The following is a 71,755-nucleotide window of genomic DNA, read 5'->3' as shown; positions in this document are numbered from 1 at the left end:
GATATAATGTATGCTGTGGTTAGCTCTGGCCCTGCTCCTGCCCCAAGGACTGTGGATGTGGGGGAGACATCCACATGCTGCAGGCCTGTTTTGCCCCCGGTGTAATCTGCTGATGAAGGCTCCTCTGACCAAGAAGACATGAGTGACAGGGAGGAGGAGAGTGTGGCAGACAGCTCAGAAGGAGATCAATTATCTCGCTCCTCCTTGGATTCAGAACAAGAGTTAATGATACAGCCACGCATGCAGAGAGCGATGCATAGGCAGCAACAACGGAGAGATTATTATCAAAGAAAATGAGGCCACCTGTGGTTGGGTGGGGCTGTGGTCATTAGTGAGGCTGCTATAAATAGCAGCTTGTGGGTTTGGCCATTGTGGAGGATTATCTGATCGTTGTGTTTCGTGACTGCTTTACTGACTTTGACCTTTTGTGTGCTGCTTTTTCCCCGCTTTGAAACTAAACCAGGGCAAAGTGTGTTTCACTTTGTGAAAGAAGAAGGACTGTGAATTGCCTCACAGCTGCAAGCTAAGTATCACAGAACTGATAAGGGACTTGTACAAATTACCAGTTTGTTTGGAGACGAGTGCTCTTTGCTATACCAAAAGAGGGCTTAGGTTAAGTGAATTTTCATTATAAAGAACATTGTTTTGGATTTTCAAACTTGTGTGTGTCTGAAATTTGTACCTGTGAATTTTTGGGAGGAGTGTACCAGAGAGCCCGACAGAACAATGTATAAGAATGGAGAGAAGATAATGAAATTCGAATTCTTGATAACAATTTTTGTCCCCCCCCTTCCCCTATATTGCTATTGTCATAATTAAATTTAAGACATGAAATAGCTGAAATGAATTGATTTTCTTTGTTGTTTTGAAGAGAAGTAGATTTGGAATTTTTTTTTCTTTTTAAAGAGCAGTTTTATTAAAATGGGGGTTAAAAAAACATGAATGAGACAAGTAAGTATATAAGAAATGGATTGAAGCACTATGGCATGGGTTTACTAGGAAAAAAGTGAACAGCCAATGGAAATTTTGATAGTGTTTTGAACTTGAATATTCGAGAACAGAAAATGATCTTTGATATCCAGATGACAAAATTAGAAAAGGAGGTAGCACAAGATAAATAATGTATACTGAAACAAAATAGATATATAATTAAGAATTTTAATTTTAATTAAGAATTTGGTGATTGATACTATACTGTATTGAATTGAAATTTGAAGGTGTGTGTTTTTTGTATGTTTGTAAGGGTGGAGAAAAAATTAAAAAATCACACAGCCAATACAGAATTCTATCCTATCCTATTCTATCCTATCCATTTATTTATTCATTCATTTATTGGATTTGTATGCCGCCCCTCTCTGTGGACTCAGGGCGGCTAACAACAGTGATAAAAACAATATGTAGCAACCCTATAATAAAACAACTAAAAACCCTTATTATAAAAACCAGACATACATACTGACATACCATGCATAAACTGTAGAGGCGCAGGGGGAAAGAATATCTCTATTCTATTCTATTCTACTCTACGCTACTCTCTTCTATTCTATTCTATTTGGGGCCATTTTTACAAAAATGGGAAGTGGGGGCAGGGCTCCAGAAAGCCAAAAGTGGCTGTCAAAAGTCAAGGTTCCCTATACTATATTCCCTATACCCGGACCTTCTTCACAATAGCAAAAAAGTCCTTTTTAAAAAAAAATAAAATCTGCCTTAACTCGCTGGGTGCATTGCGCACCAAAAACCTCATTAAATGAATAAGTTGTGACTTTGAGCAATGGCATTTCCTAGAGTTCTCGCTCCTTGCAAGGGACCTTTGCTTTTAAGGCCAGTGGTTCTCAACCTGGGGATTGGGACCCCTTTGGGGTCTAATGTTTAATGAAAAGAAGGACCGGGGGAGAGATGATAGCAGTGTTTCCTTATCTCAGGGGTTGCCAGAAAGAAGAGGGAGTCAACCTATTTCCCAAAGTACCTGAAGGTAGAACAAGAAGCAATGGGTGGAAACTAAACAAGGAGAGAAGTAACCCAGAACTAAGGAGAAATTTACTGACAGTCAGAACGGTTGATCAGTGGAACAGCTTGCCTCCAGAAGTTGTGAATGCCCCAACGCTGGAAGTTTTAAAGCAGATGTTGGATAACCATCTCTCTGAAGTGGTGTAGGGTTTCCTGCCTAAGCAGGGGGTTGGACTTGAAGACCTCCAAGGTCTCTTCCAACTCTATTGTTGTTGTTGACCATTTCACAGGTCACCTAAGACCCTGGGAAAAGACAAATTTCTCCTGGTGTTAGGAACCCCACCTTCCTTGCCTTCCGTAAGCTCCTTAAAACCCACCTCTGTCGTCAGGCATGTGGGAATTGAGACTTTCCCTTCCCCCTAGGCTTATAAAATTCATGCATGGTATGTCTGCATGTATGATTGGTTCTTTAAATTGGGGTTTTTTAAATTACTTTTAATATTAGATTTGTTTATATTGTCTTTTTACTGTTGTTAGCCGCCCCGAGTCTGTGGAGAGGGGCGGCATACAAAGCTAATAAATAAATAGATAGATAGATAGATAGATAGATAGATAGATAGATAGATAGATAGATAGATAGAGAAACAAACAAACAAACAAACAAACAAACAAACAAACAAACAAACTAACTAACTAACTAACTAACTAACTAACTAACTAACTAACTAAAGCTTTTATTCTGGCGCCTTGGAACGTATTTTTACAATCCGACCAATCAGGCGTTTACAGTGGGGAGTGTCCCTGTGACCTTCCTGCCAATCAGCTTCAAGCTCTGTTGGGAGAATTGGTGCTAGACTTATGGTTGAGGGTCACCACAACATGAGGAACTGTATTAAGGGGTCGCGGCATTGGAAAGGTTGAGAAGCACAGTTTTAGGTCACATGCAATACGTTCTTCCTGGCCTACTGCAAAGGGAATCCTCTTAGGTGCTTCCAAAAATGCTGTCGCGGCTCCTGACCTTATTGGTGCGGCTGTAGATGCGGAAAACCAGCAGCAGGGTGGCCAGGTACAGGGTGGCAAAGAAATACTGTGCGGCGCGGATGTTGGTGCCTCGGTCGGTGGCATAATACAGACCCATGAAGATGTAAACAAAGCCCGCAGGGTACCTGCAGTGAAAAGAGAAGATAGGGGAGATTGAAAGAAGAACGTTCGGACACTGCAGGTACTACAAAATGCAGCCACGTGAGCTGTCATGGCCTCCCAAGATATGTCTACGTCTCGTCAATACTACGCGAACTGCATTGGCTGCCGATTGGTCTCCAAACGCAATTCAAAGTGTCGGTTATGACTTATAAAGCCCTACTTGGGTTAGGACCAGATTACTTACAGGACCGCACGAATCCCAGCGACCGGTTAGGTCCCACAGAGTTGGCCTTCTCCGGGTCCCGTCGACTAAACAATGTCGTTTGGCGGGACCCAGGAGAAGAGCCTTCTCTGTGGCGGCCCCGACCCTCTGGAACCAGTTCCCCCCAGATATCAGAGTTGCCCCCACCCTCCTTGCCTTTTGCAAGCTCCTTAAAACCCACCTCCTTAAAACCTTTCTGTCTGTCGTCAGGCATGGGGGAATTGAAATTTTTCCCTTCCCCCTAGGCTTATAGAATTTATACATGGTATGCCTGTATGTATGAGTGGTTTTTTAAATTGGGGTTTTTAAGATTATTTTTAACATTAGATTTGTTCACATTGTCTTTTTATTGTGGTTAGCCGCCCCGAGTCTTCGGAGAGGGACGGCATACAAATCTAATAAATACAAATACAAATACCGCCTTCTGCCCCAGGTATTCCAACGCCCGGTTAGATCCCACAGAGTTGGCCTTCTCCAGGCCCCATCTGCCAGACAATGTCATCTGGCGAGGCCTAGGGGAAGAACCTTCTCTGTGGCGGCCCCGGCTCTCTGGAATCAGCTCTCTCCAGGGATTCATGCAACCCCCACCCTCCTGGCCTTCCGCAAGGTCTTAAAAGCTCATCTCTGCCGGCAGGCTTGGGGACATTGAGTCTAGCTCTGTCCAATGTACACTGTTCAAAAAAGGGAACACTTAAACAACACAATATAACTCCAAGTAAATCACACTTCTATGAATTTAAACTGTCCACTTAGGAAGCAACACTGATTGACAATCAATTTCATATGTTGTCAGCATGTTCAACTTTGTACAGAACAAAGTATTCAATGAGAACATTTCATTCATTCAGATTTAGGATGTGTTATTTAAGTGTTCCCTTTATTTTTTTCATTAGCATACTTCTTCTAAACAGCACAGCGGGGACAACGTAACTGAATTTTTCAGAGTATAAGATGCACCTTAGTTTTGGGGGTGGAAAATAGAGGGAAGAATCTGCTAGCCATCTCGCTAGCGTCCTTAGTATGGTCACCTTCATCTTCCTGAGCTATCCAGAATCATTGGAGGGGAGGGCTGTTGGGTGCCATATACCGTATTTTTCAGAGTATAAGACACACCTTTTTCCTCCCTAAAAGTGGCTGATAATTTAGGTGCATCTTAGATTAGATTAGATTTATTGGATTTATATGCCGCCCCTCTCCGCAGACTCAGGGCGGCTCACAACAATGGCAAAAACAGTACATATCTTATATTCTGAATGTATCTTTTTTACCCCCCAGCCCTAACTAGCTGCTAACAATCTCTTACCTTGCAGACTCTTTCATTGTTACTCTTTGCGAAGAATGTTTCCCAAGCCCTAAGTCTTTGCAGGGTTTTTTCCATTGCTCTACTTGCTCCAATTGTTTCTTTCCAGGTGCTAATGTTGTTCCCAGCTCTTACTGGCTTGCAAGCTCTTTCACTGTTACTCTCTCCGAATAAAGTTTTTTTTAAAGCCCTAACCATGTGTTGGCTAAGGACGCTAGCCAGATGAATACCTGGTAAGCAGATTCTTTTCCCCGTTTTCCTCCCCCAAAACTAAGGTGCATCTTATACTCCGAAAAATACAGTAAGCTTGATAAATTATATTGGTGGTAGTATTAATGATGACGTTGGATCCACAAAAGCTTTAGAAAGGTTAGAAGTTTATAGGTACTCACACAAGAGGCCCCGTGTCCCCCTTTAGTTGGGTATAATCCAGGGTCCCGTTCACAACTCCCTCCACTTCATCCATGTAAGCTTTCCAGTCGATCTCAGTATCTGCGGGGACAATGCAGAGATGCTGATCAGCTCAGCTGCCCTAGGTGGTCTGCGAGGTTTCTAAAGTAGTAAAGTTTCTAAAGTACAGTGATACCTCGTCTTACGAACTTAATTGGTTCCGGGACGAGGTTTGTAAGTAGAAATGTTCGTAAGATGAAACAATGTTTCCCATAGGAATCAATGGAAAAGAGATTAATGCGTGCAAGCTCAAAACTCACCCCTTTTGCCAGCTGAAGCGCCCATTTTTGCGCTGCTGGGATTCCCCTGGGGCTCCCCTCCATGGGAAACCCCACCTCCAGACCTCCGTGTTTTTGTGATACTACAGGAGAATCCCAGCAGGGGAATCCCAGCAGCGCAAAAATGGGCGCTTCGCTGGCAACGGAGGTCCGGAGGTGGGGTTTTCCAGCGAGGAACGCCTCCGCGAAATTGCAGTATCACAAAAACACGGAAGTCCAGAGGTGGGGTTTCAAGGACTTCCGTGTTTTTGTGATGCTGCAATTTCGCTGAGGCGCCCCTCGCTGGGAAACCCCACCTCCGGATGGGGTGCCAGTGAAGCACCCATTTTTGCACTGCTGGGATTCCCCTGCAGCATCACAAAAACACGGAAGTCCGGAGGTGGTGTTTCCCATGGAGGGGAGCCTCAGGGGAATCCCAGCAGCGCAAAAATGGGTGCTTCGCTAGCAACAGAAGTCTGGAGGCGGGGGCTTGCGTTTGTAAGGTGAAAATAGTTTGGAAGAAGAGGCAAAAAAATCTTAAACCCCGGGTTTGTATCTCAAAAAGTTTGTATAACGAGAGGTTTGTAAGACGAGGTATCACTGTACTCTAAAGCAGTGTTTTTCAACCAGTGTGCCGTGGCACACTAGTGTGCCGCGAGACATGGTCAGGTGTGCCGCGAACCTCAGAGAGAGAAAGAAAACAAGAGAGGGAAAGAAAGAGAGAGAAAGAAAGAAAGAGCAAGAGAGAGAGAAAGCAAGCGAGAGAGAGAGAAAGAAAACAAGAGAGGGAAAGAAAGAGAGAGAGAGAAAGAGAGAAAGAAAGAGCAAGAGAGAGAGAAATAAAACAAGAGAGAAAGAAAGAGAGAGAAAGAAAGCAAGAGAGAGAGAAAGAAAGCAAGAGAGAGAGAAAGAGAACAATAGAGAAAGAAAGCAAGAGAGAGAGCAAGAGAGAACGAAAGCAAGAGACAGAGAGAGAGAAAGAGGGAGGGAAGGTGGGAGAGAGAAAGACATAGAGGGAGGTAGGGAGGGAGAGAGAAAGAGCAAAAAAGAGGGAAGAAGGGAGAAAGAAAGGGATGGAGAGAGAGAGAAAAAAGAGGGAGGGAGAGAAAGAGGGAGGGAGAAATAGAGCGAAACGGAGGAAGAGAGAGAGAGAGAATTTTTTTGTCCAAACTTTTTTTAGCCGCCCCCCCCCCACACACACACACTCAATGTGCCCCATGGTTTTGTAAATGTAAAAAATGTGCCGCGGCTCAAAAAAGGTTGAAAATCACTGCTCTAAAGAAGATGGGCGGTTAAGAAATAGGAAATATAAATCCATAAAAATAGCCCGAAAGAATTCTTCTCTTTGATTTCACCATCCCAGAGCCAAGTTCAGTTAATCAAAATGCGAAGAAATGGACTGTTAGAAAATTTGGGACAAATGGTATAAATGAAAATGAAATGAAAGAAACAAAATTATATAAGTAGCATAGATGATACTGATGAATATATATAGTTGTGAAGAATGAATTGTAGACAAAAGTGTGGGATAGATGGAAGACGTCTAAAATCGAAAACTGTTTATTGTGCAAAGGTAAAATGTTTAAAATATAAGCTATTTAACTTTAATAATCTTAATATTAATCTTAATATCTAAATATTAATCTTAATAATCTTAATATTAATTAAAAATTGATTTATTTTTTTTAAAGCGCCTAGTGCCAACCAGTTTTCTCCTGCTAAACTACATGATCATGCTTCGGACTGGTTTTTCTGTAGCCAGGGAGACAGGTGACTTTTTTAAAATATATTTTTCTTTTTAGCTTTTTAGCAAAAGTCATTGTTGCCAGTGTTGAGCACTATGGTAACATTTCCTAAACAAATTGACAAACTACAATTGTGATGATACGATGCGGCAAGTATTTGTGTTCAATGTGTGATGCAGTCCTCTGGAGCAGTGTTTCCCAACCTTGGCCACTTGAAGATATTTGGACTTCAACTCTCAGAATTCCCCAGCCAGTGAATGCTGGCTGGTGAATTCTGGGAATTGCAGTCCAAATATCTTCAAGTTGCCAAGGTTGGGAAACACTGCTCTAGAGGGATAGAATACAACATACCTATATTTTTCAGAGTATAAGATGCCCCTTTTATCTATTTATTATATTTCTATGCCGCCCAACTCCCCAGGGACTCAGGGTGGCTCACTAGAAAAACGAATATGAATCGGTATAAAAACATTTCAATTTAAAATAATTGCAGCCATCCAGATATTCATGGTCGACCTCGCTAGCCATGCCCCTCCCCCAGGGTCAATGGACCCAGGCCTGTTGGAAAATCAAAGTCTTTATGGCTTTCGGGATGGTCAATAAGGTGGTGGTGGGGGGTTAATCTGGATCTCAGGAGGTAGCTGACTCCAGAGAGTCAGGGCCACCACAGAGAAGGCTCTTCCCCGTGGACCCACCAGCTGACACTGTTTAGCTGACGGGACCCGAAGAAGACCAATGCTGTGGGAACCTACCAGTTGCTGGGAGGTATATGGTAGAAGGTGGTCTCAAAGATACTCCGAGTCTTCTTGGTTATTTAAATAACCAAGGAGAATCAGAATTTTATGATATTTGGCAGAAGGTTTATATTTGGTGGGGAACAAAGAAAAAGAAATAAATGGGATGTTGTATTATTTTGAATGTTTGAATTTAGTAGTTAAATCGTATTAGTTGGTGATTATCTATAATATAAATGTAATCTCTTCTTTCTTCTCTTAAAAATTTTTCTTTTTTCATAGAATCTTATAAACTTTTATATACGTTGATTTTTACTATTTCAAAATTGATAATATTACATACTTTATAGATGTTAAATAACAAAATACTTCTTTTTAAAAAAAATTATAATAATGACTTCTAATTTGACCGGAGCGACTGTAGCTCCACTAAATGTTGTATGTTATATTTGTCGTGTCTGCTTTTTTAAAATTAATAAAATATATTAAAAAAACAAAACAAAGATACTCCAAGTCCTCGGAGAGGGGCGGCATACAAATTTAATAAATAATAATAATAATACTCTGGCCCTGGGCCATGTAGGCCTTATAAAGGTAATAACCAACACCTTAAATTGGGATCGGAGATCAATAGGAAGCCAATGCAGCTCACAAAGAATTGATGTAGTGTGGGTGCATCTGGGCATACCCACAACAGCTAGCACAACTACATTCTGGACCAACTGTAGTTTCCAAACACTCTTCAGGGTAGCCCCATGTAGAGCACATTGCAATAATCCAGCTGTGGGTTGATAAGGGTGTGAGTGACTGTGAGAAAAACCTCTCAATCCAAGTAGGGTCGCAATTGGTGCCCTTGTTGAACCTGTGCAAGGGTCCCCCTAGCTACAGCTGCCAAGTGTTGATCTAATCTTAGCTGTGAGCCTAGGACACCCAAATTGCGAACCCGTTCTGAGGGGGCTAATTTCCCGTTTTTGCACTGCTGGGATTCCCCTGAGGCTCCCCTCCTTGGGAAACCCCAACTCCAGACCTCTGTGTTTTTGCAATGCTGCGATTTCACCCAGGCTTCCCTCGCTGGGAAACCCCACCTCTGGACTTCCGTTGCCAGCGAAGCGCCTGTTTTTGCGCTGCTGGGACTCCCCTGCTAGCATTCCCCTGCAGCATCACAAAAACATGGAAGTCCAGAGGTGGGGTTTCCCATGGAGGGGAGCCTCAGAGGAATCCCAGCAGTGCAAAAACGGGTGCTTCGCTGGCAACGGAAGTCCAGAGGCGGAGCATCCCAGCGGCAGTGGTGGGTTTGTAAGGTGAAAATAGTTTGTAAGAAGAGGCAAAAAAATCTTAAACCCCGGGTTTGTATCTCGAAAAGTTTGTATGACGAGGCGTTTGTAAGACCAGGTATCACTATACTAAATTTAGTGTATGTACAAAAGCCACAAGGATCGGGAAGAACCACTGAGGCTATCAAAAGTGTGGTGTGTAAACACACACATACAAACACACTTTGTCAGTGCAAGAATCGAAATTCAACCTGGATTGATAGCTGTCCAGTGTTCCCACTGGAGTAATCCTTTGGAAATTGGTTCACTGTCAACTGTCATGGACTCTTTCCCCTCTAACATTCAAGTAGCTAACATGACAGCTTGTGTGAATGCCCAAAAGGTAGGTCCTGGAGTAGGGGGAAGAACTGGTCCCTGAGGCACAAGATTTCAAGATACGTAACATCTGAATGTCTCTTTTTACCTCCCCGGGTGTTTCCTTGCACAACCCTGCAATCCTAAATAGAGAACTTATTTACAAGATTTGGTTTCCAAACCATTTAGTTTATCCATTTGCACCAAAGACAAATTCCTTGTGTGTCCAATCACACATGGCCAATAAAGAATTCTAGAATAGGAATAGAATAGAATAGGAATGGAATAGAAATAGGATAAAACAGAATAGAATAGAATAGAACAGAACAGAAAAATGGAATGGAATGGAAATAGAACAGAATATGGAATGGAACAGAATAGAATAGAACATGGAATGGAAATAGAATAGAACAGGACAGATCATGGAACAGAACAGAACAAAACAAGGAATTAAATGGAATGGAATGACATAGAATAGAACACGGAATGGAATGGAACAGAGCAGAATAGGAATTTTCTATTAGTAGAAAAAGAATCAAAGCACAATGTCCAATTAAAATTGTAAATGAGATGAGACACATCCTTTCCTTTTTGCCTTCAAGATGACGGGCAGAAAAAAAAATTTTCGCCACCTTTCTAGCAATTGACACGCACCCACAGAAGGGATAAGGGCGCAGCTCTATAGACCAGTGGTTGTGAATCCTGGCAACTTTAAGTTGCATGGATTTGAAACTCCCAGAACCCCCCAGCCAGACATCTTAAAATTGCCAAGGTTGACAAACACTGGGTTTAGACCAGGGGTCTCCAAGCTTGGCCACTTAAAGCAGTGTGTGAGTCGAAGTCGACACACGGTTTCAAGTGACCAAGGTTGGAGACCCCTGGTTTTAGACTATGCGCCAGGCACCAATTCTATTTTTGGCGCCCCCTCCCCTCTCCACCCTTAAGCCGGCTCCCCTCCGCTCAGCCAAGATTCTAGTCCTGAAGATTCACCCATGCAGCCAAATGCCCTTCCTCCTTGCAGACTCCCCCACTTGCCCCTCCCTCCCACCAACGAGGCGCCCTCCCGATGGGTCTGGCCAAGTGACCCCCATGACCTGCACGGATGATGGGACCTGGAGTCCATCCCTTCCACCACCACCACCACCACCCATCCCGCCCGGCGACTCACATGCCACCCTCTGGATGACCCAGAGGTTGACCCCCACTTCGGCCAAGCAGAGGCAGGCGGCCACCAGCGGGGTAAAGCGAGGCTCGAAGAGCACCAGGTGCTTCTCCTGCCAGGCCCGGCGTAAGGCCCGGAGCAGGACCGGGGAGCCCGGCCCCGCCGACCCCTTCCTCCGCAGCCCAGGCGCCGGCGCCATAGCCCTGTGGGGACCCGCCGGTGCCACCGCCAAAGCGCTCCCCGCGCCTCGCCTCGCCCGGCGTCGACAGTTCCGGCCGCGGCAGTGACACCCCACCACACACACTTTTCCACGGCAGTTTGCTTGGGGTTCCGCAGCTGCGGGGTTTCCCGGTGGTGCCCCCTCCCGCTGGAGATCAAATAGAGCCAGCTCGGCATTACCCTCGGTGTGTGTGTGTGTGTGTGTTTGTGAAAGTCTGCTCCTGGACGGGTAGTTTTCTTTGTGAGGTATTTTTTGCCCAAGATGCCAAGAACCTTAGGGCTCTCCTGATGGTCTCCCTTCCGCACCTTAGCCCCTAGCTACCGAGAAGTGATTCCACCGCAAAGGTGTAAGATTGTGCTCGATTTGTACCTGCAACCTTGCGGGCGTCCATACTTTCTTTACTCCACTAAAATAATAAAAACGTCAGGCATGGGGGAATTGAAATTTCCCTTCCCCCTAGGCTTATAGAATTTATACATGGTATGCTTGTATGTATGAGTGGTTCTTTAAATTGGGGTTTTTAAAATTATTTTTAATATTAGATCTGTTTTCATTGTCTTTTCATTGTTGTTAGCTGTCCTGAGTCTTCGGAGAGGGGCGGCATACAAATCTAATTAATTTATTTATTTATTAATAAATAAATAAATAAATATGAAAACATGAAAAAAATGAAAATATGATTTTACTGAAAGAGTAGTAGATGCTTGGAACAAACTTCCAGCAGACGTGGTTGGTAAATCCACAGGAACTGAATTTAAACATGCCTGGGATAAACATAGATCCATCCTAAAATAAAATACTGTACAGGAAATAGTATAAGGGCAGACTAGATCAGTGTTTCTCAACCTTGGCAACTTGAAGATATCTGGACTTCAACTCCCAGAATTCCCCAGCCAGCGAATGCTGGCTGGGGAATTCTGGGAGTTGAAGTCCAGATATCTCCAAGTTGCCAAGGTTGAGAAACACTGGACTAGATGGACCATGACGTCATTTTCTGCTGTCAATCTTCTGTTTCTATAAATCTTCATCGCAGAAGACTACGTAGTTATCATACTCAGAGAGAGGAGGGGAAGAAGGGGAGAGAAAAAGAAAAAAGGGGAAAAGAGGGGGAGAAAAAAAGGGAGAGGGAGGGAAAGAAAAGAGGGAAAGGGGGGAGAGAGAACAGAAAGAGGGAGAGGGAGAGGAGAAAGAGGGGGGGAGTGAGAACTGCTAGCTGTTATGCTCCCTATATGTTTTAGTTATTAATATTGCCAGGCATTGAACCCAGAAAGGAAGTACATAAGTTTTTATTAAGTTTGCAATAGTTTAAAAGTATTCATCCACAATACACTAAGCTCAATTGGCATTAAAATTTCCTACTCGTTTACAGCTTCCGCAGCCCATGCAAATGGCACACAGGATCTGCAACTGAGGGGCTCTTGGTGCTGAGTCTGGTTGTCTTCTTGTAGACATTTCATTACCCAGCTAGGTAACATTATCAGCTGGGTAATAGAACAATAGAATTCTTTATTGGCCAAATGTGATTGGGCACACAAGGAATTTGTCCTTGATGCAGATACTCTCAGTGTACATAAAATAAAAGATACATTTGTCAAGAATTTGTTTATTTATTTTACTTATAAGAATCATGAAGTACAACACTTAATGACAGTCATAGGGTACAAATAAGGAATCAGGAAAATAGATTTATGTAAATTGTAGGGATACAAGCAACAAGTTACAGTAATAGTCATTTATGGGAGATGGGTGATGGAACAATGATAAAATTAATAGTAACACAGCCTTAATAGTTTGACAGTGGTGAGGGAATTATTTGTTTAGCAGAGTGATGGCATTTGGGGAAAAACTGTTATTGTCTCTGTCTTGGGGTGCAGTGCTCTATAGCGCCATTTTGAAGGTAAGAACTTAACAATTTATGTCCAGGATGCGAGGGGTCAGTAAATATTTTCAGTGCCTTCTAGAAGCTGAGAGGCACATATGTGGCAAATTTCAAGTTTGTTAGCTTTATGGGTCTGGAAATTTCGGGATTAATGTGTGAATGGTTTTTGCTTAGATAGATAGATAGAGAGAGAGAGAGAGACAGAGAGATAAGAGATAGATAGGTAGATAGATGAGAGAGATGATAGATAGATGATAGAAATGTAGTTGTATTTATATGTTAGGGTGTAGGTATGCACATGTAAGTATATAGCATATCTGTATGTTTATTTTTATTTATTTGTCATGTACGTATTGGTGGTATACAAAGATATAACAATATTTATATACAGTACATACTAATAAGAGAGAAACATTAGGACGGGGGACGGAAGGCACTCTGGTGCACTTATGCATGCCCCTTACTGACCTCTTAGGAATCTGGAGGGGTCAACAGTGGACAGTCTAAGGGTAAAGTTTTGGGGGTTTGGTGATGATACTAGAGTCAGGTAGTGAGTTCCATGCATCTCAACTACTCGGTTACTAAAGTCATATTTCCTGAGTCGAGTTTGGAGCACTTTACTTTAAGTTTAACCATCACCTGGATGACTGGAGAATCTACAGACCCCAAGGAGGCAACGCTGCAGCGAGAAAGCGAAAAGCAGATACCCCCAAACCCTCCTCAGTTGGGTTGGGGGGGGGAGTGCTTTTATCCACCCACCCGCTCAGCCACCGGAAGCTCCACGTGTTTGTGCCCAGGCCACGTGGACGAGCAGGTGCCCCAGGGCTGCCAAGTACAGGCGGCGGGCGGTTCGACCATTCTTTTTCTCCGCTCCGGCTTTCTCCCCGTCTCCCCATGGAGAAGGAGAAGGAGGCCCCGCGGAGGCAGCGCCCGGCTTCCAACGCCGGGTACCGGGAGCGGGGCTTCTGGGACGTTCGGTACGAGCAAGAGGGAGCCGAGCCCACCGAATGGTTCGGGGGCTTGGAGTCTTTTCGCGAGCAGCTGGAGGCGGAACTGAAGCCGGGGGACCGAATTCTGGTACTGGGTAAGCGGTTGTGTTGGGAAGGCTCAAGGCGACGCACGGGGATGGCCAACATGTGCGCTTCCTGTTTCCTCCAGAGTCTTTTAAAAGCGGGGAATTCTAGGAGTTGAAGTCCATCTGCCTTAAAAGTTGTCAGAGTTTAGGAAAAATACTGATGCACTTGAGAGGATTGGAAACCTGGCCGTAAATTTGGCAACTTTAAGACTTAAAAGTCCTTAAGACTTAAAGTTGTTAAATTTGGGGACCCCTGCTCCAGAATATTAAAATATTAATATTAGATATTAATATTAAACTATTTAAAATATGAAAATATTTAAAAATACTAAAATTTGGCAACTTTAAGACTTAAGACTTAAAGTTGCTAGGCTTGGGGATCCCTGTTCCAGAATATTAAAATATTAAATTAATATTAAATATTAATATTAAAATATTTTAAAATTTAAAAATATTTTATATATTTTAAATATTTAACAATATTAACAATATTAAAATTTGGCAACTTTATGATTTTAGTCTTTTAAGACAAGACTTAAAGTTGCTAAGTTTGGGCCCCCTGCTCCAGAATATTAAAATATTAATATTAAAATATTTAAAAATATTAAAATAATAAAATATTTAAAATATTAAGCATAATATTAGAATATTAAAATTTGGCAACTTTAAGACTTAAATATTAATATTAAAATATTTAAAAATATTAAAATAATAAAATATTTAAAATATTAAGCATAATATTAGAATATTAAAATTTGGCAACTTTAAGACTTAAAATCTTTATGGCTTAAAGTTGCTAAGGTTGGGTACCCCTGCTCTAGAATAATTAAAATTGGCTGGAAATTCCCCACAGCTTAAAGTGGACTAATTCAAGAAAATACTTGACTGGTTAAATATGAGATGAATTGATTTAAGAAGCACACAGGGGGAGGGGTAAATAGGGAGAAAGAGGAAGTAGAAAGGTCAAGAGAGCCAAGAAGGAGTAGAGGGAAGTAGGAGAGAAGGAGTAATAAAGTAAAAAGAGGAGATGGATAGAAGGAGGGAAGGAAAACAGACAGATGAAAAGGATAAAAATATTGTAGGTGCAAAAGAGGGTATTGATTTTTGTTTGATTGAATACAAATGTATAAATATGTTATTGACATTTTAAAATATATAAGTTGATATAAAAATGGAAATTGTGTAGAAAAAAATATAAAAAATATACAACAAAAAAAAGAAAGACTGATGTAGACAATGCTCCAACACAACAATAACAGAGTTGGAAGGGACCTTGGAGGTCTTCTAGCCCATCCCTCTGCTCAAGCAAGGAACCGTACACCATTTCAAGACAAGTAGTTGTCCAAACTTTTCTTGTAAACCTCCAGCGTTGGAGCACTCAAATCTCCTGGAGGCAAGTGGTTAATTGTTCTCACTGTTGGGAAATTTATCCTTAATTCCAGGTTGTTTCTTTCTCTGATTAGTTTCCAGCCATTGTTTCTTGTCCTTTTCTGTGACAAGCTGAAGCCAGAATGCTTGGAGGTTTTGGCCTGCCACATTACGCGATGTTGTTTTGGAATGTTTCTTGCTGTGGGAACTTGGGGGCGGTGGTGGCTGCATGCCATGACTCGTTCCTTTTAGGTTCTCAAGATCAGCCTTTGTTCAGCATCGGGCCGGAAGCTGCTGGGAATTGCAGGATACACTGGCAGAGGATGTGATGGGCTTGTGGGAGGAGATGCAAGGAAATGAACTCTAACCCTGAAAGTTTGTTCCAAGTCTCTACTGCTCTTTCAGTAAAGTAATATTTTCTCATGTTGCTTTTGATCTTTCCCCCAACTAACTTCAGATTGTGCCTCTTGTCCTTGTGTTCACTTTCCTATTGAAAACAAGTTTCAAGTTTAATCAGATTTGTATGCCGCCCCTCTCCGCAGACTCGGGGCGGCTCACAGCAATAGCAATACAATGTACGACAAATCCAATATTTAAATTACTTTAAAAAACACCACAAATTAAAACCAATCATACACACTAGCGTACCATGCATAAATTTTATAAGCCTAGGGGGAAGGAACATGTCAATTCCCCCATGCCTGACGACAGAGGTGGGTTTTAAGGAGCTTACGAAAGGCTAGGAGGGTGGGGGCAACTCTGATATCTGGGGGGAGTTGGTTCCAAAGGGTCGGGGCCGCCACAGAGAAGGCTCTTCCCCTGGGTCCCGCCAAATGACATTGTTTAGTTGACGGGACCTGGAGAAGGCCAACTCTGTGGGACCTAACTGGTCGCTGGGATTCGTGCGGCAGAAGGCGGTCCCGGAGATATTCTGGTCCAGTGCCATGAAGGGCTTTATAGGTCATAACCAACACTTTGAATTGTGACCGGAAACTGATCGGCAACCAATGCAGACTGCGGAGTGTTGGTGTGACATGGGCAAATTTAGGAAAGCCCATGATAGCTCTCGCAGCTGCATTCTGCACGATCTGAAGTTTCCGAACACTTTTCAAAGGTAGCCCCATGTAGAGAGCATTACAGTAGTCGAGCCTTGAGGTGATGAGGGCATGAGTGACTGTGAGCAGTGACTCCCGGTCCAAATAGGGCCACAACTGGTGCACCAGGCGAACCTGGGCAAACGCCCCCCCCTCCTGAACCTTAATTAACCCTTTCACATATTGAAATGTTCCGATCATGTCCCCCCTTTCCCTTCTGTTCTCCAGACTATACAGATGGAGTTCATGTAGTCTTTCCTGATACGTTTTATGCTTAAGACTTTCCACCATTTTTGTAGCCCGTCTTTGGACCCGTTCAATTTTACCTCTGTGTAGCAATCCTGCAATTTCCAGGTGGAATGTGAGAGACCGACAGCCTTGGTTGGTTTGTATAAATTGGGCATTTGCCTGATTTCCTTAAACGAGCATCATATAATCGGGTTATTTCAGGGTCTAGCCACGGTTCCAAATTCTGCAGAATGCAAAAACTAAAATGAAGAAGAAAAGACATGTCCTCGTTGACTTCACTTATATTTGAGCTTTAAGTAGCGTCCATGCTAATCCATAATGTGGCTTGTTCAGGGCAGAACCGTGCATTGTGATTCATCGACAATGGCATAGGAACAATGAAGGGCTGCAAACTTTTTTACTACCACACTGTGAGTGTGGTTTAAAGGTCATTTGACTGTCTTAGAGGTGGCCAATTTGACATTACGTCAAGGGTTTGGGTTAGGGTGCCTGGCCTCTCCCCATCTCAGAGAGATACATTTTCCCTGTCTATTTACTATTTACACTGTCTACATGGGGCTACCTTTGAAAAATGTTCGGAAACTTCAGATCGTGCCGAATGTGGCCGCGAGAGCAATCATGGCCCTTCGTAGATACACCCAGGTCTCGTCAACACTCCGTGGCTTGCATTGGCTGCCGATTAGTTTCTGGTCACAATTCACAGTGTTGGTAATGACCTATAAAGCCCTACATGGCATCGGACCAGAATACCTCCGGGACCGCCTTCTGCCGCACGAATCCCAGCGGCCAATTAGGTCCCACAGAGTTGGCCTTCTCCAGGTCCTGTCGGCTAAACAATGTTGTCTGGCGGGACCTAGGGGAAGAGCCTTCTCTGTGGCGGCCCCGGACCTCTGGAATCAACTCCCCCCTGAGATTCGAATGTCCCCCACTCTTCCCGTCTTCCGCAAAATGTTAAAGACCCACTTATGTCGCCAGGCATGGGGGGATTAATTCTCTCCCCCACCGTTCTGACTTTAGCATCTGAGAGTGGTGTGATTGTGTAGAATTGATTGTTTTTAGTAATAATGAGTTTTTAATTTAGTTTTCTTAATATTGGATTTGTATTGTATTGTATTATTGTTGTTGTGAGATGCTCTGAGTCCTCGGAGAGGGGCGGCATACAAATCTAATAAATTATTATTATTATTAATTATTATTACTGAACATCCAAAATATATTCTTTAATTCTATGTATATATGCCATATGTGTAGACACATATTACAGGTACACAAAAATATACATTATCTATTATATAAACTGTATGTGTATGTAGACACACGTTCACAAAAAGCTCTTCTAAAATTATACACATTCAACCTCATTTATTGCAATAGGAAAAACATACCCAGAGCCCAGAAGGAGGAAAAAAGAAAAAAAATCAATTTTTTTCTACTGGTTCTACCTACCTGACCGTACCTATAGGAGCCCATCGCTCTGTATGACCTAAGATCGCATACAAATTATATTGAGTTGTTTTTTATTCAATAAACCATGCACAAGCATAATAGATTAGTTTGCTCGATCTCCTGTTTTCTTAATCCGCGCACCTTTCAGGAATGGCGAAATTTCTGGTTAAAAGGAAGAATATCCACTTGCTCTTGGTAACCACTAGGGGGCAATATGGCATTCCCAGAATAGATGCACTAGTTTATGGATCCCCAACGTGGTGCCCAGGAGCTACCAGATTCTACCCCACTTCATTTTAATCTGTGAGTCTTTTTTGTTTTTTAAAGGCTAAATAGGCTGGAAAGCATGTCAGAGCCTCAGGCATTAACTATTTCTAATAATTCCTCTGTCCTATGTGCATCTTAGAACCATTCTTAATAATGAAGGCCAGGAACTGGCATTTACTTACTTATATCTGCCTTTATTAGTTTTATAAATAACTCAAGGCAGAGAGAGGATACCAGGAGCAACGGATGGAAGCTGACCAAGAAGCAACGTGAGGAAATATTATTTGACTGAAAGAGGAGTAGATGCTTGGAACAAACTTCCAGCAGACGTGGCTGGTAAATCCACAGTAAGTGAATTTAAACATGCCTGGGATAAACATCTATCCATCCTAAGATAAAATACAGGAAATAGTATAAGGGCAGACTCGATGGACCATGGGGTCTTTTTTTGCTGTCAATCTTCTGTGTTTCTATGAGAGATTCAACCTGGAAATAAGGAAGAACTTTTCTGATGGTGAGAGTGATCAACCAGTGGAACAGCCTGCCAGCAGAGGTTGTGAACGCCCCAACGCTCAACACATTCAAAAGGAAATTGGGCTGCCAGCTGGCTGGGGTGGTGTAGACTTTTCTGCTTGAGCAGGGGGTTGGACTAGATGACCTGCAAGGTCCCTTTCAACTATAATAATAAATAAAATAAATCAAATGAAATAAAATGCTTAATACTCCTTCCTCTTCCCAATATGATTTGAAAAGAATCCACACTGAATTCAAATTGCCGCCGCGTACGATCCACAAACTTGAATTCTACATTTCTGCCATGCCAGTTTCAGGGAGATATTAAGCTCCATCCATCAATTTCATTGGATTCCTTCGCCCTTTTCAATATATACACTGCTCAAAAAAAAACCACCCTCAAAGAACACATCTTAGATCTGAATGAATAAAATATTCTCACTGAATACTTTGTCCTGTACAAAGATGAATGTACACAACAGCATGTCTGAGTCCTTTGGGATTGGGCGGCATAGAAATCGAATAAATAAATAAATAAATGTGAAATTGATTGTCAGGGTGGCGCAGCAGGTAGAGTGCTGTACAGTAGTACCTCTAGATACGAGCTGCTCCACATGCGAGTATTCCAAGTTACGAGCAGAGAGGCAAGCAAAATTTCTGTTCTACATACGAGCATAAATTCAGGATACAAGCAGAGCGTCCACTAGGTGGTGCAATAATTCCATTTTTTCCAGTTATCTCCGGGCGAAAAGCCAAATCTAATTGCATTGGTTCGAGATACGAATTGATCGACATACGAGGTCGGCTCTGGCACAAATTAAACTCGTATGTCGAGGTACCACTGTACTGCAGGCCACTGCAGCTGACTGTAGATCTGTAGGTTCAAATCTCATCACCGGCTCAAGGTTGACTCATCCTTCCATCCTTCCGAGGTGGGTAAAATGAGGACCCGGATTGTGGGGACAATAGGCTGGCTCTGTTAAAAAGTGCTATTGCTAACATGTTGTAAGCCGCCCTGAGTTTAAGGAGATGGGCAGCATAAAAATTGAATGAATGAGTGAGTGAGTGAGTGAGTGAGTGAGTGAATGAATGAATGAATGAATGAATGAATGAATGAATGAATCAGTGTTGCTTCCTAAGTGGAAGGTTTGATTTTACAGAAGTTTGATTTACTTGGAGTTATATTGTGTTAGAAGATTGACGGCAGAAAAAGACCTCGTGGTCCATCTAGTCTACCCTTATACTATTTCCTGTATTTTATCTTAGGATGGATATCTGTTTATCCCAGGCATGTTTAAATTCAGTTACTGTGGATTTACCAACCCCATGTGCTGAAGTTGGTTCCAAGCATCGACGACTCTTTCAGTAAATAATATTTTCTCACGTTACTTCTAATCTTTCCCCCAACTAACCTCAGATTGTGTCCCCTTGCCCTTGTGTTCACTTTCCTATTAAAAACACTTCCCTCCTGAACCTTATTTAACCCTTTAACATATTTAAATGTTTCGATCATGTCCCCCCCTTTTCCTTCTGTCCTCCAGACTATACAGATTGAGTTCATTCAGTCTTTCCTGATAAGTTTTATGCTTAAAACCTTCCACCATTCTTGTAGACCGTCTTTGGACCCGTTTAATTTGATCCATATCTTTTTGTAGGTGAGGTCTCCAGAACTGAACACAGTATTCCAAATGAGGTCTCACCAGCCCTCTATACAGCGGGATCACAATCTCCCTCTTCCTGCTTGTTATACCTCTAGCTATGCAGCCAAGCATTCTAATCTATTCTTTTCTTGGATATGATAAGAACACTCTCATGAAGGAATTTGTCTGTCTGGCTCTTTAACTTACTTTGATGAACGAATACAAGGAAAAACCCACCTTTGGATTTCTGTCTTAGTTTCTACATTCCTTTAACAACATGAGGACTAGCAATCTACTTTCCATTTACAATACGTTTAAACTTCCTAAAACCACGGTATGTCACACTAAGTCTATAGTTTGCTTTGGGTATAGAACAAAAGTTTTAAAAAAGCAAGCTTTCATATCATTCACTGTAAGTATTTGGGACTTTTTGTTGTTCTTTGGAGGGAGGAATTGAAAAATCAAAATGGACATGTGGACTCACTTCGTTGTGATTGTGACAACTGAGAAAACGATGCTAAAAAAGCAGGAAGAATTGCAAACCATACACCCCCTTCCTGGTGTGTTTTGCTTTGCTTGTTGTTGGATGTACACGTGATTTGAGCTCATGTGTCAGGATTATTTTAAAATCTGGCTCAGAGTTCTTCACGCACAGCTTTTCCAAACTGTATTGTGGAGTAAGAATAATTTGTTTGCCAAGGGTGCTTTGACATCACCCATATAAAAATAATATGCAGATTGCTAATTCGGAGTCCTTAAAAATTTGCGTCAGCTTGTGTCTTGTGTCTCACTAATACACCTATTTTAGTATTTACCAGCAAATGGTGTGTCCGTTAATGGTGTGTGTGGGTGCGTGAGACTTAATACAGAACTTCAGGCGCTGTTTCTGTAAGATCGTATTCCCTTAAAAATAATAATGTGAAAATTCAGATGTCTTGTCCCTTCCTCCTCCATGAAGTCAATACACAATATTTAATACTTGGAAATTAAAATAACAACATCAACAGCAACAACAACAACAGACTTTGGAGGTCTTTTAGTTCAACTCCCTGCTTGGGCAGGAGACCCTACACTACTTCAGACAAATGGTTATCCAACATCTTCCTAAAAACCTTCAGTGTTGGAGCATTCACAACTTCTGGTGGCAAGTTGTTCCACTAATTAATTGTTCCAATTGTCAGGAAATTTATCCTTAGTTCTAAGTTGCTTCTCTCCTTGTTTACTTTCCATGCATTGCTTCTTGTTCTACCCTCAAGTGCTTTGGATAATAGGTTGACTCCTTTTTCTTTGTGGTAACCCCTGAGATATTGGAAGACTGTTATCATGTCTCCCCTAATCCCTCTTTTCATTAAACTGGACATACCCAATTCCTGGAACCGTTCTTCATATGCTTTAGCCTCCAGTCACCTAATCTTCTTGATTGCTCTTCTCTGCACTCTTTCTAGAGTCTCAACATCAATTTTGCATCGTGGTGACCAAAACTGAATGCAGGATTCCAAGTGTGGCCTTACCAAGGCCTTATAAGGTGGTCTTCACGCGTGATCTTGATTCTATCCCTCTGTTAATGTAGCCTAGAACTGTGTTGGCTTTTTTGGCAGCTGCTGCACACTGCTGGCTCCTATTTAAATGGTTGTCCACTAGGACTCCAAGATCCATCTCACAGTTACTACTCTTGAGCAACGTACCACATATACTGCACCTGTGCGTTTTGTTTTTCTTGCCTAAATGTAGAACCTGACTTTTTTCACCACTGAATTTCATTTTTTTTATAGCACCCATTGTTCAAGTCTGTCAACATCCTTCTGTATCTTGAGCCTGTCTTCTGGAGAGTTGGCTATTCCTGCCAGTTTGGTGTCATCTGCAAATTTGATGAGTTCCCCATCTTTCCCTTCGTCCAAGTCATTGATAAAGATATTAAAGAGTAAATATGCAATGTTTAATTTTTATATGCGGCCCAGTTCCTAACAGGCCGCGGATTGGTACCAGGTCCACAGATGGAGGTTGGGGACTTCTGCTATAAAGGAAACATCTTCTCCAGTTTGCCTGTCCTTTCCCAAGCAGTTCGGTTGAGTCTCTGATTTCATAGGCAGGATTCCGATTCCTATTGTTTGTTTCCTGGGTTTCTTGCTTCTAATCGCTCTCTAAACTTAAACAAAATTTGAACCTGACATGTTGGAAATGCAACAAAGAAATAGGCACCTTCTTTCATTTGTGGTGGACGTGTCCCAAAGCAAAAGGATTCTGGAAAACAATTCATAAGTGGCTATTGGAGATAACAGAAATGGATATAGAATTTACTCCAGAATGTTGAGTAATGACCTTTAAAGCCCTACATGGCATTGGGCCAGAATACATCCAGAACCGCCTTCTACCGCACGAATCCCAGCGGCCGATAAGGTCCCACAGAGTTGGCCTTCTCCGGGTCCCGTCGACCAAACAATGTCGTTTGGCGGGCCCCAGGGGAAGAGCCTTCTCTGTGGCGGCCCCGGCCCTCTGGAATCAACTCCCCCCAGAGATTAGAACGGCCCCCACCCTCCTTGTCTTTCACAAATTACTAAAAACCCACCTTTGTCGCCAGGCATGGGGGAGTTAGGATATTCCTTCCCCTAGGCCATTACAAGTTATGTATGGTATGTTTGGGTGTATGTTTGGTTTTTATAATAAGGGTTTTTAGTTGTTTTATTAAATTGGATTGTTACATGTTGTTTTTTATCATTGTTGTTAGCCGCCCCGAGTCTGCAGAGAGGGGCAGCATACAAATCCAATAAACAAACAAATAAATGTATGCTTCTATGAATAAGGATGAAAAAATACTTATAGTTAATTACCCATATAATTACGGCTGCAAGAATATCTTACGCACAATTTTGGAAAAACAAAGAGACCCCACCAGAAAATATTATCGTAGACAAAATCTATAGATGTGGAAAAATTGATAGGATAACCATGGAAATTAAGGAAATTAGTAACTCAATACTATGAGATTTGGAATAATTGGTATAATTGGATTGGTAATAAAGCTAAGAGGTAAAAGATATCTGGACAGTGTGGTATAAATGGATAATAAAAAGGAAAGCTAATTTACAATGAAAATGTTTATGATGTAAGAATATGTGTATAGATATATAATTATATAGTACATGGAGAAGAATGCAAAATTTGGATGTCGACTTGAAAAATATTTGGATTTGTATTCCTGTTAATATCTGTTTATATGTTGTGTTTGTGGGTTTTTTTAATGTATAAAATTCAAAAAGGTAAAAGATTGGGATAAAGTGTGAAAGGATGTATAAAAAATGAGAAATACATAAATATGTAATGTAATACATGTATCAATAAAGAGGTGATATAAGAAATGTAACAAATATAAGAAATTGGGCATAGATCTGTGTTAAATTATAAGTAATGTTGTTTTTGAAACTTTGGAAAACTAATAAAACTTTTTTAAAAAGAGAGAGAGAGAGAGAGAGAGAGAGAGAGAGAGAGAGAGAGAGAGAGAGAGAGAGAGAGAGAGAAACCAAAATAAAACAGGACGTTGCTGGTTTGGGAAGTCCCACCAGCCTGAGAACAGCTCCGAGTCTTGATTTGACCTAGAGTGGTTTATCTTTTTTAATCTGATTATTTTGCTCTAGCTTTTAGCTCGGACCTTCCTTAATCTGATCAAGGGAGAGAGAGAGAGGCTTGGTTCTCCGAGCACCCTGGGATTAATGCGGACTAATTCCCTGATCCTGTTAGGCGACCCGTCTGTCTGATCTGTGATTAAGAGGAGATGCCATCCTTGGTTAGAAAACGCCAGACAGGATCCCCAGGTGTGTTTGAGAGAGATCGGAAGCCACCCAGTCTGCCAATTACGCATCACGGTGGACGTTTGAGATTGTGAAAGTTAATCTGCTCGGAGCAAGGAACGATAGCATCCTAGCTCTGGCATTGCAGGTAGTCCTTAACCTACAACAGTTGTTGTTGTTGTTGTTGTTGTTGTTGTTGTTGTTGTTGTTATTATTATTATTATTATTATTATTATTATTATTATTATTATGTCAGTACAACACAGCAAACGAGATCACTATGCTGGATTTCGTATTTCATCACCAGTCGGGCGCTTCCCAAGCACCTGGGATTGCATGATGTAGCGGCGAATTATGTTTGCCGATCCCAGTAAAGCAGCCTTTTGCAATTGACAGATGGAGATTTTGTCAATTCCGATGGTTTTCAAATGTCCGCTGAGATCCTTTGGCACTGCACCCAGTGTGCCAAGTACCACTGGGACCACTTTCACTGGCTTATGCCAGAGTCGTTGCAGCTCGATTTTTAGATATTATTATTATTATTATTATTATTATTATTATTATTATTATTATTATTATTAATTAGATTTGTATGCCACCCCTCTCCGTAGACTCAGGGCGGCTCACAGCAATAATAAAAAAATGTACAACAAATCCAATATTTAAAAATAACTAAAAACCCCTTATTTAAAAAACAAGACATACACACAAACATACCATGCATAAACTATATAGGTCTGGGGGAGATGTCTCAATTCCCCCATGCCTGACGGCAGAGGTGGGTTTTAAGGGCTTTATGAAAGGCAAGGAGGGTGGGGGCAGTCCTAATCTCTGGGGGGAGCTGGTTCCAGAAGGTCGGGGCCGCCACCGAGAAGGCTCTTCCCCTGAGTCTCGCCAGACAACATTTTTTAGTCGACGGGACCCGGAGAAGGCCAACTCTGTGGGACCTAACTGGTCGCTGGGATTTGTGCGGCAGAAGGCAGTCCTGGAGATATTCTGGTCCGATGCCATGAAGGGCTTTATAGGTCATAACCAACACTTTGAATTGTGACCGGAAACTGATCGGCAACCAATGCAGACTGCGGAGTGTTGGTGTAACATGGGCATACCTAGGGAAGCCCATGATTGCTCTCACAGCTGCATTTAATTTAGTGACTGTTCAGTTACAACAGCACTGAAAAAAAGTGATTTGCGTCCGTTTTTCACAGTTTCAGCATCTCCATGATCACGAGTCAGCAATCTACGGCTCTGGAGCTGCATGTGGCTCTTTCGTCTCTCTGCTGCGGCTTCCTGTCGCCAGTCAGTACCACAAATTTGGGAGGAGCTTCTGATTTTGGGGGCGGGGGTAACAAGGCATGCTAGGAGGAGGCTCTATGGCAGCGATGGTGAACCTATGGCATGCGTGCCACAGGTGGCCTGCGGAGCCATATAGGAGGGCATGCAAGCCGTTGTCCTCTGTCAGCTCCAGCGTGCATGCGTGCGTTGGCCATCTGATTTTCGGGCTTGAGGAAGGCTGTTTTGCCCACTGGAGGCTCCAGGAAGCTTCCTGAAGCCATGGAGTGCGAAAAACAGCTCAAGGGACAATCTGGATGTTCCAAAAAACTCACTTCCGTTTTGCCCGTTGTGCTGTTTTTCACACTCCGGGGGTTCAGGAAGCTTCCCTGAAGCTTCCAGAGTGCAAAAAATAGCACAATGGGCAAACCGGAAGTCAGTTTTTTTGAACTTCCGGTTTGCCTGTTGGGCCTTTTTTTTTTTTTACCATCCCCAGCTTCAGTGAGGCTTCTGCGCATGCGTGGTGGTGGGGTGGTTTGTGCCTATGAGCAGGGGGCAGCATGTGTGGGTCTGTGAGCATGCATGGGGGGAGGAGGGAATGGGTGTGGGCAGGGGTTTTCATTGCTCTACTTGCTCCGAATGTTTCTTTCCAGCCATAATTAGGTCCCAATTATTTTCCCAGCTCTTACTGGCTTGCAAGCTCTTAGTAACAATCTAAGAAGGTTTTTTAAAGCCCTAACCAGGGGATAAAATAATCTGCTGAAGCTGACCAGACTTAGGATGCTAGCCAGATGAATATCTGCTCTGCAATTTGGGGAATTTGGGGAGCCTTCTCTGTGGCGGCCCCGGCCCTCTGGAATCAACTCCCCCCGGAGATTAGAACTGCCCCCACCCTCCTTGTCTTTCGTAAACCACTCAAGACCCACCTATACCTCCAGGCATGGGGGAGTTGAGACACCTTTCCCCCAGGCTCTTTATATTTTATGTTTGGTATGTATGTGTTGTTTGGTTTTTAAATATGATAGGGTTTTATATGCTTCTTTTTTAATATAGAAACATAGAAGTCTGACGGCAGAAAAAGACCTCATGGTTCATCTAGTCTGCCCTTATACTATTTCCTGCATTTTATCTTAGGATGGATCTATGTTTATCCCAGGCATGTTTAAATTCAGTTCCTGTGGATTTATCTACCACGTTGCTGGAAGTTTGTTCCAAGGATCTACTACTCTTTCAGTAAAATAATATTTTCTCATGTTGCTTTTGATCTTTCCCCCAACTAACTTCAGATTGTGTCCCCTTGTTCTTGTGTTCACTTTCCTATTAAAAACACTTCCCTCCTGAACCTTATTTAACCCTTTCACTTATTTAAATGTTTCGATCATGTCCCCCCTTTTCCTTCTGTCCTCCAGACTCTACAGATTGAGTTCATTAAGTCTTTCCTGATACGTTTTATGCTTAAGACCTTCCACCATTCTTGTAGCCCGTCTTTGGACCCCTTCAATATTAGATTTGTTTCGCTATAATATTGTTTTTTGTTATTGTTGTGAGCTGCCCCGAGTCTTCGGAGAGGGGCGGCATACAAATCTAATAAATTATTATTATTACTATCTGGTAAGCAGATTCTTTTTTCTTTTTTCCTCCCCAAAAACTAAGCTACGTCTTATACTCCAGTGCGTCTTATACGCCAAAAAATACGACACATAACATTTTATTTTTATTTATTTATTTTATTAGATTTGTATGCCGCCCTTCTCCGAAGACTCGGGGCAGCTCACACAACACAATACACAATGTACAAATTCAATATTTTTCCTTTTTTTAAAAAACCAGATTAAAACATGCTCCATTTGAATATCAGTTGAATACCAATCAAGATTTGTTTTGGGACCTCTCCAGAAAGAAGCATTGGAAATTCAATTCAATTCAATTCAATTTATCAGATTTGTATGCCGCCCCTCTCTGAAAGAGTCCAGGGACGGGTTCCGGTTTCCTTCACTGTCGGTTTGCTCAGGGATGTGTTGCGGGCACATGCACAGTGCTAAAAACAAAGGTTTTGCACATGCGCAGAAGCAAAAAACAAGATGGTGGTGCTTAGGGCTCCGTGGAGAGAACCAGCTGCGGTGCATGGCAGTTCCAGCAACCTAGACCGCCAAGTTACTAACTGTTGTATTGAACCGAGAGGAACCCACTTCTGAAATGGTGATATTTGATGTGGCAGTATCAGACAATATTGCTTGCACAAGGACAATTTATGCTTCTTTTGTTCCTGCCTCAGATGGGTAGCTTAAAAGCCATTGTATCCTCAAGCGCGTTTTTTTTAAAAATATATACAGAAAGGTTGTCAGTGATGGCTCAGAGATTTTTTTTTTCCCTTGCCGGTGGCGTTATAATTAAGATATTTTTATCCCTGCCTCCACATACACTCGCATATGCTGGCTGGCTGTACATCTCCAACCTGGACTGCGTTTGAAAGCTGAACAAGTTCAGGTCTAGTTTAAGTATTTAAGTATTTATTAGATTTGTATGCCGCCCCTCTCCGAAGACTCGGGGCGGCTCACAACAACAACGATACAATATACAGAATACAAATCCAATATAAATTAAAAACGAAATTTAAAACCCATAGATATTAAAAACAATCATTACTGTACAATCACACCATTCTCATGTATTACAGTCAGCAAAAAAGATGGTGGTGGACGGAAGAGGTAGTTATTCCCCCCATGCCTGGCGACATAGATAGGTCTTCAACATCTTGCGGAAGGTGGGAAGAGTAGGGGCAATTCGGATCTCCGGGGGGAGTTCCTTCCAGAGGGCCGGGGCCACCACAGAGAAGACTCTACCCCTGGGTCCCGCCAGACGGCATTGTTTAGTCGACGGAACCCGGAGAAGGCCAACTCTGTGGGACCTGATTGGCTGCTGGGATTCGTGCGGCAGACGTTTGGTCTCAGATGGGAGAATAATAATAAAGAGTCAAGGTCGTTCATTAGACCAAATTCTTAACTCTAGAAAGCCAGTTTGAGTTAGTGCATGGATGGGCAACTCTGACAACTGTACAACCTGTGGAATTCCATTCCCAGAATTCCTGAGTTAGGAACGCTGGCTTAGGGATTCTGGGAGTTGAAGTCTATAAGTCATAGTTGCCACACACACATGGAAACACCAGTTAAGGTATAGGGTAGTGATGGCCAACCTATGGCACAGGTGCTACAGGTGGCACACGAAGCCATATCTGCTGACATACAAGCTGTTGCTGTAGCTCAGCTCCAACATGCATGTGTGTGCCAGCCAGCTGATTTTTGGCTTCCAAGGAGTCTCTGGGAGGATGGGAGAGGACGTTTCTCCCCTCCCCTGGCTCCAAGGAAGCCTTTGGAGACTGGGGAGGGCAAAACACAAGCCTACTGGGCCCAACAGAAGTCGGGAAACAGGCCATTTCTGACCTCCAGAGGGCCTCCAGGAATCAACTACCCCCAGAGATTAGAACAGCCCCCACCCTCCTTGTCTTTTGCAAATTACTCAAGATATCGCCAGGCATGGGGGAACTGAGACACCTCCCCCAGGCTTATATATTTTATGTTTGGTATGTATGTGTTGTATGGTTTTAATTGTTGGGGTTTTATATATCTTTTCTTATATATCTAATGTTAGATTTGTTTACTGTTATATTATTTTTATTATTGTTGTGAGCCGCCCCGAGTCTTTGGAGAGGGCGGCATACAAATCTAATAAATTGAATTGAATTGAATATACAGTGATACCTTGTCTTACAAACTTAATTGGTTCTGGGACGAAGTTCTTAAGGTGAAATGTTTGTAAGATGAAACAATGTTTCCCATAGGAATCAATGGAAAAGCGATTAATGCGTGCAAGCCCAAAATTCACCCCTTATGCCAGCCGAAGCGCCCATTTTTGCGCTGCTGGGATTTCCCTGAGGTTCCCCTCCATAGGAAACCCCACTTCCAGACTTCTGTGTTTTTGCGATGCTGCAGGGGAATCACAGCAGGGGAATCCCAGCATCTCAAAAACAAGCGCTTCGCTGGCAACGGAAGTCCGGAGGTGGGGTTTCCCATGGAGGGGAGCCTCAATGGAATCCCAGCAGCACAAAAACGGGTGCTTTGCTGGCAACGGGAGTCTGGAGCTGGGGCATCCCAGCGGCGGCGGTGGGTTTGTAAGGTGAAAATAGTTTGTAAGAAGAGGCAAAAAAATCTTAAACCCCGGGTTTGTATCTCGAAAAGTTTGTATGATGAGGCGTTTGTAAGATGAGGTATCACTGTACTGTGGTATATGTAACGAACAACATATACTGTACTTGTGCATTTTGCTTTTCTGGCCTAAATGTAGAACCTTACTTTTTTCACCATTGAAAAAATTAAGCTTCTACATTTAGGCCAGAAAAAGCCCATTGAATCTAGGGTGTGGGTGGGGTATTGGGGGGGGGGGTTGTTCCTCCAAACCATGGAATCAGCATGGAAATCAAACCCCTGGTTTGCAAAGCAGAAGAGAAACGTTCTGACCATTTCTGGTCTTTCAGAAATGATGGCATTTGTGGCAGGGATTATACTAAAAGCTGCAGCTTTCTGCATTTTCATAGGCCAATGGCTCCTGGCCAGTTCCTACTTTGCACAGCGCATTAAGCCTCTTTTATCTCTCCTTGGTTTGGGGGGGGGGGGAGTAGGAATTCCCCTGTTTGATGTGTCCTTTGGTGGCCACACGTTTGCCACATCGGCCAGCTGCTTTCGTCGCTCACGAGCACCAGAAAAGCAAAAATGCAAAAGAATTCTGCTCCAAATCTGTAAACACCACGGGTCTCTCCTGCACATGGAATCCTCAATCTGAGTATTGCATTGGCAGTTTTGTGTTAGCAAAAACCTCAGAAGAGAAGGATTTAGGGGTAGTGATTTCTGACAGTCTCAAAATGGGTGAGCAGTGTGGTCGGGCGGTAGGAAAAGCAAGTAGGATGCTTGGCTGCATAGCTAGAGGTATAACAAGCAGGAAGAGGGAGATTGTGATCCCCTTATATAGAGTGCTGGTGAGACCACATTTGGAATACTGTGTTCAGTTCTGGAGACCTCACCTACAAAAAGATATTGACAAAATTGAACGGGTCCAAAGATGGGCTACAAGAATGGTGGAAGGTCTTAAGCATAAAACGTATCAGGAGAGACTTCATGAACTCAATCTGTAGAGTCTGGAGGACAGAAGGAAAAGGGGGGACATGATCGAAACATTTAAATATGTTAAAGGGTTAAATAGGGTTCAGGAGGGAAGTGTTTTTAATAGGAAAGTGGACACAAGAACAAGGGGACACAATCTGAAGTTAGTTGGGGAAAAAATCAAAGGCAACATGAGAAAATATTATTTTACTGGAAGAGTAGTAGATCCTTGGAACAAACTTCCAGCAGTCGTGGTTGGTAAATCCACAGTAACTGAATTTAAACATGCCTGGGATAAACATATATCCATTGTAAGATAAAATACAGGAAATAGTATAAGGGCAGACTAGATGGACCATGAGGTCTTTTTCTGCCATCAATCTTCTATGTTTCTATATTATTTTGGGGGTTTCAGGAAATGAGCCCCTTAGATCAGGAATCCAAGGAATCAAGTTGATCCAGGTGTCTTGTCTCTCTACACGCCAGGGTTCTCTGCCTCTTTCTCTCCAAGAAGGTGCCAGACGTATGCATTTCTTACCGCTGCGCTTACTCTTTGCAAAAAGTAATTAAAGTGCCTATTGCAACCCACTCATTAACCGCTGTTTCCTCACTAATTAGGTTAATTGTGATCTGCAGCACCCACTCTGCCCCGCTTTCTCTCTTTTCCTCTGTTTGCTGTCCTGACACTTTGCATTCCTTCGGATAAAATCATTTCAGAGGAATGTTAAAAGAGTAGAGATTCATTTAAACTGGCCACATCTGGAATTGGTGGCAAGCAAGCAGGACGGTGGGTTCTGCCCTCAGGAGCAGAAAGGCCCCTAGATCTGGATTAACCAGGAGGGAGGGAGAGATGTCCTCTTCTGTGATTCTCAGGAAGGACCCTCTGCATTTTAATGCATGCACTCTGCCCATGCTCAGAGGCATTCTGGGCTCCAGAAAAAAAAATCCTAGTTCAGAGTGTTGACAACCCGTGAGATACTGGAACACTGCTATCATGTCTCCCCTGGTCCTTCTTTTCATTAAACTAGCCATGCCAAGTTCCTGCAACCGTTCTTCATATGTTTTAGCCTCCAGTCTCCTAATCCATTGTTTCCCAACCTTGGCAACTTCAAGGTATTTGGACTTCAACTCCCAGAATTCCCCAGCCAGAGTTTGCTGGCTGAGGAATTCTGGGAGTTGAAGTCCAAATATCTTCAAGTTGCCAAGGTTGGGAAACACTGCCCTAATCCTCTTTGTTGCTCTTCTCTGCATTCTTTCTAGAGCAGTATAATCCATCTGGTCCTGTGATTTGAACTCGTCTAGGGTAGACAGGTGTTCCCTTAACATTTTTTTCCCAATTTTAACTTGTGTTCCTGAAATGTTTTTTGTGATGTTGTTTTTGATAGGTTGGACTGTTTTTTTCCCCTTTGTGTAAAGACAAATGCAAAAAACTAGTTAAGTAGCTCTGCTTTCTCTTTGTGAACAGCTTGGTGTTATGGAAGATAAGGATGCAATCTAAAATACAAATATTTCAGGGTGAGGTGAGAATTTCAGTCTCTTATGTAAAAAAGCATTTTACTTGGATTTTTTTTTTTAAAAACCCAGGGGCTGTGTTTTAGCGACATTTCTTGTAGTTGAGCTAATGAGATCATTGGACCAGCATGAAGCAAACACCTGAGTTTTTACATATCCTTTGGTCGGTCTACCTGTCTAAAAATATTATACAATTAACAAAACTTTTAAGCCTAATTTATCCCCCAAAAAATTGGGGGGAAAAACACATAAAAATACAAATGAAGGAAGAACGAGGGGGGGAAAAGAAGGGGGAATAATCTACATTATATTTTGTAACTTATGAATAGTTTCTTGTTTACGAATAATACATTACTATGTACAAAATATCACCATAAAAAATGGTCCGGTCTCTGCCAGAATAACACATACTGAGGCATCCTTTGAAAATATCAATAGAAAATATTGTCTTTTCCAAAACATAGATCCCACATTTCTGGCAACTGTTCCATGACATCTGGAATAATATTACTTGTCTAATTTTTCAGTGCGATTCTTTTGCAATCCCACATGCTTGATCCACTCACCATATTATAAAAAAAGATGTTGAGACTTAGGAAAAAGTGCAGAGAAGAGCCACAAAGATGATTAGGCTAAAACATATGAAGAACGATTGCAGGAACTGGGCATGGCTAGTTTAATGGGAAGAAGGACCAGGGGAGACATGATAGCGGTGTCCCAATATCTCAGGTCATTGCCACAAAGAAGAGGGAGTCAAGCTATTCTCCAAAGCACCTGAGGGTAGGACAAGAAGCAATGGGTGGAAACTAATCAAGGAGAGAAGCAACTTAGAACTAAGGAGAAATTTACTGACAGTTGGAACAATTGATCAGTGGAACAACTTGCCACCAGAAGTTGTGAATGCTCCAACACTGAAGGTTTTTTAGAAGAGACTGGACAACTATTTGTCTGAAGTGACATTTTATTTATCTATCTATCTATCTATCTATCTATCTATCTATCTATCTATCTATCTATCTATCTATCTATCCATCCATCCATCCATCCATCCATCCATCCATCCATCCATCCATCCATCCATCCATCCATCCATCCATCAATTCAATCTTTATGCCGCCCTTCTCTTTAGTCTGAGGGCGGCTTACAACATGTTAGCAATAGCACTTTTTAACAGAGCCAGCATATTGCCCCCACAATCCGGGTCCTCATTTTACCCACCTCGGAAGGATGGAAGGCTGAGTCAACCCTCTTGAGTAGGGGAGTTGGACTAGAAGATCTCCAAAGTCCCTTCCTACTCTGTTATTCTGTTAAATATCTGACTTTATAGATGATAAATACTTAGCCATGAAAAAGTTTAAAGAGCTGGAGTGACCGATGCTCCCAGATTGCACACCTGACCAATTGCCCCCTAGAAAATGTATATGTGGTTCTCCTCCTACCTCTCTGGTCGGTCGCAGTCGGTGTTAGTGGGGGGTCAGAGGTCGACCTCTAGGTCTCTCCCTTGTGGGGTGCCTCCTCTCCCCCCTGCTATTTAATATCTACATGAAACCGCTGGGTGAGATCATCCAAGGGCATGGGGTGAGGTATCATCAATATGCCGATGATACCCAGTTATACATCTCCACCCCATGTCCAGTCAGCGAAGCAGTGGAAGTGATGTGCCGTGCTTGGAGGCTGTTAGGGCCTGGATTGATGTCAACAAACTCAAACTCAACCCAGACAAGACGGAGTGGCTGTGGGTCTTGCCTCCCAAGGACAATTCCATCTGTCCGTCCATTACCCTGGGGGGAAAGTTATTGACCCCCTCAGAGAGGGTTCGCAACTTGGGCATCCTCCTCGATCCACAGCTGACATTGGAACATCATCTTTCGGCTGTGGCGAGGAGGGCGTTTGCCCAGGTTCGCCTGGTGCACCAGTTGCGGCCCTATTTGGACAGGGAGTCATTGCTCACAGTCGCTCATGCCTTCATCACCTCGAGGTTCGATTACTGCAACGCTCTCTACATGGGGCTACCTTTGAAAGGTGTTTGGAAACTTCACATCGTGCAGAACGCGGCCGCGAGAGCCATCGTGGGGCTTCCTAGATTTGCCCATGTTTCTACAACGCTCCATGGCCTGCACTGGCTGCCGATCGGTATCCGGTCACAATTCAAAGTGTTGGTAATGACCTTTAAAGCCCTTCATGGCATTGGACCAGAATACCTCCGGAACTGCCTTCTACCGCACGAATCCCAGCGGCCAATAAGGTCCCACAGAGTTGGCCTTCTCCAGGTCCCGTCAACCAAACAATGTCATTTGGCGGGCCCCAGGGGAAGAGCCTTCTCTGTGGCAGCCCCGCCCTCTGGAATCAACTCCCTCCGGAGATTAGAACAGCCCCCACCCTCCTTGTCTTTCGCAAGTTACTCAAGACCCACCTCTATCGCCAGGCATGGGGGAACTAAGACATCTCCCCCAGGCTTTCTTATATTTTATGTTTGGTATGTATGTGTTGTATGTTTTTTTTTAACAGTTGGTGTTTTTTATATAATTCTTATTATTAGATTTGTTCCATTGTTTATACAGTGGTCCCTCGACTTGCGCGTTCTCGATTAGCGCGAAACGCTGCAACGCGGTTTTTCAAAAAATATTATTTAAAAAAATAAAATATTAAAAAATAAATTTTTTTTTATTCTGTTCCCTGAATGGAGACCGCCGGCCGCTCAATCGGGCCGGCAGGGAACAGAATGGAGCCTTCCGCGGCGGGGCTGGTAAGGGGGGGAGCCGAGGGGGGAGCCGAGCCCAGCCCCGTGGCATTCGCTTTCCTCCCGCCGGCAGCAGACTGATCGTGGGCTCCTTCGCAACCTCGGAGAGCTTCCTGGTTTTCGTGAGCTTTCATGCCCCGGAAGCTCTCCGAGGTTGCGAAGGAGCCCACAATCAGTCTCGGCTGCGGGTGGGAGGAAGGCGAATCCCCCGTGGGCTCCGTTACATCTTCCGCTGCCAGCCAGGCCATGCTGGCGGCAGCGGAACAATCGCTGGCTGTCAACTTTTCTTTTTAAAACTGGGCAGGAGCTGACTTGCCTCCCCAGTGCTAAAAAGAAAAGTTGACAGCCAGCGCCACGCCTGGCTCGACTTCCCTGGCTGCTTGGCCGGGGAGGCTCGGCCGAAAGCGGCAGGAGCGGCAGAGCCGAGCACGCCTTCCGCCCAGGGAGTCCTGCCCTTTCATCCCCGCCGACCACAGGGGCGAGGGGTGGGGATGAAGGGGCAGGACTTCCCGGGCGGAAGGCGTGCTCGGCTCTGCCGCTCCAGCCGCTTTCGGCCGAGCCTCCCCGGCCAAGCAGCCAGGGAAGTCGAGCCAGGCGTGGCGGCAGCAGCACTGCTTCTCCGGTCGCCCGGTCCTCTCCTGCCTCCTGCGCCGATGTTCCCCGCTGCGACGGAAGGCAGTCGCTTGGCTAGGGAGGCTCGGCCGAAAGCGGCTGGAGCGGCAGAGCCGAGCACGCCTTCCACCCAGGGAGTCCTGCCCTTTCATCCCCGCCGACCACAGGGGCGAGGGGTGGGGATGAAGGGGCAGGACTTCCCGGGCGGAAGGCGTGCTCGGCTCTGCCGCTCCAGCCCCTTTCGGCCGAGCCTCCCTAGCCAAGCGACTGCCTTCCGTCGCAGCGGGGAACATCGGCGCAGGAGGCAGGAGAGGACCGGGCGACCGGAGAAGCAGCGCTGCCGCCGCCACGCCTGGCTCGACTTCCCTGGCTGCTTGGCCGGGGAGGCTCGGCCGAAAGAGGCTGGAGTGGCAGAGCCGAGCACGCCTTCCGCCCGGGAAGTCCTGCCCCTTCATCCCCACCCCTCGCCCCTGTGGCCGGCTCATCCAGGGGGGCGTGTGTGGACTGGCAAGCGGCAAGCGGGAAGACCAAGGGAAGGTTCCTTCAGCCGCCCAACACCTGATCCACTCCGCAGCGCGGCAGCAGCGAGGAGCCGAAGATGGGGTTTCCCCTTTGCCTTTACCCCATCTTCGGCTCCTCGCTGCTTCCGCGCTGCGGAGCAGATCAGCTGTTGGGCGGCTGAAGGAATCTTCCCTTGGTCTTCCCCGCCGCCCACACGCAAACTCCACCATCTGCGCATGTGCGGCCATGAAAAAAATGGCGCACATGCGCAGATGGTGGTTTTACTTCCGCATCCAATATAACGCGGAAATCGGTTAGCGCGGGAGGTCTTGGAACGTAACCCCCGCGCTAACCGAGAGATCACTGTACTGTTTTTTATTGTTGTTGTGAGCCGCCCCGAGTCTTCGGAGAGGGGCGGCATACAAATCTAATAAAATAAATAATAAATAAATAAAATCCTTGAGACTAACCAACTCACTGATGTGTCTTCTGCAGGTTGTGGGAACAGTGCCCTGAGTTACCATCTTTTCCAGCTTGGATACACGGACATCACCAACATAGATTATTCCGCCGTGTGCATTTCAAGCATGAAAGACCGTTACGCGCATTGCTCTGGCTTGCATTGGGCAGTAATGGATGCCCGGTTCTTGACTTTCATGGATGGAAGTTTTGACGTGGTCTTGGAGAAAGGCTTTCTGGATTCCATCCTGGTGGAAGAAAAGGACCCTTGGAATGTCTCCCAAGAGGGCAAGGTACTTCTGGACCAAGTATTAACTGAGGTTAGTACCATAGATCCTTCTAAATGAAATGCTACTACCTACATGGTGGGTTTTTTTTATCATTTACAGCGGTGTTTTTCAAACTGGTCAACATTTAGATGTGTGGACTTTAATTCCCAGGATTATCCAGCCAGCCTTTCCACTGAAAATTTCCATGGCTAAGCGAGAAAGTTGTTAGGTGGATTTTCCCATCATTTTATGACCTTTCTTACTGCTGTTGTAAATTTAGCCAATGGATTCCTTTATCCTTCCAGAAGTTGAACTAAGAAGGTCTTCAAAAAGGGCGGCCCATTGAGCAAGTTTCCAGTCCTCACCAAGCCAATAAAATTTTATGAAATAAATAAATGCATTTTGAGAGGCTGGCAAGGAAGCCCAAGCGGGTTTTGGTGCACCTGCTGGGCGGCCATCCTCATTTCGGAAGAGATTTCCCTCCGAGCCAAAAAAAAAACAACCACCCCAAAACACAACCGCTTCCTCTGCCCCCCCTCCCCCGCCTTGCCACCGCCACCAAAACAAAGCACAGCTGCCCGCTGTTGCCACGGCAACGCTTCCCTGTCATAAATAGCAGCTTGCAGATGGCGGGCCTTTCACTCCAATCAGGCCTCTTTAGGGTTTGCAGCCCCAGGGAAGCGCCTGACAAGACATTCAGAGCAGGAATGGATCTGCCAAAAAATAAATATAAAATACCCCCTCCCCTCCCTCAAGCCTTGACTTGCAATTTTTTTTTAGGATTTTTTTTTGGGGGGAATGTAATCTGTCTCACAGGGTGGCGGGGGTGGGGGGAGATGGACATTTGTCCTTTTAATACAACCCCCCCCCTCCGCCATTTTCTCTCAGTTGTCCGACTTCCCCACTTTTTCCCCCTCAGTTTTCATCTTATTAGCAGGAGGGTTCTTCCCTGTCCACCAGGGAGGGGGAGCTTTTAAAATAAATAAATAAATAAATAAATCTGCTAGGCCGGCTCTCCCTGTTTCCATGGCAACCCTGACTGGCAGTATTGACTAAAGGTGAATGGGGGGCTGGGGGAGAGAGGGAGGGACCAGGAAGTTTTTCTCAGGGATGTTAATTGAGCTGCGGCAGCCATATTGAATGTGAAGGGAGTCGGGGGGGGGGGGAGGATGGGTGAGAGTGCCTGTGCGCGGGCAAACGTGTTTACAGTCCACGTGCTCCAGGAAGGGAGAAAGAGGCGTTTTTATTTTGTTTTTGTCACCATTCCACATTCCCCCCGTTGCTTTTTGTTTGTTTGGGGTTTTTTAGCCTGCCTCTTTAGCTCCAAAAGTGAGAGAAATCTGAAAACTCGCGTTGTGTTTGGGCTGGGCTGGGAAGGGTGTCCACTCTTGCCAGTGATTCTGTTACTTTATGGTTTAATAGATACATAGGTAGGTAGGTAGGTAGGTAGGTAGGTAGATGATAGATAGATAGATAGCTAGAAACATAGAAACATAGAAGATTGACGGCAGAAAAAGACCTCATGGTCCATCTAGTCTGCCCTTATATTATCTCTTGTATTTTACCTTAGGATAGATACTGTATGTTTATCCCAGGCATGTTTAAATTCAGTTACTGTGGATTTACCTAGGTAGGTAGGTAGATGATAGGTAGGTAGATGATAGATAGGTTGGTAGGTAGGTAGATGATAGGTAGGTAGGTAGATGATAGGTAGGTAGATGATAGGTAGGTAGATAGATAGATAGATGATAGGTAGATAGGTAGGTAGATAGATGATAGGTAGATAGGTAGGTAAGTAGATGAAAGGTAGGTAGATAGATGATAGGTAGGTAGGTAGGTAGATGATAGGTAGGTTGATAGATGATAGGTAGGTAGGTAGGTAGATGATAGGTAGGTAGATAGATAGGTAGATACATAGATCGGTAGGTAGGTAGGTAGCTGATAGGTAGGTAGGTAGCTGATAGGTAGGTAGGTAGCTGATAGGTAGGTAGGTAGCTGATAGGTAGGTAGAAGATAGGTAGGTAGGTAGATGATAGGTAGATATATAGGTAGGTAGGTGGGTAGATGATAGGTAGGTAGGTAGATGATAGATAGGTTGGTAGATGATAGGTAGGTAGGTAGATCACGATGGAAGTGAACGTTACATCACGCAACCCACTCTCCCCGAAATGACCCTTTGCGCATGCACAGAAGCCTTTGTGCATATGTAGAGAGGGGGTTTTTTTGCAAGCCACAGCAACTGGAGGATCGGTTCTGTAACATGGACCGCTGGTCGTCGCCGGCGGGCAGCAGTAAATTTCTGCTAGCGGTTCTAAAGGACCGCCACTGCACCAACCCCAAAGAAAGTCTGGAATCCTATAGGATCTCTTCCCATGGATATGGGGTTGGACTAGAACAGTGTTTCCCAACCACTGTGCCGTGGCACACTAGTGTGCCACGGGACATGGTCAGGTGTGCCGCGAGCCCAGCCTGGCTGGAGCTTCCCTGGCGGTGATGGGAAGTGAGCTTTTGGGGCTCGGTGGGAGGGCGCCGGCCACTGTTGCTTCTAAGCTGTGTGGGCGTGTGCCCGCACAGTGCCCCCCGAAATTTTTGAAGTGGCGCAAAGCCACGCAGTCCTGAATCGCTCCCTTCTCCGGCCAGCAAAGTCGGCTGCCCGGGAAAGTGCCGCATTTGAAAAGCCAGCGCAAACTTCGCCGTTGCCTTCGCCTCTGCCTAAGAGGCAGCAGCCACATCCAACCCTTCGCCCTCCCAGGTGTCTATGGCGCTCAGCGCCCGGCCACGCACCGCCTCCGCCTACCGGTACCTCCGCCCAACTTCTACCTGCAGGAATGGGTGGTGGGGCACCACGAAGGGCAGCACTTGGAGGCCACCACGGCACCGTTGTCATCACGGCACAAAGCCACGCAGTCCCGGATCGCTCGCTTCTCCGGCCAGCAAGCCAGCTGCCTGGGAAAACGGCGCACTTTTTGCTGGCCGGAGAAGCGAGCGATCTGGGACTGCATGGCTTTGCACCGTGATTTCAACGGTGCCGTGGTGCCCTCCAAGTGCCGCCCTTCGTGGCGCCCCACCACCCGTTCCTGCAGGTAGAAGTCGGGCGGGGTACCGGGAGGCAGAGGCGGTGCGTGGCCGGGCACTGAGCGCCATAGACACCTGGAAGGGCGAAGGGTTGGATGTGGCTGTTGCCTCTTAGGCAGAGGCGAAGGCAACGGCGGAGTTTGCGCTGGGGTCATGCGGGGCCGCTGATCCAGGGGTGCTGCGGACTGGCAAGCCGCCCTCCACTCTCTCTCCGCTCTCTCTTTCTCTCTATGTTGCCGGCGTGGTGCATGAGAGAGAAAAAGAGAGAGAGAAGGAAAGCAAGAGAGAGAGAGAGAGAAAGCAAGGGAGAAAGAAAGAAATAGAGAAAGAGAGAGAGAGGAAGAGAGAAAGAGAGACAGAAAGCAAGAGAGACAGAAAGCAAGAGAGAAAGAGAAGGAAAGCAAGAGAGTGAGAAAGAGAGAGAGAAAGCAAGAGAGAGAGAAAGCAAGGGAGACAGAAAGAGAAAGAGTGTGTCTGAGAGAGAAAGCAAGGGAGAGAGAAAGAAAGAATAAAAGAGATAGCAAGAGAGACAGAGAGAGAGAAAGAATGCAAGAGAGAGAAAGCAAGAAAGAGGGAGGGAAGGAGGGCAAGAGAAAGAGCAAAAAAGAGAGGAAGGAAGAAAGGAAGAAAGAGGGATGGAGAGAGAGGGAAAGAAAGAGGGGGGAGAAATAGGGCGAAACGGAGGAAGAGAGGGTTTTTTTGTCCAAACATTTTTAGCCCCCCCCCTCTCACCCCCCCCCCCCCGCGCTCAATGTTCCCCAGGATTTTGTAAGTGTGAATAATGTGCCGCGGCTCAAAAAAGGTTGGGAAACACTGGACTAGAAGACCTCCAAGGTCTCTTCCAACCCCATTATTACTTTGTTCACCCTTGGCTGCTTGTTTCTTCTTTTCCAAATAATGAGGCTGTCCCGTTTTCTCCAGAGCCAGCTACCAGTGGCTTCCCTTTTGGTTTCTAGGAAGGTCATTTAAACCTGGTAATTCCATCGCGCCTTTTATGGTTGTAATGATTGTCCCCAGTCCTCTGTGTTGCTTGGGTAATACAATTGATTTCTTTCACTGTATAGTTTTTAAATGCAGTTCATCACAAGGTTGGAAGGGATGCTGCTGAAGAGTCCATGAGCGAAGCAGCCTATAACCTCGCTCAAATGCAATAGATGATATTAAAATGGCTTTGGGGAGATTTCCTAGGTAATGGCTTAGCCTCTGTGTTTTGCCCTAAATTTTTTAAAATTAATTTTTATTGCAAATTTTTGTCCTTCCCTCACCCCACCAAACGTATATATTTTATGAGCAGGTGTTGTCCATTCTTGCATATGTTTTCATATACATAATCCATTTGACATATCTCCATTTTCCATTTCAGCCATAATATTGTCTTTTCATATAGAATAGAATAGAATAGAATTTTTATTGGCCAAGTGTGATTGGACACACAAGGAATTTGTCTTGGTGCATATGCTCTCAGCGTACATAAAATAAAATATACATTTGTCAAGAATCATGTGGTACAACACTTAATGATTGTCATAGGGGTCAAATAAGCAATGGAGAAGCAATATTAATAAAAATCTTAGGATATAAGCAACAAGTTACAGTCATACAGTCAACATGGGAGGAAATGGGTGAAAGGAATGATGAGAAAAACTAGTAGAATAGAAGTGCAGATTTAGTAGAAAGTCTGACAGTGTTGAGGGAATTATTTGTTTAGTAGAGTGATGGCGTTGAAAAAACTGTTCTTGTGTCTAGTTGTCTTGGTGTGCAGTGCTCTGTAGCGACGTTTTGAGGGTAGGAGTTGAAACAATTTGTGTCCAGGATGTGAGGGGTCAGTAAATATTTTCCCCGCCCTCTTTTTGACTCGTGCAGTATACAGGTCCTCAATGGAAGGCAGGTTGGCAGCAATTGTTTTTTCTGCAGTTCTGATTATCCTCTGAAGTCTGTGTCGGTCCTGTTGGGTTGCAGCACCAAACCAGACAGTTATAGAGGTGCAGATGACAGACTTCTTTATTTCTTTATCTCAATTTATTTTCTTCTTAATACATAAGTAATATTACTAATCGCCCTAAAGCCAATCTTTTACAATGACATCAATTAGTTGTCTCATTCCTCCATTGTATTTAAAATTAAACCAAATTACCCTTTCACATTCCATCTGCTGTTCTATTTTACTGTCAACAATATACATCATCATATTCAAATGTTGCATAAAAACCCTTTACTTAATTGACTATCTACAATTAATAACATTTCAAATTTCCCATCCTGCTTTTTTACGTATAAACAATATATAGTCATCATATTCATCATATTCAAATCCGACATAAAAGCACTTTAACTTGATTAACTATTCAAAATTAATAATATTGATACAGTTTTCTTAAATCTGCTAACGTGAACCATATTTTCCTTCCTCCTTTCCACTAACCTTTCCCTATTTAACCATTTTCTTTAGATGTCTCAAAAATTCCAGTTCTTGTTAATTTTCTTTTTTTATCCCACTCCCTTAATTTTTTTTCTTTTCTTTTTCTGTGTCTGTCTTTTCTCCTGAGTCCTTTTTCTCTCTTTTGAATATAATGGTTCCTCTACCTAAGAACGCCTCTACTTATGCACTTTTCTAGATAAGAACCGGGTGTTCAAGATTTTTTTTGCCTTTTCTCAAGGCCATTTTCCACTTACAAACCCGAGCCTCCGAAACTGTAACCGGAAAAGGCAGGGAGAAGCCTCCGTGGGGCCTCTCTAGGAATCTCCTGGGAGGAAACAGGGCCGGAAAAGGCGAGGAGAAGCCTCTGGGGGGCCTCTCTAGGAATCTCCTGGGAGGAAACAAGGCCTCCACCCTCCCTGTGGTTTCCCCAGTCACACGCATTATTTGCTTTTACATTGATTCCTATGGGAAAAATTGCTTCTTACAAACTTTTCTACTTAAGAACCTGATCACGGAACCAATTAAGTTTGTAAGTAGAGGTACCACTGTATATTGTTCAAGTGGTTCTCCCCCAGATTTTCTCTGGACTCTTCCCCTTGTTTCCCTCTTTGCCCTTTGATTGATTCTTTTTTGAAGGATATTCCCCTCTGTCTACTCTTTCAGTGCCACTATAAATCCTATTGAAATCATCAAACTGTTTTTTGCTTTCAGTCCCTTCTTCAATGTTATTTTACTGTTCCTCATTTATATTCGCTTTTACCACCTTCTCTCCAATTTCCTCCTCTGTATATTCCAAGAAAATTTCTGACTCATTAAGATTTAAGATTAAGATTTAAGATTTATTAGATTTGTATGCCGCCCCTCTCCAAAGACTCGGCTTTTAAAGTTTCACACATATTTTTAACATCTCAAATAATTCCACATATGTCCACAACTCCATGTTGCCAATTCAACAACTTTTAAAAACTTTTTATATTATATCACCTTTAATTAAAATTTAAAGTCCATATAATCTCTTTTAATTTTCAAATTCTAATGTCCTATTCAAATATTAGTCCAATTCACTCCAGGTCAAAGGTTTATTGTCTTCCACAGTCATAAATAATGAAAACCAATGTAGAAAACCAAACACTCCTTAAAAGTTCTCACAGTTCCCAAATTACCTTTCAGTAGTCAAGGTCAAATTGCACAGCTGTACTGCCTCTTCTGTCTTCCATTCAGTATTGCAGTGTTCTTTGTCCACCAGCAGAGGGCTCTATCCAAGCCACAATAATCTCAAATTAGTTGTCAAAAAGGTCCGAAAATACTTTAAATCCACATAAAAAATGTTTTTCTCCAGATTCTTTCTTTTTGTTGCTTATTTTCTTTTCTTTTTAAATTTCTCCAAATTCAATTGCAAAAATAGTAATCTTCTTGGGCTTTGGTGTTTTAGATTTTTATCCTTCTCCCTCCATGCAATTTCCCAATTGCCAATTAGCCACTAATTTCAGTTCCAGGACACCTTTTAACATTCAAATTTGATTTTTTTTTTTTAATCTGTGAGTTGGCCAATCACTCACCCAGTTCCAACACTCCGTTCAGACACTGCTCTACACAAAAACCTAGTTCGGTTACCCCAGCTTCTTACCCTGTTTCCCCGATAGTAAGACACCCTCGATTGTAAGACGTATCAGGGGTTTCAGGGGGGTCGGCTAATATAAGCCGTACCCCGAAAGTAAGACATATGTCTTACTTTCGGGGAAACACGGGGGGTATTGCCGCCTCCCTCTCATCTAGCTGCGCGACGCCTCCTGCCCACGTCCGCACCGTCCCCCTCTCCATACGTCGCCGCGCCGTCCCCTGCACTTGTCACTGCCGCCTCTGCAAATTTACTCGGGCACGTCCCTACTCCAAAGAAACCTCCCCCCCGCCCGTCACAGAAGGTAAAATGCATATACAGTACACTAAAAAAACACATTTTACACAGTTTTTTTAGCTGTCAGTGCCCCTTTAACAATATAAGACATACCCCGAAAGTAAGACATAGTGGGGCTTTTGGGGATAAAAAGAAAGTAAGACACTGTCTTACTTTCGGGGAAACACGGTAGCAGTCATTTTGAAATGGCCACCACCCCCGCTGCTGGTCCAAAGGTCTGTCTTCAACCTGTCAGGGAACTTGCCTGTTCCTCTTGGTCGTCCGAGACACCTCTCCTCCTTCACTATCCCTACATGATGGTTCTGGTCCGAAGACCCCCCAACAATGGTTCATCAGTCTGGATTTTCGCGGAGCTCATCGGAGCCTGCTATTTTCCAGCCGGTCTCGCTGCGATGCCTCCAGGTTCTCCTCGCCACAATTTTCTTAAACTGTTTTCAGGAAGCCTTTGGCCTTGCTGGCTAAGATGCACACACAATCTGCAGATAGTCCTTAACTTACTACTGTACAGATAGACCTCGACTTACAACAGTTCATTTAGTGACCGAAGTTACAACACTGAAACATTTATTTATTTAATTGGATTCATATGCCGCCCCTATCTAAAGACTCGGGGCGGCTTGCAACACATAAAAAGAAGAGCAATACAATATAATCGTCTAAATCCAATTAATGTACTAAATGTAATCTATAAAACACAGTATTATTTTAAAAAAAACCAATCATACCAACTCAAACAATAACCATACATAACATTCATTGGCCAGGGGGCTAGAGTCTAATTGCCCCAAGCCTGGATGCTTAAATGGGTCTAAGACTTTTATGGAAGGCGAGGAGGGTGGGGGCAATACGAATCTCCAAGGGGAGCTGATTCCAGAGGGCCGGAGCCCCCACAGAGAAGGCTCTTTCCCTAGGCTCTGCCAAGCGATATTGTCTAGTTGAAAGGAGCTGGAGAAGGCCGACTCTGTGGGACTTAATCAGTTGCTGGAACTCATACGGCAGAAGGCGGTCCCACAAGTAGTCTGGCCCGATGCCATGTAAGGCTTTATAGGTCATTACCAACACTTTGAAGGCCTGTATTTTTATGCTTGAGGAAGCACTGGAACTCAGTGTTTCCTGGTTTCTACCTCAGCACCTTAATCCCTACACCAAACCCACTCCAATATTGATTGTCCTATAATTAAAAATAATTTATTTATTTATTTATTGGATTTATATGCCGCCTCTCTCCGTGGACTCGGGGCGGCTAACAACAGTGATAAAAACAATATATAGCAATCCAATAATAAAACAACTAAAAACCCTTATTTATAAAACCAAACATACATACAAACATACCATGCATAAACTGTAGAGGCCCAGGGGGAGAAAACATCTCAGTTCCCCCATGCCTGACGGCAGAGGTGGGTTTTAAGGAGCTTAAGAAAGGCGAGGAAGGTGGGGGCAATTCTGATCTCTGGAGGGAGTTGGTTCCAGAGGGCCGGGGCCGCCACAAGAAGGCTCTTTTCCTGGGTCCTGCCAAACGACATTGTTTAGTTGACGGGACCTGGAGAAGGCCCACTCTGTGGGACCTAATCGGTTGCTGGGATTCGTGTGGCAGAAGGTGGTCCCAGAGATAAAAATATAAAAAAATACGATTAAAAATATTGTATTGCTTATGTATGGTTTGGGTCTGCTGCAGCGGTGGGTTGCTCCTGGTTTGGCACAGTTCCGCGAACTGGTAGCAGCAGCGGTGGGAGGCTCCGCCCACCCACCCAGGGCGCTTCTGCACATGCGCAGAAGCGTTGCGAGAGCACAAAGTGGTAGCAGCGGGTTTTAGAACCGCTGAGTCCCTTTCAAAAAACCACAGAGCCTGTTTCTTTCGAGGGAGCAGGGAGCGATAATGACATTTAGACTAGGAAAAGGGGTAACTAGGTCAAACAAAGAACTGCTATGCTAATCCATCATATTAAATGTGGGACAAAATGTATTTTCCACACCGGATGCTCTGGAACTTCAGGAAAACGGTCCCTAAGCACATCTAGTGTTTTTTTTAACACTTATTCAACTGAAAAATCCTTTTCTTTCAAAATATAATAATTTCATTTTGCTATGTGGATAATTATTTATGGGTATTTTCCCCTCTGTAGCTCTATACAACAGCATTAAACTTCCTGGTAAGCACTTGATATTTAACATCAGGATTTTATCCCTAACCTGGACCCCTGAACTAATGCCGCAGTTAACTGCTTCCCGGCTTTTTTCAACCAGGGTTATAAAAACAAACCCGAAAGAAGGGAAATGATTGACTGTTTTCTGCTAATGGAGCAACAGAAGGCAGCGCTAAGCCCAGGATCTTGTATAAGCACATCTGCAACAGCCTAAAACCTCGCACGGCATAATATCAGATGTCAAGTTCCAGAGTCACAAAAATTGCCATCAAAATATCTCGCACATATGGGAGCAAAGAAGAAAAATGTAGGTGGGTGTTAAAAGAATGTCAGAAGGGAAAACAAAAAGTAAAGGAAAAGGATTTGGGCAATCTTTAAAAAGAGATGATTGATTTTCAGAGAAAAACACCAGTAATTCAATTTACAACCCTTTGTTTAGCACCCATTCAAAGTTAAAAAAGTGACCTCTGGCCGTCCTTTGCAAAACCATTGCAGCTTTCCCCCAAGGTCACATCATCAAAATTCGGACACTTGGCAATCGGTTCATATCTGGGAGGGGTCACGTGTTTGCCTTCGGCAACCTGACAAGCAAAGACAACGGGGAAAACAGAGGAGCTTTTCGGTGGCGCTTAAGGAGGCTTTGGCCGTCCAGAGCGAACGAAGCATTTTCCTTTCTCTGGGTGCTTGGAGAGGGAATAAACCTATGCCAGAGAAAAGAAACACTCCCTTCACTCTGGGCAGCGACTGTCCTCCTCCTCTTCTTCCCTCTCCTCCTCTCACCCAAATTCCGAGCTTTTATTTCTTTCCTAATGGGTTTGAACACATTATTTACTTTTACATTGATTCCTATGGGAAAAATTGTTTCTACTTACAAACTTTTCTACTTAAGAACCTGGTCACGGAACGAATTAAGTTCTTAAGTAGAGGTACCACTGTATTGGCCAAGTGTGATTAGACGCACAAGGAATTTGTGTTTGGTGTATATGTTCTTAGTGGACTTAAGGAGAATAGAACAGTTTATGATAGTCAAGATTGCTAATAAGCTATCAAATAGTACTAGGAAACAAAAGCAATATAAATTGAAAAATACAAGCAACGTGGTTATAGTCATAAGTGGGAAGAGATAGATACTAGTAAGGAAGAGAAGAATAATAGTAATACAATTTTATTAGATTATTTGACAGAGTTGTGGGAATTAGTTGTTAAGCGGAGTGATGGTGAAAACTGTCATTGTGTCCAGTTGTTCTGGTGTACAGTGCTCTCTAGCATCATTTTGAGGGTAGAAGTTGAAGCACTTTATGTCCAGGATGTGAGGGGTCAGTTAATATTTTCCCCGCCCTCTTTTTGACTCGTGCAGTATACAGGTCCTCAATGGAAGGCAGGTTGGCAGCCATTGCAGCAATGGAAACTGCAGTTTAATGCTTCCAAATGTAAAATAATGCACTTGGGGAAAAGGAATCCTCAATCTGAGTATTGTATTGGCAGTTCTGTGTTAGCAAAAACTTCAGAAGAAAAGGATTTAGGGGTAGTGATTTCTGACAGTGCAGTCAGGCGGTAGGGAAAGCAAGTAGGATGATTGGCTGCATAGCTAGAGGTATAACAAGCAGGAAGAGGGAGATTGTGATCGCGCTATATAGAGTGCTGGTGAGACCACATTTGGAATCCTGTGTTGCAGTTCTGGAGACCTCACCTACCGTGTTTCCCCGATAGTAAGGCAGTGTCTTACTATCTTTTTACCCCCAAAAGCCCCACTGTGTCTTACTTTGGGGGTATGTGTTATATTGTCCCGGGCACCGGGGCCGGCTCGTCTTCAGGCTTTGGCCCGGGCGAGGCCTCTTCTCCTCCGGGCGGGCGGCGTTAGGCGGCGTTGCGCGGCAGGCGCGGCTGCCCGTCGGGCCCGGCCTCCATCCCTCCTGCGCCACGGCGGGGCCGGTCCACGATGCGCGTCCTGGGGGTGCCCGGCTGGCCAGCTCCGGAGGCTGCAGCTCCTCCCGCTGCTGCCCTACGCCGAGGATGCCCTGCGCCCAGCCCGGCTACGGCAGCAGGCAGGCAGGCAGCCCCAGGCGCGGCGGGGAGAGCAAAGGCGGCGGCGGGAGTAGCGGACGCCTCCCTCGCTTTTAGTACCGTGTTTCCCCGAAAGTAAGACATATGTCTTACTTTCGGGGTATGGCTTATATTAGCCGACCCCCCTGAAACCCCCCATATGTCTTACAATCGGGGGGGTCTTACTATCGGGGAAACACGGTACAAAAAGATATTGACAAAATTGAACGGGTCCAAAGACGGGCTACAAGAATGGTGGAAGGTCTTAAGCATAAAACGTATCAGGAAAGACTTAATGAACTCAATCTGTATAGTCTGGAGGACAGAAGGAAAAGGGGGGACATGATCGAAACATTTAAATATGTTAAAGGGTTAAATAAGGTCCAGGAGGGAAGAGTTTTTAATAGGAAAGTGAACACAAGGACAAGGGGACACAATCTGAAGTTAGTTGGGGGAAAGATCAAAAGCAACATGAGAAAATATTATTTGACTGAAAGAGTAGTAGATCCTTGGAACAAACGTCCAGCAGACGTGGTAGATAAATCCACAGTAACTGAATTTAAACATGCCTGGGATAAACATATATCCATCCTATGATGAAATACAGAAAATAGTATAAGGGCAGACTAGATGGACCATGAGGTCTTTTTCTGCCGTCAGACTTCTATGTTTCTATGTTTCTGCAGTTCTGATTCTCCTCTGAAGTCTGTGTCGGTCTTGTTGGGTTGCAGAACCGAACCAGACAGTTATAGAGGTGCAGATGGCAAACTCAGTGATTCTTCTGTAGAACTGGATCTGTGGCTCCTTGGGCAGTTTGAGCTTCCTGAGTTGGCGCAAGAAGAACATTCTTCGTTGTGCTTTTTTGATGCTGTTTTTGATGTTAAGTGACCCATTTTAGGTCTTGAGAGATTGATGCCACCATGTGACCTGAGTGGGGTACCCAGCAATTGGAATCTCAGAACTGGATCGTATCAGGAAGATTCATTGTAACTTTGAACAGCGACCAGTCGTAAGTCAAGGACTGTGTGTGTCACAGAAACAGAGTTGGGCGCTGTGGTTTTACACCCACTGCGCCATTTTTAATCCTTCAGTGGGAGTAGCTAAACAGTAGGATTGTCGGTTCGATTCGTCCCTTCAGTTTAAGTCAACAGATGGTGTTCAGCACGCAAAAATGGGCTCTTCAGCTCGTTTTTAGACGTGTTGCTATTCTCATGCAAAAAAGCAAATAGTCAGGCACTATTTTTTGCTTTCACTTTACAGTGAATCGTTTATTAGCGTGATGCATGAAAAAAAAAGAGTCTCCCTTTTCTCCCAATCTCTTCGCCGTTCTGATCCTCAATCAAACCTTTCGGCTTTTAATAACATAGTGTCTTTTAGCTGTGCTGAGCTAAATTGCCCCCAAATTCTTTGACGTTGGAATTTAATGTTTGCCCAGCTGCGTCTTGGTTCAGCCCTGTATTCTCCCATCTGATTTCCATGATCCAGTTCAAAGAACAGCCGGGGTGGCGCAGCAGGTAGAGCGCTGTACTGCAGGCCACTGAAGCTGACTGTAGATCTGCAGGTCAGCGGTTCAAATCTCATCACTGGCTCAAGGTTGACTCAGCCTTCCATCCTTCCGAGGTGGGTAAAATGAGGACCCGGATTGTGGGTGCAATAGGCTGGCTCTGTTTTAAAAAAAAGTGCTATTGTTAACATGTTAACATGTTAACATGTTAACTGATGTGGGTGATTTCTGTCCCCGACCAATGAGGATAAAGCAGTTTTTGGAAGCTTATGAAAAGGGAGCTGCAAATAATATAGATGTAGTTGTTGATGATAAGGGGCAAACTAATAACGAAAATAATGTTCTTCGGGTAATGTGCACAAATGCTCGAAGCTTGAGCAACAAGCTCTGTGAATTAATGGCCATAATATCTAGAGATAATTTGGACCTGGTTGCCATAACTGAGACATGGTTTAAGGATTCTAATGAATGGGAAATATCCATACCAGGATATACACTGTATAGGAAGGATAGAATAGAGAGAAGGGGAGGTGGAGTAGCCATTTATATTAAAGAAAGTCTAAAAACAACACTAATTCAAAATACGTGTCAAGATCTAGAGACTCTCTGGATTTGCATGCAAAATAAAGAAGGTTCTGTCATTAGAATTGGGGTGATTTATAGGCCTCCAGGGCAATCCGAGGAATATGACAACAAGATGGTGGATGAAATTACCCAAATGGCAGTAAAGGGAGATATTGTGGTTATGGGTGATTTCAACATGCCTGATGTTGACTGGAATATCCCCAGTGCCCTTACATGCAAAAGTAAGAATATAGTAGAGGCCATTACAGGAGCAGCTCTGGCACAGCTGGTTAAGACACCAACTAGAGGGGAGAATATTCTAGATTTAGTTTTTACGAATGGGAATTGGGTTTCAGATGTCAAGGTGGGAGAAAATTTAGGTTGCAGTGACCATCTATGTTTGTGGTTTGATGTAAAAACTCATTGTGAGCAATCCTATAATGCAACCAAAGTATTGGATTTCAGAAAAACAAATTTTAATGCAATGGGAGAATATTTAGATAATGAATTAAAGGGGAGGGATAAAATGGCAGGAGCGAGCATCCAGTGGACTGTATTAAAAAAGGCCATCTTAAAAGCCACTGGACTGTATGTAAGACAAATAACTAAAGGTAAAAGGAAGAAGAAACCGCTATGGTTTAGCAATGATGTAAGGGCTATAGTCAATGAAAAAAAGGCTGCCTATAGGAGGTATAAAGAGTCTGGAAGTATAGCTGATAGGGAGGTATATAAAATGAGACAGAAGGAGGCGAAACAGATAATATATGCTGCTAAAGCCTCAAAAGAGGAAGAAATTGCCAAATCTGTAAAGAAGGGGGATAAAACCTTCTTCAGATATATTAATGATAAGAAGAAGAAAAACTGCGGCATCACGAAGCTTAGTACCGGGAATAATACATGCATTAATGGGAATAAGGAGATCGCTGACCATTTCAATAGCTACTTCTGTTCAGTTTTCTCAAAAGACACCTTACAAAATAATACTATAGAGGGATATAGCATTGCTTCCAGCTGTACGGATTCAGCTCCAGTGATCTTAGAAGCCGATGTCTTAGAAGAACTTGAACGATTAAAGATAAATAAGGCAATGGGTCCAGATGGCATCCACCCCAGAGTTCTTAAAGAACTCAGATCTGTCATTGCTACCCCCCTGACTGATTTGTTTAACCAATCCTTGTTAACAGGAGAAGTTCCTGAGGATTGGAGAATGGCCAGTGTTGTGCCTATTCACAAGAAGGGCAGTAGAGAAGAAGCTGGTAACTACAGGCCAGTTAGCTTGACATCAGTTGTAGTTAAAATGATGGAGACTCTACTCAAAAAGAGGATAAATCAGCACCTAAAAAACAATAACTTATTAGACCCAAATCAGCATGGCTTTACTGAAGGCAAATCATGTCAGACTAATCTCATTGATTTCTTTGACTATGTCACAAAGGTGTTGGATGAAGGTGGTGCCGTGGATATTGCCTACCTGGACTTCAGCAAAGCCTTTGATACGGTTCCACATAAAGAGCTGATAGATAAATTAGTGAAGATTGGACTTAATCCCTGGATAGTTCAATGGATTTTCAGCTGGCTGAAGCGTAGACATCAGAGAGTTATTGTTAATGGCGAGTATTCTGAGCAGAGTCAGGTTACAAGCGGTGTGCCACAAGGATCTGTTCTGGGTCCTATTCTTTTTAATATATTTGTGAGTGACATAGGGGAAGGTTTGGTAGGGAAAGTTTGCCTATTTGCCGATGACTCTAAAGTGTGCAATAGGGTTGATATTCCTGGAGGCGTCTGTAATATGGTAAATGATTTAGCTTTACTAGATAAATGGTCTAAGCAATGGAAACTGCAGTTTAATGTTTCCAAATGTAAAATAATGCACTTGGGGAAAAGGAATCCTCAATCTGAGTATTGTATTGGCAGTTCAGTGTTGGCAAATACTTCAAAAGAAAAGGATTTAGGGGTAGTGATTTCTGACAGTCTCAAAATGGGTGAACAGTGCAGTCAGGCGGTAGGGAAAGCAAGTAGGATGCTTGGCTGCATAGCTAGAGGTATAACAAGCAGGAAGAGGGAGATTATGATCCCACTATATAGAATGATGGTGAGACCACATTTGGAATACTGTGTTCAGTTCTGGAGACCTCACCTACAAAAAGATATTGACAAAATTGAACGGGTCCAAAGACGGGCTACAAGAATGGTGGAAGGTCTTAAGCATAAAACGTATCAGGAAAGACTTAATGAACTCAATCTGTATAGTCTGGAGGACAGAAGGAAAAGGGGGGACATGATCGAAACATTTAAATATATTAAAGGGTTAAATAAGGTCCAGGAGGGAAGTGTTTTTAATAGGAAAGTGAACACAAGAACAAGGGGACACAATCTGAGGTTAGTTGGGGGAAAGATCAAAAGCAACATGAGAAAATATTATTTTACTGAAAGAGTAGTAGATCCTTGGAACAAACTTCCAGCAGTTGTGGTAGATAAATCCACAGTAACTGAATTTAAACATGCCTGGGATAAACATATATCCATCCTAAGATAAAATACAGAAAATAGTATAAGGGCAGACTAGATGGACCATGAGGTCTTTTTCTGCCGTCAGACTTCTATGTTTCTATGTTGTAAGCCACCCTGAGTCTAAGGAGAAGGGCGGCATAAGAATAGAATAGAATAGAATAGAATTGAATTGAATTGAATTGAATTGAATTGAATAAACAAGCAAGCAAGCCTGACCGGAAAATCTTAGAAGACCACTAGGTCACCTTTCCTGGTGTGTACATGGTGAGACAAACTGTGATTAAGGGACTGGAAACCAAGACTTACGAAGAGAGACTGAGGGAACTGGGCATGGATAGCCTAGAGAAAAGGAGGGCCAGAGCGGACATGATAGCAGTCTACAAGTATACGAGGGGATGTCACAGAGAGGAGGGGATCACTTTATTCTTCAGGGCACCAGAGGGCCGGACGAGGAACAGCGGCTGGAAGCTGACCAAGGAGAGATTCAACATGGAGATAAGGAGGAACTTCCTGACAGTCAGAGCGATCAACCAATGGAACAACCTACCAGCGGATGTTGTGAACTCCAACACTCTGGACATTTTTAAGAGAAGATTGAACTGCCACTTGACTGGTGTACTATAGGGTTCCTGCTTGGGCAGGGGGTTGAACTCGATGGCCTTCATGGTCCCTTCCAACTCTAACAATAAATAAACATCTATGGACATCAAACATGATGAAGATCCTTAATATCACAATGCAAAGACACACTCATTTATAGTTTAACTGAGAAACTGTGAGCGTCCTAGAACAAGTGGTAGGAAATTCCTGGAAGCTTGGTATTTAGACAAATCAGCCATCTACAGGCACACAAAAATAAACCACATTTAAAAACCATTCAAAACAGACAATAAAAAGGCTAAGGAGGAAACAAAAGGACGTCCTCTCCAGCAGCCCACACCCAGATAAGCGGGGATTAACACCAGGCAAAGGATCAAGGAGAAAAACAATTCCCTAATCAAGGAACTACCACGAAGGAAATCAGACTACCATCAACATTGGCGTGCAAAGTTACTGCATGTAAACATGGAGCAAATACCACCCTCGCCGGCACTGATGAGGTTAGTTGAGTAATGAAACATCAGCCAGAAAACAACCAAGCAGAGAAAAAAATGTAACAAATGTTATATGAGAGCTATAGATCCAACGTTCCCCGTAAAACAAGGGTGTCAAACTTGATTTCATTGAGGGTTGGGATTGATCTCAGAATGCTGGGTGGGCGTGGCCAGGATGGGCGTGGCCAGCTCTGATGTCACTACTGTAACGCTCTCTACATGGGGCTACCTTTGAAAAGTGTTCGGAAACTTCAGATCGTGCAGAATGCAGCTGCGAGAGCAATCATGGGCTTTTGCAAATATGCCCATGTTACACCAACACTCCGCAGTCTGCATTGGTTGCCGATCAGTTTCCGGTCACAATTCAAAGTGTTGGTTATGACCTATAAAGCCCTTCATGGCACCGGACCAGATTATCTCAGGGACCGCCTTCTGCCGCACGAATCCCAGCGACCAGTTAGGTCCCACAGAGTGGGTCTTCTCCGGGTCCCGTCAACTAAACAATGCCGCTTGGCGGGACCCAGGGGAAGAGCCTTCTCTGTGGTGGCCCCGGCCCTCTGGAACCAACTCCCCCCAGAGATTAGAATTGCCCCCACCCTCCTTGCCTTTCGTAAGCTACTTAAAACCCACCTCTGCCGCCAGGCATAGGGGAATTGAGATACCCTTTCCCCCTAGGCCTTTACAATTTTATGCATGGTATGTCTGTATGTATGTTTGGTTTTTTATTATAATGGGTTTTAATTGTTTTTAGTATTGGATTATTGTTATACACTGTCTTATTATTGCTGTTAGCCACCCCGAGTCTCCGGAGAGGGGCGGCATACACATCCAATAAATGAATGAATGAATGAATGAATGAATGAATGAATGTTGGGTTCTGCCAGTGACAAGGAAAAAAGGAGATTATAACGAGAGGGAGGGTTTGAGGGAAGTCCTACCTTAGCACTTGTCAATCAAGGTGCCCCCGCCCCCCCGACATGGACACTCCTACCCTGACCACACACACACACCCCATGGTCAAACACAACCTTGATGCGGCCCTCAATGAAATCGAGTTTGACACCCCTGGTTTACATAGAATCATAAAGTTGAAAGGACCTCCAGGGTCATCGGGTCCAATCCCCTGCTCAATGCAGGATTCACTAAACCATCCCAGAAAGATGACCGGCCAGTCTCTGTTTGAAGACTTCCAGTGAAGGTGAGCCCACCACCTCCTGTGGCAAGCTGTTCCACTGGTTTATCACCCTTACCGTTAGAAAGTTTTTTTTTCTGATATCTCATCTAAATTGACTCCCTTGCAGTTTCATTCCGTTGTTTCTAGTCCTTCCATGTGCTAATGAGAACAATGCTGATTCCTGTGACAGCCCTTCAGATATTTGTAGACAGCTATCAAATCTCCTCTCAGTCTTCTCCTTTGCAGACTAAACATCCCTAGATCCTTTAACTGTTCCTCATAGGACGTGGTTTCCAGACCACTCACCATCCTTGTAACTCTCCTTTGAACTTGCTCTAGTTTATCAATGTCATCAATGTCCTCTTTAATGTCCTTTTCATCATGTGTGAACTTTCCAGGTACAGTTAGAATTGGACAAATGCTGTACATCTTTTGCTCAATCTTTGCATTATATTTTTCAGTGACTGTCCTGCCCTGCGGGGGGTTTGGGTTCCCCCAGTTTAGGTCATTCCTGTCCCAGGATAGGGAAGGAGTTGTCCTTTGGCAGGTCATTTCCTTCCTTCCTTCCTTCCTTCCTTCCTTCCTTCCTTCCTTCCTTTCCCTTCCTTTCTTTTTTCTTTTTCTTTCTTTCTCTTATTTTCTTTCTCTCTCCATCCCCCCCTTTCAAGAGTGCCTTATAGCAACTAACTTTATTAGCGATTATCTAACAGTGAGGCAAGAAAACCTGAGTGGCCGAAAATCTCTTTCCAATCTCTTTCTGTTTTTCTTCCTTCCTTTTTTACTTTCTTTCTCTTCCTGTTTTCCTTCCTTCCTTTCCTTCCTTTCCTTCCTTCCATCCTTATTTCTTTTTCTTTTTTCTTCCTTGCTTCCTTCCCTTTTTTCTTTTCCTTTCCCTTTCTCCTCTTTCTTTCTTTTTCCTTCTTTCTCCCTTTCTTTTTCATTCTTTATCTTCCTTTTTTCCTTCCTTCCTTGTTTTTCCTTCCTTCCTTTGCTTTTCCTTTCTCACTTTCCTCTTTCTTTCTTTCTTTCTTTCTTTCTTTCTTTCTTTCTTTCCTCTTTCTTTCTTTCTTTTTCTTTTCCTCCCTCCTTCCTTCCTTCTTTCTTTCTTTCTTTCTTTCCTCTTTCTTTCTTTCTTTCTTTCTTTCCTTCCTCCTTCCTCCCTCCCTCCCTCCCTTCCTTCCTATTCCTGGCCCGGCTTCAGTTTATGATGCTTCTTTGGCTGATGGTCCTTCTGTACTTGGCAGACCTGGCCTTGACTTGGCCTTACCCTCCTTGCTGTCATTATACTTGGCTTTGGCCTCTTCTTATCCTCACGTGCTCTTTGGCCAGCAGCAACGGAGAAATCCGGTAAATAAAACAGCAGAATAGGATTGGGTCAAGTCAGCAAGGAGAAAAGTTCTTTGCTGTTTCATAACTGTAGAATCCAGTGGGGAATCTTCGGAAGTAATGGGATTAGTAAAACTGCTCTGTCTAAAGCAGAGGTCTTCAAACTTGGCAACTTTAAGACTTGTGGACTTCCACTCCTGGAATTCTGGGAGTTGACATCCACAAGGATTCTGGGAGTTGAAGTCCACAAGTCTTAAAGTTGCCAAGTTTGAAGACCCCTGATCTAAACTAAGGGATTTGTTTTCCCGTATTCCTATTTTCTTTCCTTACCTCCATTAGTGTTTTTAATAGGTTGGGCCAGGGGTAGTAGGCAAAGTTGGCTCTTCTATGATTTGTGGACTTCCACTCCCAGAATTCCTGAGCCAATCATGCTAGCTCAGGAATTCTGGGAGTTGAAGTCCACAAGTCATAGAAGAGCCATAGAAGATCCTCAATGGAAGGCAGGTTGGCAGCAATTGTTTTTTTCTGCAGTTCTGATTATCCACTGAAGTCTGTAGTAGATGCTTGGAACAAACTTATTTATTGATTTTATTTATTTATTGTTAGAGTTGAAAGGGACCATGAAGGCCATCGAGTTCAAGGCATACAAATCCAATAAATAAATAAATAAAGAAAGAAAGAAAGAAAGAAAGAAAGAAAGAAAGGCCATCGAGTTCAACCCCCTGCCCAAGCACGAACCCTATAGTACACCAGTCAAGTGGCAGTTCAATCTTCTCTTAAAAATGTCCAGAGTGTTGGAGTTCACAACGTCCTCTGGTAGGTTGTTCCATTAGTTGATCGCTCTGACCGTCAGGAAGTTCCTCCTTATCTCCATGTTGAATCTCTCCTTGGTCAGCTTCCAGCCGTTGTTCCTTGTCCGGCCCTCTGGTGCCCTGAAGAATAAAGTGATCCCCTCCTCTCTGTGACATCCCCTCATATACTTGTAGACTGCTATCATGTCCCCTCTGGCCCTCCTTGTCTCTAGGCTATCCATGCACAGTTCCCTCAGTCTCTCTTCGTAAGTCTTGGTTTCCAATCCCTTAATCATCTTGGTTGCTCTTTTCTGCACCTTCTCCAGAGTTTCAATGTCTCTTTTGAAGTGTGGTGACCAGAACTGAATACAGTACTCCAGGTGTGGTCGGACCAGGGCCTAGTAGAGTGGTATTAAGACTTTCCTGGTCTTGGAGTGTATTCCCCTGTTGATGCAGCTTAGGATTGTGTTGGATTTTTTAGCTGCTGCTGTACATTGTTGGCTTAGTAGTAGATGCTTGGAACAAACTTCCAGCAGACGTGGTTGGTAAATCCACAGTAACTGAATTTAAACATGCCTGGGATAAACATGTATCCATCCTAAGATAATAAAATACAGGAAATAGTGTAAGGGCAGACTAGATGGACCATGAGGTCTTTTTCTGTCGTCAATCTTCTATGTTTCTATGTCTGCGTCGGTCTTGTTGGGTTGCAGAACCAAACCAGACAGTGATAGAGGTGCAGATGACAGACTCAACGATTCCTCTGTAGAACTGGATCAGCATCCCTTATGTAATGTCTGCCAAAGACTACTATGTATACTGTTTTCCCCCCTGATATCCTGTTGCATAACACCAACGGGTAAAGGCATCAATACTATTTTCTCCCATTTCTTCAATGACCAACACATTAAAAAAAAAAAATCCATGTCCCGAACTTCCTTTAACGGACAGATGGATATTTGGCTCACGTTGGCAAGGAGACATCATTGAATCAGTGGCCCAGATGAAAACGTAGCCCGAAGCCTACAAGGGCTGCCTGTCTCTGATCTGGGAGAGACCACAATTTCATGGTCCATCAAATGCTTTGCTTGCATGCAGATGTCGGTTACTCCAATTTGGGGGAAACAAGGATGGGGAAGGGAGGAGGCGATGAGCACACACCCCTCCCAGCTTGAGAATTTATTATTATTATTATTATTATTATTATTATTATTATTATTATTTATTAGATTTGTATGCCGCCCCTTTCCGTATAACTGGGTATCATCCGCATACTGATGATACCTCACCCCATGCCCTTGGATGATCTCACTCAGCGGTTTCATGTAGATATTAAATAGCAGGGGGGGAGGACCGACCCCTGAGGCACCCCACAAGGGAGCAACCTAGAGGTCGACCTCTGACCCTCCCCTAACACCGACTGCGACCGACCGGAGAGGTAGGAGGAGAACCACTGGAGAACAGTGCCTCCCACTCCCAACCCTTCCAGCCGGCGCAGAAGGATACCATGGTTGATGGTATCGAAAGCCGCTGAGAGGTCAAGAAGCACCAGGACAGAGGACATGCCCCTGTCCCGGGCCCGCCAGAGATCATCCATCAACGCGACCAAAGCAGTTTCCGTGCTGTAGCCGGGCCTGAATCCAGACTGCCGGGGACCTGGAATGGTTATGATAGGTCCATGATGGTAGATATGCCACAGGTGGCACATGGAGCCATATCACCTGACCATCATATCACCTGACCAGCCATATCACCTGACATCATTCTGGTCACCGCACCTCAAGAAGGATATAATGGAACTGGGAAAAGTGCAAAAAAGGGCAACAAGAATGATCAAGGAAATGGAGCCCCTCCCTTATGAAACCAGGTTGCAATGCCTTGGTCTCTCCAGCCTTGAAAGATGACGTTTAAAGGGTGACTTGATCGAAGTGTATACAATCATGCATGGGATAGAAAAGGTGGATAGAGAAAAATTATTTTCTCTATCGCACAATACTAGGATGAGGGGCCCCTCCCTAAAGCTCATAGGTAAGAAAGTGAGGACAAATAAAGGGAAATATTTCTTCACCCAGAGGGTCGTTGGTTTATGGAATCCACTTCCAGAAGAAGTGGTGGCTGCTGTCAGCCTTGAGAGTTTCAAGGCAGGATTAGATAGATTCATGGATGCCAAGTTTATTGGTGGTTATTGAAACAGATGTCCAAGTGCCACCTCTATGTTGGTTGAGGCAGGCAGGGTTCCCTTGGGTCCCATTTGTTGGGGGTCAAGGGAAAGGGAGGGTCTTGCCTTCTCTTTCTGCTCAAGATCCCCAAGGACAATTGGTGGGCCCCTGTGTGACACAGAATGCTGGACTCGATGGGCTTTGGCTTGATTCACCATGGCTCTTCTTATGTTCTTATGATCTTATGTTCTTATCACCTCCTGCCTTGATTATTGCAATACACTCTACATAGAAACATAGAAGATTGACGGCAGGAAAAAACCTCATGGTCCATACTATTTCCTGTATTTTATCTAAGCATCGATCCACAGGAACTGAATTTAAACATGCCTGGGATAAACATAGATCCATCCTAAGATAAAATGCAGGAAATAGTACAAGGGCAGACTAGGTGGACTATGAGGTCTTTTCTGCCGTCAGTCTTCTATGTTTCTACATGGGGCTACCTTGAAGAGTGTTCGTTGGCTTAAATTGTCTTTCTCTCCATTCTCTTCACTCTCTCTCTCCTCCTCTCTCTATTCTCTTCTCTCTTCTATCTCTCTCCTCTCCCCTTTCCTCTCAGTTCTCTCTCCTTCTCTCTTTTCTTTCTCCTCCCTTTCTCTCCACTCTCTTCTCTCTCTCCCCTTTCTTCTCAATTCTCTCTACTTCCCCCTTTTCTTTTTCCTTCTCTCTTTTCTTTCTCCTCCCTTTCTCTCCTCTCTCTCCTCCTTTCTTTCTCTCTCTTCTCTCTCCCCTCTCCCTCTCGCTCTCTTCTTTCTTCTCTCCCCTCAATTCTCCATACTTCTCTCTTTTCTTTCCCCTTTCTCCTTCTCTCTTTTCTTCTCTCTTTCTCCCCACTCTTCTCTCCTCTTTCTCTCTCCTTTCTCGCTCTCGACTCTTGCTCTCACTCTCTTCTGAAATTGCTGGACGCAGAAAAACTGCAGTTCTTATCCCTGTCCCAGCCTCTCTTGCAAGCTGTTCAGCATTCAATCCCCACCTATGCTGGTGAGGGTCTTTCAAGAGTAAAATTGTGTGTGTGTTTGGGGGGGGGGGGTTCCCCAGGTTGGCTGCACTAACAGAACCCCCACAGCGAGCAAAAAAGAGAGAAAGGCACCACTCCGCCAAACGTTGGCATTGGAGACCCTGCGGCCTCGGCGTTAGCATGCCGATCACGCCTGGCCCGTGGCCGCAAGTGCCGTTGACTTTGGATAAAGCCAAGCAAGCAAATTGATGTTCTTTTCCATCCTATTAGGAGGAGTTTAGTTCCAGAGAGGAGAAAATGATGATTAAAAGGGTCAGTCCACTCAGCTGCAAACAAAGCCGTATCTTGGACAACGTGTCCGTGTGAGATCTTGACTTGGGGTTGTTCACTCGAAAAGGACTTTTTTGGGGGGGGGGGAGGAGCTGTGCAAATTGCATATTGATTGATTGATTGATTGATTGATTGATTGATTGGACTTATATGCCGCCCCTCTCCGTGGACTCAGGGCGGCTTACAACATTTTGATAAAATAAATAGAATAGAATAGAATTTTATTGGCCAAGTGTGATTGGACACACAAGGAATTTATCTTGGTGCAGATGCTCTCAGTGTACATAAAAGAAAAAGGTACATTTGTCAAGAATCATGTGGTACAACACTTAATGATTGTCATAGGGGTCAAAGAAGCAATGAAGAAACAATCAATATTAATAAAAATCTTAGGATACAAGCAACAGGTTACAGTCATACAGTCCTAACTGGGGGGGAAAGTATGATAGGAATGATGAGAAAAACTAGTAGAACTGTATCAGCAGCTCCTTGGGCAGTTTGAGCTTCCTGAGTTGGTGCAGAAAGAACATCCTTTGTTGTGCTTTTTTGATCCAATATATAAAACTTCTAACCCAATTAATAGAATAGTTAATTCTTATGGAAGGCAAGGAGGGTGGGGGCATTGTGAATCTCTGGGGGGAGTTGATTCCAGAGGGCCGGGGCTCCCACAGAGAAGGCTCTTCCCCTAGGCCCCGCCAGCTGGCATCGTCTGGTTGATGGGACCCTGTTAAAGGGTTAAATAAGGTTCAGGAGGAAAGTGTTTTTAATAGGAAAGTGAACACAAGAACAAGGGGACACAATCTGAAGTTAGTTGGGGGAAAGATCAAAAGCAACAGGAGAAAATATTATTTTACTGAAAGAGTAGTAGATCCTTGGAACAAACTTCCAGCAGACGTGGTTGGTAAATCCACAGTAACTGAATTTAAACATGCCTGGGATAAACATAGATCCATCCTAAGATAAAATACAGGAAATAGTATAAGGGCAGACTAGATGGACCATGAGGTCTTTTTCTGCCATCAGACTTCTATGTTTCTATGTATTGGTGGTATACAAAGATATAATAATAATTATATACCTGATACTAGTAAGAGAGAAACATTAGGACAGGGGATGGAAGGCACTCTGGTCACTTATGCACGCCCCTTACTGACCTCTTAGGAATTGGGAGAGGTCAACAGTGGAGAGTCTAAGGGTAAATTTTTGGGGGTTGGGTGATGATACTACAGAGTCAGGTAGTGAGTTCCATGCATTAACTACTCAGTTACTAAAGTCATATTTCCTACAGTCGGGTTTGGAGTGGTTCACTTTTAGTTTGCATCTGTTGTGTGTTGCTGTGTTGCTGTGGTTGAAGGGAATTAGTCATTGAAAGGAAGGACGTTGTAGCAGATGGTTTTATGGGCTGTGCTTAGGTCGTGTTTAAGGCGACGACGTAGTTGTAAACTTTCTAAACCTAGGATTGTAAGTCTGGTTGTGTAGGGTATTCTATTGCGAGTGGAGGAGTGGAGGGCTCTTCTAGTAAAGTTTCTCTGGATGTGTGTTTATGTCCGAAATGCGGTGTGGGTTCCAGACAGATGATTTTCTGGGTTTTTTTCTATTTTCTACCAGGTCGCCCGAGTCTTGCAACCCAGAGGAAAGTTTATCTCCATCACCTTCGCCCAGCCGCATTTCCGCAAACGTCACTATGCCCAGCGTGCCTACAACTGGTCCATCCAACACATCAGTTATGGGAGGGACTTCCACTACTTCCTCTACGTCATGAAGAAAGGCGGGGTGTTGACCCCTTCCGACTTGGCCCTGGGGCAGAGCCTCCATCGCCATCCCTCCTTCGCCGGGCCCATGTACCCCCTCCAAGAACCGGACTGTGAAAACTACCTCTTCAACATTCAACTCTGATCTCCAGGGAAGGAATACCGCCAACGGTGGAGCAAAGTTCTCAAAGGGCAGTGCCAAAATACCTCCTCTAGGTCAAGGGTCTCCAACTTTGACCACTATTACGACTTCCAACACCCAGAATTCCTCAACCAGCCATGTTGGAAAGGGAGTGATTCCACCTGGGAGTTGCTGCTACCGCCACTCTTGGTGCGCTGCAAACACACCTTCGGATCTTTGGCGTGTGCGTGCACGCGGGTCCCAGCAAGATTTTGCTTCTGAGCATGAGCAGGAAGCAAACTCTTGTGACGGGACGCGCCCGCGTGTGAGATTTCAGTGATTTTTTTGCTTCCGCACATCCTGTCTGATTTTACGAGATAGAGTTACAATAGAGCAAAGAGTGGTGCGGTGGTCTAGCGGTGGAGCTCTTGCCCACAATCAGGAGGCTGTGAGTTCGATCCTAAGTGGAGGCAGATACAGTGATACCTCGTCTTACAAACGCCTCGTCATGCAAACTTTTCAAGATACAAACCCAGGGTTTAAGATTTTTTTGCCTCTTCTTACAAACTATTTTCACCTTACAAACTCACCGCCGCCGCTGGGATGCCCCGCCTCCAGACTTCCGTTGCCAGTGACGCACCCGTTTTTGCACTGCTGGGATTCCCCTGAGGCTCCCCTCCATGGGAAACCCCACCTCCAAACTTCCGTGTTTTTGTGATGCTGCAGGGGAATCCCAGCAGGTGAATCACAGCAGCGCAAAATGGGCGCTTCGCTGGCAATGGAAGTCCGGAGGTGGGGGTTTCCCATGGAGGGGAGCCTCAGGGGAATCCCAGCAGCACAAAAATGGGCACTTCGGCTGGCAAAAGGGGTGAATTTTGGGCTTGCACACATTAATCGCTTTTCCATTGATTCCTATGGGAAACATTGTTTCGTGTTACAAACTTTTCACCTTAAGAACCAATTAAGTTTGTAAGACGAGGTATCACTCTATTTCTCTCTCTGGGCACAAGGAGAATATATCTGCCGAATATAACTCTGCCTTGGCAATAGGAAGGGCATCCAGCCAGTAAACTCTCAGCTCCATTCAATTGTCCAAGACTCTACCCTGTGAGGGATTATGGGGTCATTAAAAGAAGATGATGAGTCACAATAGAGCAAACCCCGTTCACACCGGATGTAAAGGAAAGATGGAGTAGCTTAGAGCAGAGTTATTCAACCTTGGCGACTTTAAGAGCCAGGATGGCGCAGTGATTAGAGTGAAGCACTGCAGGCTGCTTCAGCTAACTGCTAGCTGTAGTTCAGCAGTTCAAATCTCACCACCGGCTCAATGCTGAATCAGCCTTCCATCCTTCCGAGGTGGGTCAAATGAGGACCCAGATTGTTGGGGAGCCAAGAGGCTGATTCTGGAAAACCACTTAGAAAAGGCTGTAAAAGCACTATGAAGCAGTATATACAGTGTTCCCTCGATTTTCCCGGGGGATGCGTTCCGAGACCGCCCGCGAAAGTCAAATTTCCGCGAAGTAGAGATGCGGAAGTAAAAACGCCATTTTTGGCTATGGACAGTATCACAAGCCTTACCTTAACACTTTAAACCCCTAAATTACCATTTCCCATTCCTTTAAGAACCATTTACTCACAATTATTACTGGTACTCACCATTGAATAAGATATTTAGTGATCCTGATATTTATAAACATAATTATTTATTAACAATAATTATTTTTTTTTTGTTATTTATTTGCAAAAATTATTAGTTTGGCGATGACGTATGACATCATCAGGCAGGAAAAACCATGGTTATAGGAAAAAAAAAACCATGAAGTATTTTTAATTAATATTTTTTGAAAAACCGTGGTATAGGCTATTCGCGAAGTTTGAACCCGCGAAAAAAGAGGGAACACTGTAAATCTAAATGCTATTGCTATTTAAGACCAGGGGACTTCAACCCTGGCTGAGGAATTCTGGGAGTTGAAGTCCATCAGTTTTAAAAGTTGCCAAGGATGGACGGCCCTGCTCTTAGGTCACCCGGGGTAATTCCCTGCGTTTTTAATGCAACTTTTTTTTCCCCTTAAGCCTCCTCTTTGATTGGCAAGGAGGGCCCTGTCCTCGGGGGAAATTGGGTGGGAACGTTTTCTTCTGCCAACTTGGTTGCAGAAAAAGTAATTTCTCTTCCCTTCCACCCCACCAACCTCATCCTATTGCTCATATTGTAGAGTTGCTTTGAACCAGTTTATGTAAAGCAGGGGAGGGAGGGGTTGGAAGCTCAGAAGTTGCTCTTTTTAAAAGAAAAAATCTCGACACTGTGCTCTGAATCCTTAAGTGTCTTCGAGGCCGTTTTTTGGCTGCCTCTGTTTTAAACAAACTTTTTAAAAATTCAGGAATAAGGACACTTTCCAGATCTCCAATGAGAGACCATTTCAGAAGGTTGGTACCCCAACTCAACATTATTCTGGTTCTTCTGGGGAGGAGCCCTCAACCTGTCAATCAAAGAGTATGTTAAGACTTTGATAGACAGAGTCAGATATTTTTTAAATCTTCTAACAAAGCTTTAACAAAATATCATGTACAGTTCATGAACTCTTGAACATGGACTTCAGCTGTTGTGAGAACCCAGCCATTGATGTCTTCTCTGCCGGCTGGTTTTGACCGACTTTCTCCAACTCAGTGCCTTTTCAAACGGCCGGGGAGCGATGGGACTTGTAGTCTTAATAACGCCTCTGGTGGGCAACGGCCTTTCCACGCACCGTTGAAGTACTTCAGATTAATTCTGCAGCCTGAAATTCTGAAATTCTGCTATGCCTTTTCTACTATGCAAACAGGAATGATTGAAAACCAATCCTGGGTTGTTATTTTCTCTCAAAGAAATATATAGGTGCTAATAAAATTAAGTGATATTTAGGTTGTGTCCCGGAGAAGGAGAACCTGAGATAAAGTTACTAAAAGTTAAGGAGAAAGATTTCCTGTTTCTATGCACGTACTCCTCAACTTAAGACCCCAATTGATCCCAAAATATCTGTTTGTTATCGAGACAATTGTTCAGTGAGTTTTGCCCCATTATACAACTTTCTTGCCACCATAGTGAGTCAATGTTGTAAGTTGAGGACTACCAATAAAAAAGGAAATGGGGTTACCGTATGTCCGCCATCTTATCTCTTGTTCTTCTCCAACCCATTTTAACGCATAGAGAACAGCAGGCGATGTATCCAGGCGTTATGCGTATGAGGACACCCTGGATAGAAATAGCACTTTTCCCCTCACAGTTAAAAGAGAGTCAACAGCTGCTTGGAGATATTTCTCCTCACATTCAGGTTCTGAGTAGGATGCAATGCAGGAAGACTTTTGAGAACTGCAACTTCAGCGCTCGATGTAAACCATTTGGGATAAAGCGACGGGAAAACGGCTACTTCTCTCTCCTTCTTAGACATCTGGAAGTATGTGGGTATGTGACCCCAGCACTGCCTTCCCAAATACCCTGTTCTACCCCCACCTTAAGACCTCCCCTGATAATAACCCCAATCAGGTTTTTGAACGCACGGTAATGAGGCCAAGCGCTTATTTCAGGGTTCGAAAAAATAATATAAGTCAGGGTCTGTTGTGGTTAGCTCTGGCCCAACTCCTGCCCCAAGAACTGGAGGTGGGGGAGACATCCACATGCTGCAGGCCTGTTTTGCCTCCGGTGGAATCTGCTGATGAAGGCTCCTCTGACCAAGAAGACATGAGTGACAGGGAGGAGGAGAGTGGGGCAGACAGCTCAGAAGGAGATCACTTATCTAGCTCCTCCTTGGATTCAGAACAAGAGTTAATGATACAGCCACGCATGTGGAGAGCGATGCATAGGCAGCAACAACTGAGAGATTATTATCAAAGAAAATGAGGCCACCTGTGGTTGGGTGGGGCTGTGGTAATTAGTGAGGCTGCTATAAATAGCAGCCTGTGGGTTTGGCCATTGTGGAGGATTATCTGATCGTTGTGTTTCGTGCCTGCTTTACTGACTTTGACCTTTTGTGTGCTGATTTTCCCCCGCTTTGAAACTAAACCAGGGCAAAGTGTGTTTCACTTTGTGAAAAAAGAAGGACTGTGAATTGCCTCACAGCTGCAAGCTAAGTATCTCAGAACTGATAAGGGACTTGTACAAATGACCAGTTTGTTTGGAGACAAGTGCTTTTTGCTATCCCAAAAGAGGGCTTGGTTTAAGTGAATTTTCATTATAAAGAACATTGTTTTGAATTTTCAAACGTGTGTGTCTGAAATTGTATCTGTGCATTTTTGGGAGGAGTCTACCAGAGAGCTCGATAGAACAGGCTCATGTTTTCGGGGAGACACGGCAGCTCCCAAATAGAAAAATTAAAATGACTGAAAGGTCATACAGTGGTACCTCTACCTAAGAACGCCTCTACTTAAGAACTTTTCTAGATAAGAACCGGGTGTTCAAGATTTTTTTGCCTCTTCTCAAGAACCATTTTCTACTTAAGAACCCGAGCCCCGAAAAATTTCCCAGGAAATTTGAGAGCGGCACGAAGGCCCAGCCAGTTTCCTGCCATTCCCCCTGGGTTTCTCTCTCTGGCGCAATGTACGGGAGGCAGCCTCACACCGGGTGTATGGAAGGCGCGTGCTCCTCCTCGCCATCTCAGAATCCCTCTATTTCTTTTTTTTAAGCCTTAAAGTTTTGGATTTTTTTTAATTCCCCTCCCCTCCCCTTCTTCCTTCGGCAGTGACTGTCCTCCTCCTCTTCCTCCTCCTCCTCCTCCCACTCAAATTCCGAGCTTTTATTTCTTTCCTAATGGGTTTGCATGCATTATTTGCTTTTACATTGATTCCTATGGGAAAAAATTGCTTCTATTTACAAACTTTTCTACTTAAGAACCCGGTCATGGAACGAATTAAGTTCTTAAGTAGAGGTACCACTGTACTGCCTAAGATTTAAGCCAGTAATATTTTAAGGTTTTGTACTGAACCCACAAGGTTCAGTATGATAACAGATTAGGCAAGTAGCTCAATCTCCTTTCATTGCTATCAAAGTTCAATTCTAGATAATGATTAATATGACTAAAGCGTTTATGGGTAAAAACATACTATTTAATTATTTCCTATTTTAAAAGTAATTAAAGATCATACTAAGGTACTAGAGAAGGGAGGTCAATAAAAAAAATTATTAAGCATTCAATAAATACTGCACAAACTTGCTACTCCACTGCACCCCTCCCTGTGGAGCATTACTGGGTTTGAGCGAACCGGTGGTTCCGATAATCAGCTGGCCCGACTCACCCACCCCTGCACTATCCTTTCCTATATTCCTTCTTTCTGGCTCAGCTGATTTCCATATCTCTGCTGTTCTACTTACAGGGCAGGGGTGGGTTTCTACTGGTGTGGTCCAGTGTTGGCATTCTGGTAGCAGCCCGCTAATTATGCAATTTAGGCGTAATGGCTCTGATGCCGTCTTTCCTGTTCCGTGAACATCGCTATCTTTTTTCGACTTGAAATTGTTGTAGTTAGCTCTGGCCCAACTCCTGCCCCAAGGATACTATAAAATACTGCTTCTACATTTATTTATTTATTTTTAAATATATTTTTATTGATTTTGTAAGTATGGTTTATTGGAGTTTATTTTTCACATTTGCGTCGCAGATTCTACTCAGCGTATAACCTTTCACCTTATTCCATCGTGCCATCAGCTTCTCCAGTTTATTTTCATCAAAGTTGTTTAATCTTATTTCCATGATTTCAAAATGAATGTGATCCACCATGTACCAGTATCAGTTCTGTGGTGTCCATTTTATAGACTCTTCCCAACCCAATACCACTACCGCTTGAGCGCTTTCCAGTGCTGCAGTTTTTATTTCTCTAAAATCTCTTAGTTCTCTTTGTTTAATTAATATCGCTATTTCTTTTGTAATTGTCCAATTAATATTTAACATTTTATTTATTTCGTTCTGCACTTCCTTCCAAAATTTCTGAATTTCTACACACTCCCAGAACATATGCATGAAAATTCCTTTCTTTTGGCAACCATGCCAACAATTACCTTTCCCTTTCCCCTGGAAGTGTGCAAGTTGTGCTGGTGTATAATACCATTTGTGTAAGATTTTTCTTCTCATCTCTTTAACTCTTGTATTCTTAATCTTATGTATATTTCCTACTATTTCTTTCATTTCACTTTCATCTACTGCTTCTACATTTAAAAAACATTTTTTTTACAAGTTGCTATTTTGTAGAAGGCCGTAAAGTGAGCCTACATCTCTATAAAAATTCCCTCTGGAGGCTACCACAAATGCTGCATAAGAAGAAAATAATGTATATTTTAATAAGGTTAAGGAAATGCAAAACCTTTTCAGTTGTATTCCTTCACATTTTTGTGCAAAATAATTACAGAGTTTGCTTTTGAATTTATTTTCCTCTTTGCTTTTGGAAGACAGTGAAAAGCATAAACACCAAACTTGAAAAAATGGAGGGGAAAATGGCGCCCTTATATAGTCACCTCCCCCAAAATAACGTTCTTTGAAATGCATTGCAAATTAAGATTCATTCTGGAATCTTAATTTGCAATGCATTTCAAAGAACGCTATTTTGGGGGAGGTGACTGCGAATAATTGAGTTGTTTTGGTGGTGCAGAAATTGGACCAAATATTTTTTTAAATGACATCTTTGCAATGTGCAAAATAAAACAAAAAACGTTCTAACCAGTACAAAATAGTGTGGGCTGTGAACAGAATACCCTGGAAATAAAACAGGAATGTGTGGGGAAACTTTAGAATTCAATAAGAAATATAAAAAAGAAAGTAGGGAGGATCATTCAATTGAAGTCCTATAAAGAGGAGCAGAAACCAAAATCAGTGAATATAATCGAACTAGAAGGCTGAGGAATTGTTTGGCAAGTACATAGAAATCTTCCCAATTGCACAAAAGATTCAACGGTTTGCCAGAATGATCCACTGACTTAAAAGATTATGAAAAAATAATACCGAACTTGGAAATGTTATATTCACAGTATAGATATTCAGGGGAAGAATAGAGAGCAAAAATTCCAGTGCAGTACATTTTGTTATTTATTTATTTTTATTTATTTATTTGTTTTGTCAAGTACGTATTGGTAGCATACAAAGATATAACAATGTTTATATACATGATAATAGCAAGAGAGAAACATTAGGACAGGGGATGGAAGGCACGCTGTTGCACTTATGCACACCCCTTGCTGACCTCTGAGGAATCGGGTGAGGTCAACAGTGGATAGTCTAAGGGTAAAATTTTGGGGTTTAGGGGATGATTAGGTCCCACAGAGTCGGCCTTCTCCGGGTCCCATCAACTAAACAATGTCGGTTGGTGGGCCCCAGGGGAAGAGCCTTCTCTGTGGTGGCCCCGGCTCTCTGGAACCAGCTCCCCCCAGAGATTAGAACTGCCCCTACTCTCCTTGCCTTTCGTAAACTCCTCAAAACCCACCTTTGTCGTCAGGCATGGGGGAATTGAGATATCCCCCCCTGGGCCTATATAATTTATGTATGGTATGTTTGTAGGTATGCCTGTTTAAAAATGGGGTTTTCTTAACTATTTTAAATTTTAAATTGTAAATTATTAGATTTGTCATGAATTGTTTTATTGTATTGTGAGCCGCCCCGAGTCTATGGAAAGGGGCAGCATACAAATCTAATAAATAAATAAATAAATAAAATGATACTACAGAGTCAGGTAGTGAGTTCCATGCATTAACTACTCGGTTACTAAAGTCGTTTCTCCTGCAGTGGAGTTTGGAGCGGTTTACTTTAAGCTTGTATCTGTTGTGTGCTTGTGTGTTGCTGTGGTTGAAGCTGAAGTAGTTGTTGATAGGAAGGACGTTGTTGCAGATGATTTTATGGCCTATGCTTAGATTGTATTTAAGGCGACGTAGTTCTAAGCTTTCTAAATCTAGGATTGTAAGTCTAGTTGTGTAGGGTATTCTGTTGCGAGTGGAGGAGTGGAGGGCTCTTCCAGGAAAGCATCTCTGGACATTTTCTAGAGTGTTTATGTCCGAAATGCAGTGTGGGTTCCAGACAGATGAGCTGTATTCAAGGATTGGTCTGGTGAAAGTTTTGTATACTCTGGTTAGTAGTGTGACATTACCGGAGCAGAAGCTACGTAGGATTAGATTAACAACTCTTGAAGCCTTTTTGATGATGTTGTTGCAGGGGGCTTTGGCACTTAGGTTATTTGATAGGAGTATCCCAAGGTCTTTGACGGGGTCAACAGTGGATAATCTAAGGGTAAAGTTCTTGTGGTAACATTTCTTAACATTATAACATTTCTGGAAAATACAGACTGTTTAAAGCCTCAATTCCTGAAACAATAAATGCCTGCTCAAAAACTTTATTGCCAATTCTGCAGAAATAAACACTGTGTCTCCACCTCTATAACCTTTTAAATTGAAAAATGAGAGATGAAGAAATGCATAAAGGTCTGAAGTCAAATCAATCAAACAATAAAGGCAGAATACAAAAAAATAAATAAAACACTAAACGTGTTTGAACTCTGTTAAAGAAAAAACTGAAACGCAAATACAAGTCAATGAGGGTTGGACTAGAAGACCTTTGGGATCCCTTCCAAGCCCATGATCCCATGATTGTGCTTAACAAAGGAGGCTTTCGTATTCTTAATAGCTCACTTTCCATTTACAGGGAGTCCTCGGATACTGGAATACTGTGTCCAGTTCTGGAGACCTCACCTACAAAAAGATATTGACAAGATTGAACGGGTCCAAAGACGGGCTACAAGAATGGTGGAAGGTCTTAAGCATAAAACGTATCAGGAAAGACTTCATGAACTCCATCTGTATAGTCTGGAGGACAGAAAGGAAAAGGGGGACACAATCAAAACATTTAAATAAGTTTAAGGGTTAAATATGGTTCAGGACGGAAGTGTTTTTAATAGGAAAGTGAACACAAGAACAAGGGGACATAATCTGAGGTGAGTTTGGTAGAAGATCAGAAACAACCTGAGAAAATATTATTTGACCGAAAGAATAATAGATGCTTGGAACAAACTTCCAGCAGACGTGGTTGGCAAATCCACAGTAACTGAATTTAAACATGCCTGGGATAAACACAAATTCATCCTAAGATAAAATACAGGAAATAGTATAAGGGCAGACCAGATGGACC

At 43.6% G+C, this 71,755-nt stretch overlaps 2 protein-coding genes across 3 annotated transcripts in view; one reads left to right on the top strand and one right to left on the bottom strand.

The window, feature by feature from the left end:
• Positions 1 to 10,878, bottom strand: part of ALG3 (ALG3 alpha-1,3- mannosyltransferase) — a 23,988-nt gene extending 13,110 nt beyond the window's left edge. Inside the window, exons 1-3 of one of the 2 annotated variants that reach the window (XR_011559254.1) lie at positions 10,635 to 10,878; positions 5,045 to 5,144; positions 2,966 to 3,113 (exon numbers count right to left, since the gene is read on the bottom strand). Coding sequence is in view for 1 of the 2 variants with exons in the window: in XM_070753745.1 (XP_070609846.1) it covers positions 2,966 to 3,113; positions 5,045 to 5,144; positions 10,635 to 10,827 (441 nt within the window). In the remaining variant the exon portion in view is untranslated. The remainder of the gene's footprint in view (positions 1 to 2,965; positions 3,114 to 5,044; positions 5,145 to 10,634) is intronic. The other variant, XM_070753745.1, reaches the window with a different exon arrangement.
• Positions 10,879 to 13,559: 2,681 nt separating this feature from the next.
• EEF1AKMT4 (EEF1A lysine methyltransferase 4) lies at positions 13,560 to 62,904 on the top strand. Its single transcript, XM_070754164.1, has 3 exons — positions 13,560 to 13,811; positions 36,450 to 36,733; positions 62,364 to 62,904. The coding sequence occupies exons 1-3, from the start codon at positions 13,622 to 13,624 to the stop codon at positions 62,649 to 62,651; spliced, it is 762 nt and encodes a 253-aa protein (XP_070610265.1). The 5' UTR covers positions 13,560 to 13,621; the 3' UTR covers positions 62,652 to 62,904.
• The last annotated feature ends 8,851 nt before the right edge of the window (positions 62,905 to 71,755 follow it).

This window comes from Erythrolamprus reginae, chromosome 5 (genome assembly GCF_031021105.1).
Source record: "Erythrolamprus reginae isolate rEryReg1 chromosome 5, rEryReg1.hap1, whole genome shotgun sequence".
NCBI lineage: Eukaryota > Metazoa > Chordata > Lepidosauria > Squamata > Dipsadidae > Erythrolamprus > Erythrolamprus reginae.
The sequence above is the reverse complement of the archived record's forward strand: the minus strand, read 5'-3'. Positions and strand labels throughout refer to the sequence as shown.

Excerpts from the sequence above, each read along its gene's own strand:
- EEF1AKMT4 (XM_070754164.1), top strand. The coding sequence starts at position 13,622 with ATGGAGAAGGAGAAGGAGGCCCCGCGGAGGCAGCGCCCGGCTTCCAAC. Across the intron at positions 13,812-36,449 it reads GGACCGAATTCTGGTACTGG|GTTGTGGGAACAGTGCCCTG; the intron begins GTAAGCGGTTGT and ends TGTCTTCTGCAG. Across the intron at positions 36,734-62,363 it reads TGGACCAAGTATTAACTGAG|GTCGCCCGAGTCTTGCAACC; the intron begins GTTAGTACCATA and ends ATTTTCTACCAG.